Source organism: Puntigrus tetrazona, unplaced genomic scaffold (assembly GCF_018831695.1).
Source record: "Puntigrus tetrazona isolate hp1 unplaced genomic scaffold, ASM1883169v1 S000000693, whole genome shotgun sequence".
Taxonomy (NCBI): domain Eukaryota; kingdom Metazoa; phylum Chordata; class Actinopteri; order Cypriniformes; family Cyprinidae; genus Puntigrus; species Puntigrus tetrazona.
In genome coordinates this window covers 39,646-111,734 of record NW_025048307.1, presented here as the reverse complement: position 1 = coordinate 111,734, position 72,089 = coordinate 39,646, and the positions used below count along the sequence as shown (strand labels likewise).

At 41.5% G+C, this 72,089-nt stretch overlaps 1 protein-coding gene and 2 pseudogenes across 1 annotated transcript; 2 read left to right on the top strand and 1 right to left on the bottom strand.

The window, feature by feature from the left end:
• The first annotated feature begins 4,481 nt into the window (after window positions 1-4,481).
• On the top strand, window positions 4,482-4,590 carry LOC122335035 (annotated as a pseudogene).
• A 12,830-nt stretch (window positions 4,591-17,420) lies between these two features.
• LOC122335029 lies at window positions 17,421-22,300 on the top strand (annotated as a pseudogene).
• Window positions 22,301-34,804: 12,504 nt separating this feature from the next.
• LOC122335028 (protein NYNRIN-like) lies at window positions 34,805-38,400 on the bottom strand. The gene is made up of 2 exons (XM_043232810.1): window positions 36,820-38,400; window positions 34,805-36,555 (listed from the first exon to the last, which is right to left on the bottom strand). The coding sequence occupies exons 1-2, from the start codon at window positions 38,140-38,142 to the stop codon at window positions 34,813-34,815; spliced, it is 3,066 nt and encodes a 1,021-aa protein (XP_043088745.1). The 5' UTR covers window positions 38,143-38,400; the 3' UTR covers window positions 34,805-34,812.
• Window positions 38,401-72,089: the final 33,689 nt, after the last annotated feature.

The following is a 72,089-nucleotide window of genomic DNA, read 5'->3' as shown; positions in this document are numbered from 1 at the left end:
ACCGACCTTAGTTTCAGCTGTCATGTCAAAGCAGTGACTAAATCAGCGTACTATCACCTAAAAATATTGCAAGAATAAGATGCTTTGTGCCCAGGCAAGACCTGGAGAAACTAGTCCATGCCTTCATCACCAGCAGGGTGGACTATTGTAATGGTCTCCTCACTGGCCTTCCCAAAAAGACCATCAGACAGCTGCAGCTCATCCAGAACGCTGCTGCCAGGATGCTGACTCGAACCAGAAAATCAGAGCATATCACACCAGTCCTCAGGTCCTTACACTGGCTTCCAGTGACATTTAGAATTGATTTTAAAGCACTTTTACTCATTTATAAATCACTCAATGGACTAGGACCTAAATACATTGCAGATATGATCACTATTTATACACCTAACAGACCACTCAGATCACTAGGATCAAGTCAGTTAGAAATACCAAAGGTTCACACCAAACAAGGAGAATCTGCTTTTAGTTATTATGCTGCTCGCCTCTGGAACCAGCTTCCTGAAGAGATCAGATGTGCTGAAACATTAGTCACTTTTAAATCCAGACTCAAAACTCATCTGTTTAGTTGTGCATTTACAGAATGAGCACTGTGCTGCGTCCGAACTGTGCTACTTTGCTTCTTTTATTTTAAACTGTTTTAAAACAATCTCTTTTTGCTTTAAATTCAATTTATCTTAAATCAGTGTTTTTATTTTATTTTAATTTCTTTTATTGTTATTTAAATCTTGTAATTATTTTATTTCCTCTTTTGTAAAGCACTTTGAATTACCATTGTGTATGAAATGTGCTATATAAATAAACTTGCCTTGCCTTGCCTAATGTTACTTACTGTGTCCCCAGATTTAAGCTTTAATCAAAGACAGAGAGGAAGGGAAAAAGTTTCTAAAAGTGTTCAAATGAACATGTTTAGACAGAACGATAAAATGTTCACATTTCAATCAGAATAAGCAATGAAACGGAACAAACATTTGGATTTGTGTCCTCAATGGAGCATGAAACTCAAATCCAACTCAAAGTTTCTCCCCTGGGCTGAATTACAATTAAAGGAGGAGGTGAGACGGAGGAGGAACGTCAGAAGAATTGTCAAATTGAGTGTGGAGGCATTTTACATGTCCTTGTCGTGATTGGTGGAATTATATCAGCATGCTCCTCCCAAACTATCTTTTGGAACTCAATTGAAGGGTTTTTACAGATGCCTCACTTTCTCTCTCGGCTGGCTGTCTCACTCCGGGAAGGACCAATCAAGGGTGAGAGCAGCTCAACTGGGTCATTACCCTTTGGCCCACAACAGCACACAGCTGACGCAGATAAGTCTGGGCCAGCAGAAGCGTGAAATGCTGTTCAGATATCACTCACACCACAATACGATCTCGCTTTCTGTCTCAGAGCATTGGAAACAATTCGAGGAAGAAAATGAAAATTCTGTCATCATTTATTTGCCCTGATGTCATTTCACTTTTTCTTCTTTGGAACACAAAAAAATTATATTTTGCAGAATGTCCTACATTTTCCAAAAACATTTTAAGACTAAGTAGAAACCATCCATTATGATCAGCTCAGACGTATGATGCTTTGACGGTTTTAATACAATGAAAATGTCAGTTTTACTGACTAGTTCCAAGAGTACAATGATTGTCAAATCAAAATCTGTCCTAATATTTAACAATTATTTACTAATTGAAATCTTTCTGTTAGGCTAGAATTCACTTTTACGCAAAAAAGACCCTAAAATCAATGCTAAAAGTGAATTTCAGGCATCTATATTATATGAGATTTGCAATATATATATATATATATATATATATATATATATATATATATATATATATGATGTCAAAGGTTATCTAAAAGTGCAAATGATATATATATATATATGTCCTATGTCCTATGTCCTATGTCCTATAAAAGAAGTTCAAGTAATGGCACAGCCGTCTTTCCAAGCCATCATACAGAAAACCCAAATTTATCTCAATGGCTAATTTATCTAACTTATCTAACTCCAGTCCCACCTTGTTAGCCCTGTCGACTGACTGCTGCCTCTGGGATTGAACCCTCTTTACCAATGTGGACTCAGAAAAAGTCTCCTTTCTCATCACACACATTAAACAGAGAGATGGTGTCAGTGAGGTCAGCGCCAGCCACAGACCTGATGGGACAGAAAGAGCCCAGCACAAAGCTGAGCTCCATTTGCCACAATCAACCCATCTGAGGAAGTGATTCAGTAGCTCTTTTACCTGGCGCCGCTCCAGCACCCCACCCCAAAAAAAAAAACAGGCATTATATGTGGTGATGAAGGAAGTTTTTAATGAAAATGACACACAATGTTATTAGCTGACTATGTCAAATGATATATTGTTTGTAATATTGATAAGATAATGCTTGTCAAATGATTAATTACAATTAATTGAATACAAAGTGTTTGATTACATATGTTTACTTTGTATATTTATTATGTATATATTATGTGTATATATATTTATTATGTGTATATATATATAGTGCGACGTAACTAGTTATCTTGTGACAAGTTAAATTCCTGGATATGTTGCCATGTTGCCAGTTTGTGACTGCAAAATTGTATCAACATCATGGATCTGTATTCTTGTGCTGATCAGTTGGTATTTTTTTAGATTTTTATTTTCAATGGGTCTGTCACATCTCTGGACTTTTGTTGTTGTTTTTGTCTCGAGCCACGTGCTGTCTGTGCCCTGCCTTCCCTTGGTGTTTAATTAACAGGCCTGTCACGTTTTCCGTGGTTTCTCGGGAGAGAAGGAACGCTCGAGACTCGAAAATACAAATAAACTTAAATAAGGAAATTAACGAGACAAGGCTGAAGACAATTAAACAATTAAACACCAAGGGAAGGCAGGGCACAGACAGCACGTGGCTCGAGACAAAAAAACAACAACAAAAGTCCAGAGATGTGACAGGGTCGCTTTGGGCGTGATCAAGTGCGGAAGTTATCAGTCGGTTGACCTCTACCAACCTCATTTGCACTTTTGTCCCATTGGAGACTGCAGCAAGTTCTCTCAGCACATTCTGTCTTTGCTGATTTCGCTAAACATTTCAACAGACAAGACATCATTGGAATCCATCACCAAATATGAGGAAGTAGATTGTGACATCTTCATCCCGCCCACGTCCATCCTCATTTTGAGCGTGCATCATGTGTATGAGCTCAAAACACACTCAGATATCGCTGACAGGTCTACAAACATGCGCTTACTGTGCATCATTGCCAGTAAAAATCCTTGAGCAAAGGCTGAGAGTGACGGTGGTTAACAAGCAGGACCCATGTCTGTCCAGAGTGGTTTGATGAAAGCTGCTGTTTGATGGCCTGCTCATGCAAGAGGAGGATGAACCGTGGGGATGAGGATGCAGAGGGTGATGCTAACTAACGACTTAGACATTGTAGTAGAGGTTTCAGTGGCTTATCATCTCCATCCAAAATCAGCGCTCTATTTCTGCCTTCTCTTAGATTGCGCTGCCGTATAAAGTGGAGTGGCTGCCCACGGCAATATATCAGAGAAGTACGCAAGGCAGTCTGTGTGCTCACTGAACAGGGTGACTTTACAAAGACGAAAAATCTTTACAAATCTTTACTTTACAAGATGGAAAAATCAGGGCGTGGGAAGCGTTATGTGATCACGTTGAGCGTGGAGTAGTTTTTACAATTTATGAACACGTTTCAAAGATTTTATTTAATTTTGTTTGTGTCAAAGAACTTTTAGAAGTTTTAGTTCGTTTGACACGTCATCACGTGACCACGTGATTAGTCCGAACTGAGTTTCTTTATTCATGTTGTGGGATTTATGTTTTACAAGTTTTACTCAATAGAAGCACTGTGCCCAGGCCTCATAAAGGCTCTGAGTTTTTCTATTTGATATTATGTGTGTATGTGCTGTGCAAAATGTCTTATCTACAGAAACAGGACGTGGAGGCTGCTGAGCCCATCTACTGATTGAGAGGGAGAAAACAACTGCACTTGGTTCTGTGAAGGACACCCTGAGTGGGAGGAAGACCCAAGCACAAGAATATAAATATTGTGTGAAATGTAGTGTGAGCATACAGGACTGCCCTGCATGCCTTTAATGCTGTTGTTCTGTATCCTGAACTCAGTCTCAATTAATCTGACTTTATTAAACTAATTAAGATTTTTAGGTTTAAAAGTAAGTCTCATCATTGACAAACCTGAACCTGAGAGGGAAACAACAAAGATTTTCCTAACAGAAGGAAGGAACTGATGTAGGGACGAAGACATGAAAAAGAAGGCGAAATGGAAGTGTTGTTTTGGTGTGGTGAGAGACGGCGGAAATGCTGCGCTCCGACCAGGTTTGCCAGTGGGGCGCCTTTTTCTCGGGCAGACAATGTAGAAGAGTTGCAGAAGACAGGAAAAGAGTGGAGTGGAAAAGCTTGTGTGCGTCTTTGGCCTGCTGCCGGTGCCTTCTTTAAATAGCTCGCATTCGCGCGCCACTTTCGCTTACGGCCATACCACCCTGAGCACGCCTGATCTCGGAAGCTAAGCAGGGGCAGGCCTGGTTAGTACTTGGATGGGAGACCGCCTGGGAATACCAGGTGCTGTAAGCTTTTGCTTTTCCTTTACCAGTCAGCGAGCGCTCTTCTCCGGGGGCCGACTGTTTTTGCTCGCTCCTTTACCCTTTTACATTTGCTGCTGCTTTGATTTGCCCTTCTCTGTGCCGCCTTTCTGCTTCGTCGGTGTGACGGAGGACAGCTCACCGCCGTCATTCTTGCTTTCTCCTCCAGGGAGCGATAGACAGACCTTCTCTCTCTCTACAGCGACCTCTTTAGAGCTGCACGTTCCTTTGCAACTCGGGCCCTTCTCTTTGACTTGAGAGGTTGCCAGTCTTGTTTGTCAGTCCAACCGCTTGAATGCAAACTGCACAGGGGAAAAAATAAATAAATAAAATAAATAAATAAAATAAATAAATAATTTAAAAAAAAGTCAAGAATCAACCGAAGAGCTAATTATTTATTAGTTTAAAGAAATCCTAGGCAAGGCCGCTTTAAGTCCTTCGACATTAGGCCCCCATTTGTTTCCCTCTCTGGTGCCTGACTACAAAATTCGTATTTGCCTTTTCCTCGTCAGGAATCCTCAAATAAGATCCACCACATCCACTCTCCTGTAAATTTCAGCTCTGACCCTAATCAAACGACCTGAACATGCTGATCCATGTCTTCAGGATCAGTGATTCGTTGAACTCAATTGGTCTATGTTTGCATGGTTTAATATTTGATTCCGTTTTTATTTAATTCTACTTGTTGTAGTTTTTAAAAAAAACTTTTAGTTTGTTTCTTTATTCATGTCAGTGGGTGTTTTTTATCGATTTATTTAGTTTTTACGATTTCTAAACATGTGTCAATAATTTTATTTAATTTTGTTTGTGTCAAAGAACTTTTAGAAGTTTTAGTTTGTTTGCCATGTGATCGCTCCGAACGGCGTTTCTTTGTTCATGTCATTGGGTGTTTTTATCGCCTTTAGCTGGAAATGACGTGGTCGTTGTACATTACTGCCACTCTGTGTCAGACTGACAAACCTTTTCTCTCTCCATTTACAGGAGAGTGGATGTGGTGGACCACTGGGAACAGGGTATCAGTATCGCACAGCGACCACATTGAACACTCAATTTCAGCTAAAGTCGATATAAACTCCCGTTTACATGAACAAAGAGAGACAGTATGGAGTGATCACGTTGAGCGTGGAGTAGTTTTTACGATTTATGAACACGTTTCAAAGATTTCATTTAATTTTGCTCGTGTCAAAGAACTTTTAGAAGTTTTAATATATTTGACACATCATCACGTGACCACGTGATTAGTCCGAACGGAGTTTCTTTGTTCATGTCAATGGGTGTTTTCATCGCCTTTAGCTGGAAATGGACTGTTTAACGTGGTCGTTGTATATTACTGACACTCTGTGTCAGACCGACAAACCTTTTCTCTCCATTTACAGGAGTGTGGATGTGGTAGACCTTATTTGATCTCATTCGCTTAGTAGTTCGGAGACCAGGGTATCAGTATCGCACAGTGACCACGTTGAACACTCCATTTAAGCCAAAGTCGATAAAAACTCCCGTTTAAATGAACAAAGACACAGAAGACCAGTATCAGAAATACACTGATTTTGTAGTGCATTGAAATTAAATGCATTGAGACTTTGCATTGCTTTGAACAATTGGGTTATTCAACATACCTTCTTAATTTAATGTTGTCATCCACTTTTACCACGGTAAAAACTCAAACAGTGGCATGTGGATGAAACATACAAAGAGACACAGAAGACCAGTATCAGAAACACACAGTTCCCTATCAAAAGCTACTCTCGATGCTGCCCTGAATGCGCTAATGAGAACTTTTGTTCGACCGGTTGTTGAAGCATGTGTGTCAAACACGCCAAAGTTTGGCTTATATAACCTCGGTCAGGTGACGTCACCCGATCACGAACACCTGGAGGTTATAAATAGATATGACGCGGAAACATCCTCAGGTCTTTTGTCTTCAAGGACCGCATTGTGTGTGAGTGTGTGTGAGGAGGAAAAAAAAAAAAACGATAGTGAAACTAAAATGACGCATCAAGAAAGGAAATGCTTGCCTCCGTGCCAGAGGCAGCTCCCGCGACAAAAAATCGTATGAGGAGCTACTCGAGGTGGTAACTCACGCAGTCGAAAGATTAAATCTAGACTGGCCCCAGGAGCGAGAGACCCCCGAAACTAGGCGACAGATTTCTGTCGGTGGCGGGGAGGGGCCTCAGCGACGGTCTCTCCCCTTCTTTAGCGATCTCCACGAGGAGTTGGTGCGCTCGTGGAGTAAGCCTTATTCGTCCCGTGTCTTCGTGCCATCGACGTCGATTTATTCGACTATCGTGGATGTGATGATGCCCCAGGTGGAAGAGACGCTTGCGGGCTATCTCTCCCCTGGGACTTCATCGTTCCTGAAAAAGCCGACCCTCCCCACCAAGCCGTGCCGTATGACATCTTCGCTGATGGGGAAAGCTTTTCAGGCAGCGGGTCAGGCTGGTGCTTCCCTGCACACCATGGCGGTTCTGCAGGCGTATCAGGCTGACCTGCTGAAGGACTTGAGCACAGGCGGGTCCATAGACGAAGAGGCGTTTTTAGAGCTGCGCCGAGCTACAGATCTGTCTCTTCGTGCGACCAAGCAGACGGCCTGTGCCATCGGCCGTTCTATGGCTGCTATGGTGTCCACGGAGAGACATCTGTGGCTCAACCTCACGGGCATCAAGGACAAAGACCGCGCCATCCTCCTTGATGCCCCTGTCTCGCCTTCCGGCCTATTTGGCGACGCAGTTAATACCGTCGCCACTAGGTTTCGGGAGGCGAAACGCTATGAGGAAGCGTTTGTGAGGTTTCTTCCCCGCCGTGCTCAAGAGTCGGGACCGTCGGCCACCCGGCCCTGACCAGGTCCAGTTCCTTTGAGGCGTGAGGCACAGAAGGACAGTGTGGCGAGCCAAGCACCCCCTCGTAGAGACTGGGAGCATAATCTCCGCGAAAAAGAAGCCCTGATACTGGTCTCTTCCGCCACTGGTGTTTCGGGGAGCAACGGTTTCCAACGAAACGTTGGATGTTTGGTCGCCTCCTGCCACGTTTCAGGACGCCGAACATCTAACAACCCCCCAACAAAACGAAGTGTCAAAATTAGTGCCCCTTTCAGAGAAGCTGGCAGTGTGGAAGCTACTGCCAAATATCTCCCCATGGGTCCAAAAGACCATAGAAAGAGGCTACAGGATTCAGTTTGCATATTGTCCTCCGCGTTTCAACGGCGTGATTTTCACTTCCGTGAAACCGGAACGGGCGCATTTGTTGATACAGGAGTTGCAAACTCTGCTGGACAAAGGGGCCATAGAACGTGTTCCCCTACCAAACAGACAGTCAGGCTATTACAGCGGTATTTTCGCGTTCCCAAGAAAGATGGGGGGCTGCGTCCGATTTTAGATCTTCGAGGATTGAACCATCACCTCAGAACATACAAGTTGTTAACAATAAAAATGATTGTTTCTCAAATCCAACCGGGCGATTGGTTTGTGACAATCGATCTAAAGGACGCATATTGTCACATAGAAATATTGCCACAACACAGGAAGTTCCTGAGGTTCGCTTTCGGGGGCGAAGTATCGGGTTCTTCCTTTCGGCCTAGCATTGTCACCCCGCACATACACAAAATGCATGGATGCAGCTCTGGCTCCTTTATGACTCCAGGGCATTCGCATTCTAAATTACATAGACGACTCGCTGATTCTGGCTCAGTCTCAAGAGCTTGCGCCTCGACATCGGGATGTCGTCCTAGCTCATCTCGGATCGCTGGGGTTGAGACTCAACGCCAAGAAAAATGTTCTCTCCCCTGTTCAGAGGACAACATATTTGGGGGTCGTATGGGATTCGACCACGATGCAGGCACAGCTGTCTCCTGCACGCCTCGAATCCATTCTGAACACCCTAAATAGCATCAAGCTAGGCCAGAAAGTCACTCTTCATCACTTTCAGAGAGTTCTAGGTCTCATGGCAGCTGCTTCACACAGTGATACGTTTCAGTTGTGGCTCAGAGCCAGGGATTTCATCCAAGGGCCAATCCCCAGAGGCAAATAAGGGTTACGCGTCGAGGGCTTCGTACCTATCTATGTGGTTCAGACCCGGTTTCTGACTTTGGGTTCCACTCTAGGTCCGTGTTGTCGTCGCAAATTGCTAACGACAGACGCATCCCCTCACGGGTTGGGGAGCGGTCTTAGATGGCCGTCCAGCCAAAGGGATCTGCAGAGGTCATCTTCTCGAATGGCACATCAATTGCCTCGAAATGAAGGCTGTATTTCTGGCCTGAAATACTTCCTCCAGCAGTTGAGAGGCTACCATGTCCTAGTGCGGGTGGACAACACGGCAGTAGTCTCTTACATAAATCGCCAGGGCGGACTGCAGTCGCGCCGCTTGAACGAGCTAGCGCAGCAGGTTCTGCTTTGGGCACAGGACAAGTTCCTGTACCTCAGGGCGATTTATATTCCCGGGCACATGAACATGGGAGCAGACTTGCTGTCCAGACAAGCTGTGACACATGGGAATGGAAACTCCACCCCAAGTAGTCAGTCAAATCTGGGAAAGATTTTCACGAGGCGGAGGTGGACCTCTTTGCTTCACAGGAGACAGCACAATGTCCCCTCTACTTCTCTCTGACTCATCCAGCTCCCCTGGGTCTGGACGCGATGGCCCATGTGTGGCCCAGAATGCGTCTTTATGCATTTCCTCCAATTGCTCTGCTCCTAGCCAAGGTCCGTCAACAGGGGTCTCGCCTCTTACTCATAGCGCCCCGTTGGCCAACCAGAATATGGTTCTCAGATCTAATATCTCTCCTCGATGGCTCGCCGTGGGCGATTCCTGTGAGGAGGGACCTTCTCTCTCAGGCACAGGGGACAATATTTCATCCCCGTCCCAAGCTCTGGAATCTTCACGTCTGGCCCCTGAGAGGGACCAACTAAGTGATGCTGGCCTTTCAGCCAATGTAATAGAGACTATTCTTAGTGCTAGGGCTCCCTCCACTAGAAGAACATATGCCACGAAATGGCACATCTTCGAAAGTTGGTGTACAACACACCATGCAGACCTAGTTCACTGCCAGATTGTTTCAGTGCTAGAGTTTCTGCAAGAGAAAATGTCCTCAGGCACACGTCCTAATACTCTCAGAACTTACGTGGCTGCCATTTCGGCTTGCCATGCTCTGGTTGAAGGGGCTTCCGTAGGGAAACACCCTCTAGTTGTTTGCTTCATTCGAGGAGCTAAGAGGTTGAGGCCGCCCACTAGGGCGACAGTTCTCTCATGGGATCTAGCTATAGTGCTTGAGGGCTTGGTGGACACCCCTTTCGAACCACTAGAGTCAGCACCTGTCAGGTTTCTGACCCTAAAGATGGTTTTTCTAACAGCTATTACTTCTCTGAAGAGAATTGGGGATTTGCAGGCTCTGTCAGTCTCGCCATCCTGCCTAGATTTTTTTTTTACCCTGGGCTGGTAAAAGCTATTTTGCATCCTCACCCTAGTTATCTTCCGAAAGTTCCATTCTCGACTGTAAATCCGGTCGTCCTTGAAGCCTTCTGCCCTCCGCCATTCATGACACCGGAGCAGGAGAAACTTCACTTACTGTGTCCAGTACGTGCTCTCCAGATTTACGTCCACCGCACTAGCCAGTGGCATAAGTCAGAGCAGCTTTTCGTATGCTATGGTGGCACGCAACCGAGGCGGCTGCCACTAGACAGACTATGTCACACTGGGTGAGAGATGCTACTGCCCTAGCCTATGAGGTGCGTGGTCAACACATTTGTTAGATTTTATAGTTTGGATGTCCCTACTATGTACTATTACTATTTCGCATGTCCTTGAGTCTACATCCCAGAGTAATGTCTGAGACCTCTTCAGTGTTGCGTGCACACACTACACAACGCTGGGGTCCAGACACTCCTAGTCGTGTGGCTTTGGTATTCTCGTTCCCATTAGCGCATTCAGCGCAGCATGGAGAGTAGCTTTGATAGGGAACATCTCGGGTTACTTGACTGTAACCCTGTTCCCTGAAAAAGCGGGAACGAGATGCTGTGTCTCAATGCCGCACTGTGGGCGTGACTGGACATCCTTTCAGACAAAAATTTGACCTGAGGATGTTTCCGTGTCACATCTATTTATAACCTCCAGGTGTTCGTGATCGGGTGACGTCACCTGACCGAGGTTATATAAGCCAAACTTTGGCGTGTTTGACACACATGCTTCAACAACCGGTCGAACAAAAGACGTTCTCATTAGCGCATTCAGCGCAGCATCTCGTTCCGCTTTTTTTCAGGGAATAGGGTTACAGTCAAGTAACCCGAGACGATTTTGTAGTGCATTGAAATTAAATGCATTGAAACTTTGTATTGCAATGAACAATTGGGTTATTCAACATACCTTGTTAATGTAATGTTGTCATCAACATTTACCACGGTAAAGACATAAACGGTGGCATGTAGATAGAGAGATTGAAGCAGAGAAAAAAAGACCAGTATCAGAAATACACAGATTTTGTGGTGCATTGAAATTAAATGCATTGAGACTTTTGCATTGCATTGAACAACTGGGTTATTTAACATACCTTGTTAATTTAAAGTTGTCATCCACTTTTACCACGGTAAAAACTCAAATAGTGGTATGTGGATGAAACATAGAAAAAGACACAAAAGACCAGTATCAGAAATACACTGATTTTGTGGTGCATTGAAATTAAATGCATTGAGATTTTGCATTGCTTTGAACAATTGGGTTATTCAACATACCTTGTTAATTCAACGTTGTCATCCACTTTTACCATGGTAAAAACTCAAACAGTGGCATGAGGATGAAATATACAAAGAGACACAGAAGACCAGTATCAGAAATACAATGATTTTGTAGTGCATCAAAATTAAATGCATTGATACTTTGCATTGCATTGAACATTAGGGTTATTCAACATACCTTGTTAATTTAATGTTGTCATCCACTTTTACCACAGTAAAAACTCAAACAGTGGCATGTAGATGAAATGTAGAAAAAAAATACAGAATTCTTAGAAATACACAGATTTTATGCTTTTGAATGAAAAAAAATTATTTTATTTTGTAATAAACATTTGGGTTACTGAACCTGCCCTGTTAGTTGGATGTTGTTATGCAACCCACATTTACCGCGGTAAAGGCTCAAACAGTGGTATGTAGAGAAAGTATAAAGTATATAAAGAGACACAGAAGACCAGTATCAGAAATACAGTGATTTTATGGTATATAACGAAAAAAATAGCGATTTTATATCGTGATACATTTTTTGTTTACTGCACTTACCTTGTTAATGTTAATGTCCATTACCATGGCAACGTGGCTAAAACAGAGTAAAGATTACAACACAACTGTGTTCCAAAACATGATGTCATAATAACAATAATGGAATGTTCAGGTGCAACTGAACATGGTGTATACAAATTAGAAAAATGATTGGTTTATACTATAGTGAATGTTTGGGGTTTTTTTTACTGAAATTACCTTGTTCAGTTAATGTTAGTAACTTACTCACATTTACCACAGTAAAGACATAAACAGAGGCAATGTAAATGAAATATAGAAAGAGACACAGAAGGCCAGTACCAGAAATACACAGATTTTGTGGTGCATTGAAATTAAATGCATTGAGACTTTGCATTGCATTAAACATTTGTGTTATTCAACATACCTTTTTAATTTAAGGTTGTCATCCACATTTATCATGGTAAAGACGTAAACGGTGGCATGTGTATGAAATATATAAAGAGTCACAGAAGACCAGTATCAGAAAAACACAGATTTTTGGTGCATTGAAATTAAATGCATTAAGACTTTGCATTGCATTGAACAATTGGGTTATTCAACATACCTTCTTAATTCAACGTTGGCATCCACTTTTACCACGGTAAAAACTCAAACAGTGGCATGAGGATGAAATATATAAAGAGTCACAGAAGACCAGTATCAGAAATACATTGATTTTGTAGTGCATCAAAATTAAATGCATTGAGACTTTGCATTGCATTGAACATTAGGGTTATTCAACATACTGTTACGTGTTCGTTGTTAAATGGGGATGTAGTAACATTTAAGTGAGATGCAACTACTGCGAAGAACTGCAATAAAGAATGTCCGTGAGGCAAACATAGATCAATCAATCTGCTTTTATTTTAACAGTTTCTTTTTAAACAGAAGAGATAGATTCATAAACTTAAAGAGAAGAGAAAAGAATGAGTGACGCCAAAAACAAAGAAAAATAAAAAGCAAACGTTCCTAATAACTAAGGCCCAGAACCCAACTAATCTAACTAGCAAAAAGAAAATGTAGAAACAAAACCGAGGTCTTCAGCGTATCCGACGCCCAAATTAACTACACTACCTAATAAAACACAAGTACACGGGAGGCTGTCACTCCTAACCTAAGCATAACATGAAGTAAACTAAAGTTAAATTAACTTACCTACCCCTTCTCCAGCATTCACTCAAACAGGTCACGAATGGCATAGCCATGCCGAGTTTACATATGTTTACTTTGTATATTTATTATGTATATATTATGTGTATATATATTTATTATGTATATATATAGTGCGACGTAACTAGTTATCTTGTGACAAGTTAAATTCCTGGATATGTTGCCATGTTGCCTGTTTGTGACTGCAAAATTGTATCAACATCATGGATCAGTATTCTTGTGCTGATCAGTTGGTATTTTTTTTTGATTCTTTATTTTTAATGGATCAAGTGCGGAAGTTATCAGTCGGTTGACCTCTACCAACCTCATTTGCACTTTTGTCCCATTGGAGACTGCAGCAAGTTCTCTCAGCACATTCTGTCTTTGCTGATTTCGCTAAACATTTCAACAGACAAGACGTCATTGGAATCCATCTCCAAATATGAGGAAGTAGATTGTGACATCTTCATCCCGCCCACGTCCATCCTCATTTTGAGCGTGCATCATGTGTATGAGCTCAAAACACACTCAGATATCGCTGACAGGTCTACAAACATGCGCTCACTGTGCATCATTGCCAGTGAAAATCCTTGAGCAAAGGCTGAGAGTGACGGTGGTTAACAAGCAGGACCCATGTCTGTCCAGAGTGGTTTGATGGAAGCTGCTGTTTGATGGCCTGCTCATGCAAGAGGAGGATGAACCGTGGGGATGAGGATGCAGAGGGTGATGCTAACTAACGACTTAGACATTGTAGTAGAGGTTTCAGTGGCTTATCATCTCCATCCAAAATCAGAGCTCCATTTCTGCCTTCTCTTAGATTGCGCTGCCGTATAAAGTGGAGTGGCTGCCCACGTCAATATATCAGAGAAGTACGCAAGGCAGTCTGTGTGCTCACTGAACAGGGTGACTTTACAAAGACGAAAAATCTTTACAAATCTTTACTTTACAAGATGGAAAAATCAGGACGTGGGAAACGTTATGTGATCACGTTGAGCGTGGAGTAGTTTTTACGATTTATGAACACGTTTCAAAGATTTTATTTAATTTTGTTCGTGTCAAAGAACTTTTAGAAGTTTTAGTTCGTTTGACACGTCATCACGTGATCACGTGATTAGTCCGAACGGAGTTTCTTTATTCATGTCAATGGGTGTTGTGACGGCCCGAGATGTGGCCGCACAAGATCATTAAGGTAGCCAAAGCTCACTCAGTTTCTTTTATACATTTCATATAGATTTAAGGTTATCATTTCCATTCTTTGTTTGGTTTATTTTCTTAATCACGTTTATAGTAACAATACACACAATGAACATGATTGTGAATGAAAGTGATGAAAAAGGTATACAAACCAAAATAAAGTAATAATTGTTTAACAGATACGCATCTGTTAAAGAATTATTACTTTATTTTGGTTTGCATACCTTTTTCATCACTTCATTCACAATCGCGTTCATTTGGAGTGCACACAGATGGATTGCATTGTATTTTGTTATTAATATTTGTTTTCTATTCTGAGTTTAAGTTACCGGCCTGGCTAGCCGTGGGCGGGGAGTTGCGATACTTGGGGAAATTGGAGTCCTGGCAGGAACAAGGGATTTGTTTATTGGTTCCGCCTGGATGTACCATTAGCTAAGGTGGAATGGAAACAGAGAATTGAGGATTTTTAATTAATTGTTTGGGGGTTTTGGATTGTAGTTATCTATTTAGTGTTGTTTCTTTAATATTAATATTGAATTGTATTGTTTGAAGTTGTCATTTATTTTTGTGTTTAATGTAATTTAACTTTTTTGTGTCTCCCCTTTTTGTGTTGTAATGGTACAACAGGGTATCAGTATTGCACACCGACCACGTTGAATAATCCATTTCAAATAAAGTCAATTTAAAAACTCCTGTTTACATGAACAATGAAACACAGTTTGGAGTGATCACGTTGAGCTGGGAGTAGTTTTTACGATTTATGAACACGTGTCATAGATTTTATTTAATTTTGTTTGTGTCAAAGAACTTTTAGAAGTTTTAATTTGTTTGCCACGTGATCGCTCCGAACGGCGTTTCTTTGTTCATGTCAATTCATGTATTATCTACAGAAACAAGACATGGAGACTGCTGAGCCCATCTACTGGTCGAGAAGAAAGAACTGCGCCTGGTTCTGTGAAGGACACCCTGAGTGGGAGGAAGACGCAAGCACAAGAATATAAATATTCTGTGAAATGTAGTGTGAGCATACAGGACTGCCCTGCATGCCTTTAATGCTGTTGTTCTGTATCCTGAGCTCAGTCTCAATTATTAAACTAATAAATATAGTAAATTTAAAAGTAAGTCTCATCATTGACAGACCTGAACCTGGGAGGGAAACAACGAAGATTGTCCCAACAATTTGGAGGGGGCACCGGATCTGTCTGAGGCGAGGTTTCTGCTGGGAATCCTCTGCTTCAACCATCAGTACTGAACAACGAAACAGGTAAGCAGTCACCTTTTTCACAAAAGAACTGCAGGATTGATTACTCTAAATTATCTGGTTGGAGTGGTGGAGGCACCAGTGGTTTTCTGTATATTGAAATCAGAATAATTGACGAATTCAAAGGATTTAAAGAAGTAAATGCAGTCAAAAATAATAGAAAAATGGTAATGTCCTTTTAGAAATGTTGAACTGTATAAGTAATTTCCTGGCAAGGTTGAACTGCAAAAGGTAACTTTCTGGCAAGGTTGAAATTCACTAAAAGAGTGATTTCGTGAAACCCGGCGTGGTACTCTACAGTTTGTGAAACCCGGCGTGGTACTCTACAGTTTGTGAAACCCGGCGTGGTAAATTGCAGTTTGTGAAACCCGGCGTGGTACAAAAAAAAACGTATAAGAAATATTGTGAAGTGTGGTGTTATATCGATCTATGTGTGTACCTGAGTGCGTGTGTGAATGAGATAAGCTGATCTCAAGTATTTTGAGACCAAATTGTCGCGCACCTTCACTTAAGTGTGACCTGGTAGGAACGGATGCGAGGGTTTGGCCTCAAGTGCGGAGAAAGCTGAATGCATGAGCCCAAGAGATTGGGACACTAAATGAGTGAAAGAAGCAGTACACACACAGTGGTTTCTGTATTAAGGACATTGATCCTGGGAAAGTAGGTGGTGTTAGATTATATAATAAAAAGCCAATTATTACCCATAGGGAAGCATAAAAAAGTTAGACATACTCCAATACTCCAATAACCTGATGGTGCAGACTGTTTGGTCATAATCCAAATTTTGAGAAGTGTAATTGGACTAGGGTAAAATATAAACTGATAAAATGACTACCTATAAGGAAGTATGGGATAAATTGTGTAGACAAATGTTGGCACAGGCTGAAATTAAAGAAAAACCAAGGGTGACAAGAGAATTAGAAAAGGCATGGAAGCAATTAGAGTGTATTAATGGGTGGGACAATTCCACTGAGACCAAAGGGGAACTATTAAGGGCCATAATGAGAGAAAAAGAAAGAGCAGACAAAGAGCATAAAATGGCGGTACAGAACAGACAAGCTGCAACATTTTTTACTGAAGGGAAATTAGAAAAAGAGGTGAAAGAAAAGGCCTATCAGACTAGAATATGGAGCAGAATAAACAGTGTCATGATCTGCAGGGTAAAAATTGCAGCTCTTAATGAGAAACAATCAGAAGAAGAAAAACCTAAGCACACAAGAAAAGTCCCCTTCTGCTCCTTTAATGCTGAATGTGATGCATGTTGTGGCAGGGGAAGTGTCCACGACAACCAAACAGGCAAATAAAAATGGAAGGTTTGTCCTAACAGGAGGAACAGTTGAGGTAGAACCAAGTGAGGAGGCTAGGTTAGAAGAAGAAAAAAAGAGTAAGAGAGCTAATAAATGAAGAACTGACAAAACAACCCATGAGTTCAATCATTAACAGTAGTTTAGACAGAGAAATACTTCAGAGAACTCAGGAAGTAGAGGAATTAGAGCGACACGTAGGGCAGCTGACTGGAGAAAGGAAGAGACTGATGGGTGTGCATAAGGAGGAGGCAGCATGTGGAAGCAGAGAAGGTAGTCTGTATGGAGAAGAAAGTATACATGAGGAGGAAAATGTCAGAATGCTGAGGACAGAACTCGAAAGAAGGGAAAGGGAAATCAGAGAAGAATGTAGGGAAGATTCAATGAAAGGGCTAAGCCTAGCTAAAGGTCAGGGTGAAGAAAAGGATAGTGTAACAATCACTGGATATGAGCTGGACATAGACTGGGGTTCTAAACAGGCGGCACAGGCCCCACCCAGGGCTGGTACAGCTACCAGCCCCCACAAAGGAGAAGGAGGTGCCCCAGGAACCACCTTATTACAAGCCTTAAATTTAAAGAAAGACATGGGGTTAGAACAACATACCCAACCCAGTATCCACTGTACAGGATAGGAGGACACCAGAATCCAGAGTATAGACCATGGGGAAATGCAGACATGAATGCAGTACTGCAGAAATTGCCAGATCTAACTAAGGGAGGAATGAGATTGTTAAATAAACTCACCACATTAACCCATGGTAATGAACTAGCAATAGGGGACTTTAGGGCCCTAATGGGACATCTGCTTACCAGAACCCAGATGACTACTCTAGAGGATGAAGCTAGAATAGAAGACATGGCCAATGAGAAACCACTGTCCAAAGTAATTACCCAAATAAGCAGGGCTCTTACAAACCTCTATCCAACACCAAAAATGACTTATCAATCTATCAAATTTAAGATAGGAGCAGAAGAATCTGCATCAACATATCTGCATAGGACAGAAGCTGAATGGGAAGAAAGGACAGGGCAGCACCCAGATTGCAGAGACATCTGTAAAGAGTTTTACAGGCAGGCAGTAGTGAAGGGAGTTCCAGAAAAAGCAAAACAAAGCAAAACATGGGCCAGGTATTTCATTTACTATGTAGACAAAGCCATGGAAAAACAAGAAAGGGAGGATTCTGAGGTAGAAAAACTGAAAACACAACTACTAAAATTGCAAATAGAGGCAGAAAAAGAAAAGAATAAAAAGAAGCCTAGAGAGGGAGCTCTGCAAATGCCTGTAATGAATCAGGGGATGAAGGGACAGGAAGTGTCACAAGGGGCAGCAAACTATCAGCCTCAGGGCCCACGTGATTATCCATATGGACATGGGTGGCAAAACCAAAATTATAGGGGGAATTACGGGAGACCAGGGAGAGAGCAGGGGTGTTATCTGTGCGGAGCAGGTGATCACTGGAAAAGAGACTGCCCACTGAATAGAGGGGGACAACCTCCTGCACGGGGACGGGCTCCTGTCAGAGGAGGGCCTCAGGGAAGAGGAAGAGGTGTCCCCAGAAATGTCCCGTGGTATACCAACCAACAGGTGCCCAGACAAAGCCCAGTCTGGGGCCAGGCAGACCAGGCGGATTATTGACAAGACAAGAGAACCTGTAAGGGGGCTGAGGCTGAGCCCTACCTAACTATACTGGTCAACAGACAGCCAGTACAGGCCTTAGTGGACACTGGGGCCTCCTTCTCTACCATCAGGCTGGAATGGTTGAGAAAGGACGCACTCTCCTGTAAAGTACAGGAAGTCAAAGGGTTCTCTGGGGAAATTGTAGCCTGGCCAATATCCAAACCTCTGTCTGTAGAAGTAGCAGGTCAAAAGGTCATGCACCCTTTCCTATGTTCTGCCAGTGTGCCCTCTGCTCTCCTCGGACGAGACCTGTTAGTAAAATTGGGGGTGAAAATTCTGTGTAGCCCAGAGGGCATCATTTTAACTTTTCCAAATGGAAAAACACAAAACTGCTGCATTAAGGGTGGTCTAGTACCTGCAGCTGGTCAATGGGTATTAACTACAGCAGGAAGAGTGGGGTGGACATTTATTGGGTCAGAGTGCTGCATCCAGAACAAACCAACTTTAGGCAGCTGATAAACCAGAGACCAGACCTGTTGAGACACTTCCTGCCAGTTTCTGATCCATTCCACTGTACTCTATACTATGACAAAAGTAATGATGAGGTTTATGCAACAGAGTTTAGCCAATATGTAGATCAAAGACATACCAACCTGAAAGGCTCAGTCATCTACATTGGAAAGGAAGGGGTAGCTGTGGAAGTAAGGTTAAGTGAGGAACAATATGACTGGTTTGAAATGAAAACTGTCTCTGTACCACACATCTCCAGCAGATTGGGCAGATGAGAGACAGGGTTGGGAAAGATCCCACATGACAGGAGGTCACAGACTACACATAGAGGAAATATGTGAGGGCAGCTACGAGAAGTTAAGGTCAAACAGAGAAAAGACTAATGCTGTAATGGATGGGCCAGGAGCAGAAGAGATGCTAGCCAACCTACCAGAAAAGTTATGGTCAACAGGAAGTGAGCATGTGGGCTATTGTGATATTCAGCCAGTGTCTTTTGAAATAGACAAAACAACAGTGGTAAAGGAGAAACAGTATAGAAATAATTGTGAGGCCATGACTGGTATTGCCCCCACCATTCAGAGTCTATTGAACAAGGGAGTGCTGTGTGAGACCACCTCTGAGTGGAACACCCCAATACTGCCTGTCATTAAACACTCCACAGGGAAATATAGAATGGTCCATGACCTGAGAAAAATAAATGAGAGGGTTCTGACAACACCACTGCCCACTCCAAATCCTTACACCATTTTAACCAGATTGACCCCACTTCTCCTGTATAGATCTGGCATATGCATTTTTCTGTATACCTTTAGCAGAGCAGAATAGGGACGTGTTTGCCTTCACATACAACGGCCGGAAGTGCACTTACAGATTACCACAAGGCTTCATTTTGAGCCCTGGCATTTTCAACCAAGAGCTAAGAAAGCTGCTGGACAATCTGACAGTCGATACCAACACAATTGTGGTTCAATATGTGGATGATTTGCTCATTGCATCTACATCTGCTGCCACCTGTCTGACAGACACAGAGAGGGTGCTGTCACTTCTGGCTGAGGTAGGGTTGAAGGCAAGCAAACAAAAGTTGCAAGTCTGCCGGCCAGAGGTCACTTTTCTAGGATGATTAGTGGGTCGGCAGGGAACCTCTATGACAAATGACACCAAACAAGCCATAATAAACCACCCAAAACCCAAAATGTGAAAGATATGTTGTCTTTTCTGGGCCTAATAGGTTACAGCAGACAGTATATTGTGAATTACACTGAAAGAACAGCTTTTCTGAGAGCTTTAGTGAAGGAAATTGGAATGAAAAACAGTAAGGGTGAATTGAATTGGACAACAGAGGCTGAACAGGCCTTCATTACCCTAAAAGGGGACATGGCAAAGGCTGCTGCTCTACAAACCCCAGACTATGGCCAACCTTTCCATTTAGATGTGACAACCATGGGCAAAACTGTGAGTGGTGTGCTCTACCAGAAACAATTTCAACAACGACGAGTGTTGAGTTATGTGAGTGCTCCATTGGAGGTGGTTGAACAGAAACAAGCCCTTGTGCTCAATTCGCTGCTGGCGTAGCTAAAATGATCGAAAAAACCAATCATGTGAAAATGGGACACCAATTGATAATTCTATCAAACCACTCACTGGTAGCATTCATTACCTCCTTCTCGTTCACATTCTCTGCACAAAGGCAAAACAAATTGATCAAGATATTGACTGCACCAAACATTGTACATGAACACAAGGGCATAAATATGGCAGAATTAGTGGTGGATGGAGAGCCCCACATGTGTGAGGAAAGGGTAGAAAAAGACAGCAAGATCAGGGAGGGTATGAGTAGCAGGCCACTGTCATCACCAGACGTGACCTTGTTTTGTGATGGATGTTGTTTCAGAAATGATCAGGGTACTCTTTCTGCTGGGTATGCAGTGGTGTCCAGTGTAGGGAGGAGATGACCTGACAGTAACAGTCCAACAGAAGTTGTCAACTAAACCATCAGCTCAAAGAGCTGAATTATTAGCTTTAACATCAGCATTGCAAAAGGGAAGTGGTAAAAGGGTGAACATATATTCAGATTCTGCCTATGCAGTAGGGGCAGCTACAGTTGAGCTGCAAGGGTGGGCCAAAGTGGGATTTGTGACATCAACAGGGAAGCCAATCAAAGAGTTCATAATTAGAGAGCAAGCTGCATCCTCCCCGAAGAACAAACTACCTGGTTACAAAAGGGGGAACAAAAACAGCCTCGGGACTGTGGAGAGGTCAGAAGGAAGCCCTGTGTTGCCAGCTAGAGTAGCTGTCTCAGTGCTAGCAGAGGCCCACTCGCTAGCACATAGTAATTCAAAAGATATGACCAAAAGGTTAAAGGGTGGTGGCATCCATTTTTACCACACATGATCAGTAACACTATTGCTGAATGTCAGACCTGTAGTGAATATAATGTGAAGCCCACCACACATCCGTTGCCTGGCCACTTTCCCACGGATAGAGGCCCTGGGTACATGACTGTGATTGACTTCACAGACATGATAAATCCTGTCCACAAAAAGAGATACTTACTGGTCATGGTGGATAGTTTCACAGGATGGCCCGAAGCTTACTCATGTGCCAGGGAGGATGCAATGTCAGTGATAAAATGCCTCATCAATCACTACATACCTATACATGGGTTCCCCAAAGTCATAGGGTCAGACAATGGTACACACTTTAAAAATGAGCATCTGAACCAAGTAGAGTCAGCTCTAGGATTGAAGCACTCATATGGAGCAGTCTACCATCCTCAAAGCCAAGGTAAAGTTCAACGACTGAACCAGACCCTAAAAAACAAAATAGCCAATAGCTTTAATGTCTGTGAGATGTTCAATAAACAGAACCACTGGATTTACTCCTTTTGAATTAACCACTGGACGCCGGTTTCCTGGCCCCTGGGCCCCAATGCCTGGGTATGGGTGCACCGATGCACCTGGGGCCTGCCCGCGAAAGGTGGGAGCTGTTATTGACACATTTTCCCCACAGAAGTTTTGGCCTGAAATAGGGCAACAGGAATTGGACACGAAAAGAGGACAAGCAGTGGGTGAGGCTGAAACAAATGAAACGAAAATGGTCTGCCCCCAGGTGGTCAGAGCCCATGAAAATAACTGCGCGAACCTCGCACTGCGTACAGTTGGCTGGAAAAGGTAACACATGGTTTCACCTGTCTGCTTGCTGTTTCTGTTCTGCCCCTAGCAGGCCTCTGACAGCAGTTCGAGCTGACCTTCGAGAAGGTCAGAGAGAGGGAGAAGCAGTCGGTGACATGGAAGATGAGGAAGAAGTGGAGCAAAGGTTGTGATCTCTTTCAAAGAGATCAAGACAGGGAATTGTGGGATTTATGTTTTAAAGGATTTATGTTTTACAGGTTTTACTCAATAGAAGCACTGTGCACAGGCCTCATAAAGGCTCTGAGTTTTTCTACTTGATATTATGTGTATGTGCTGTGCAAAATGTCTTATCTACAGAAACAAGATATGGAGACTGCTGAGCCCATCTACTGGTCGAGAAGAAACAACTGCACCTGGTTCTGTGAAGGACACCCTGAGTGGGAGGAAAACGCAAGCACAAGAATATAAATATTGTGTGAAATGTAGTGTGAGCATACAGGACTGCCCTGCATGCCTTTAATGCTGTTGTTCTGTATCCTGAGCTCAGTCTCAATTATTCTGACTTTATTAAACTAATTAAGATAGTAAGTTTAAAAGTAAGTCTCATCATTGACAGACCTGAACCTGGGAGGGAAACAACAAAGATTTTCCCAACAGAAGGAAGGAATTGATGTAGGGACGAAGGCGTGAAAAAGAAGGCGAAATGGACGTGTTGTTTAGGTGTGGTAAGGGACGGCGGAAATGCTGTACTCCGGCCAAGTTTGCCGGTGGGGCGCCTTTTTCTCAGGCAGACAATGTAGAAGAGTTGCAGAAGACAGGAAAAGAGTGGAGTGGAAAAGCTTGTGTGCGTATATCCGGAATGCTCGGTCTCTGGCAATCTTTAAGAAACAGCTGAAAACTCACATCTTTCAGCAATACCTGACCTCATCATAAAAAAAAAAAAAAAAAAAAAAAAAAAAACTCTCACTTCTCCTCCCCCTTGTTTATTTTTTCTCTTCTGGCATGTACTAATTTGAACACTGCCTGTGACTGGGTGTTATAAGCACTTACTCTGTCTGTTTGTCTCTCAAAAAAATCAATCGCTGTTGTACTCTCAATTGTAAGTCGCTTTGGATAAAAGCGTCTGCAAAATGACTAAATGTAAATGTAAATGTGCGTCTTTGGCCTGCTGCCGGTGCCTTCTTTAAATAGCTCGCATTCGCGGGCTGCTTTCGCTTACGGCCATACCACCCTGAGCGCCCTCTTTTGGAATTCAGGAAGTGAGTGAGTCAGTGGCGAGAACAGTTGGAGATTGATTGTTTGGAAGAGCTTGGAACTCTTTATTGTTGGAAAACTACGTCAAATAAGCAGGGATTTTTCTTTGAACGGTTGTTTTAATCCCCAGGCAGCTCTTGCTGTTTGGGGATAAATATTTCTGTTTCTGAGAAGGTGGAAAATGCAAAAAAAGAACATGGAGAAGGAAAACAGAATGGACAAGAGGAATTTGAAGGAGACAGTCAGCAATGGCGAACAAAGGAAGAGAAATTATGACAAGCATCTAACTGTACACGTGGTGATAGATGGAGATGACAGAATTACTATGATGGAATTGTTGAAGAAAGTAAAGAAGAATGTGGAGTGGTTATTGGATGCAGATATAAAACGCCAGGAGAATATGAGCTGACTATGCAGGAGGAGAAAGGAAAGGAGAAATTACTGGACAGACTAAATATAAAAAAGAGCAGAATCATGGCGAGAGAAATAAGCAGCACAGAGTTGGTGGTTTCGTTCCTGGGTCTGCCCACATATATCCAGGACGATGAAATATTGAAAAAGCTGACGGAATGGGGAGTGATGGCGGTTTCAAGAATTAAAAGGAGAATGTGGCCAGGAACTGATATCGCGGATGGAACAAGATTTTTGAAAGTTAAGTTCACAGACACCGTCAAATCGTTGCCATATTCTACAAAGTTAGACACAGTGGGAGGTGCTGAGCACTTTCGAGTAATACATGACAGACATGTGAAAGTGTGTCGTTTGTGCATTCAGCCTGGGCATGTTGTGAGAGACTGTCCGAGCTTCAAGTGTTTCAGGTGTGCCAAACAAGGACATTATGCACGGGAATGTAATGAAGGGATCTGCAACGTGTGCAAGATGGGAACTGGATTTTGTGTGTGCGAAACTGTGGTGGAGATTGAAGAAGAGGGAAGTGATGGGAAGTGGACGGATCTGTATGAGGTGGAAGAGGAAGAGGAGAATGAGGAGGGTGAAGATTCTGTGGCCGTGGAGGAGGTGAGAAGGGACAACGGGAGCAGAAAAAAAGACACAGCAGAACAGAGAGGCTCTGGGGAGGAGACCTGTCCAAAGGACGTGATCTCGGGTCAGAGAGAGGAGAGAAAAGAGAAAGGACCGAGGACTGAAGAAGAGAGGGAGACAGCAAAAAGTGGTATTGCAAGCCAAGAAGGTAGTAATGCCAAAAGTCAAGGCATGGCGTTTCAGGTGAGGGAGAAGGTCAGTGGAGAAGGGGGAAAGAATGTGGTGCAAGAGACTCCAGAATCAAATGGAGGAGAGGAAATGGACACATGTGAGGAGAAGATCATGCAGAGGCAAAGAAAGAAGAAAGAGATGGAGTATAGGGGGAAAAAGTAAGACTTTTAGTAAATTTAAATGCGCTATAGAACTCTTTTAACTGCAATATTCGCTATGTGGGGCACAATGAACATTGCATGCTTAAATAGTAATGGACTAAGAGAATCAAAAAAGGTTGAGAAGGTGATTGGTATGTTGAAAGCAGATATAATCTGTTTACAAGAGACACATTGGACAGAGGATATTATGGAAAATATTAAAAAATTATGGGAAGAAGATATTTTAGTTAATCATGGGACTCAAAAAGCATGTGGTGTTGTAATTTTGATAAAAAGAGAAAAACTGAAATGTGTAAAGCAAATATATAAAGATGATAAGGGAGATTGTTAGTTATAGAATTTGTGTTTTGTAATGAATTGTTTAGATTGATAAATATATATGCACCAAATGTAGAAGCTGAAAGAAAGGAACTTTTTAAAGAAACAAAGCCATTATGTAAAGGTAAATGTATAGTGGTTGGAGATTTCAATGTGTGGTGCACAAGATTAGATGCTTCAAGCACTGCTAATTTCAAATCGGATGTGTCTAGGAAATATCTAAATGAGTGGATGCAAAGTGATAAAATGGTAGATGTTTGGAGAGAAGAAAACCCATTTGAGAGAGAGTTTTCTAGAAGGCAAATGGTAATGGGAAGCTTAAAACAAAGCAGAATAGATTTGTGTTTAGTTAAAAGAGAAATATTAAATTATGTTAAAAATGTGAAATATAGTTTTTTTAGGAATAAGTGATCATGCAGCTATAAAAGTAAAGATAGGTATAAATCTGGGAGAAAGAGGAGGGGGAATGTGGTGTTTGAATTCATCTATATTAACTGAAGAGGCTTATAAGGAAAATATCAGAAAATGTATAAGTTATGAAATGGAAAACCCTTTGTTTGATGAAAATGTGTGTGAGTGGTGGGAAGGAATGAAAGAAAAAATTAAAAGAAGAAGCATTAGGTATTCAAAGCAAAGGGACTTTATGAGGGAAAGTAGAATAGAAGCACTGAAAAAGGCGTTGGAGAAAGAAGCAAAAAAAATAGAAAGTAATCCTGAGTACGGCAAAGAATGTTATCGTCAGATAAAAACAGAAATGGATGAGTATGAAATAGAAAAAAGTGAGGGTGCAAAAGTAAGGAGTAGAGCACAGTATGCGGTTGAGGGAGAGAGGAGTACAAAGATCTTTCTGAATCTAGAAAAAAGAAAGCAGAAGAGAAATCATATAATGGAACTGGAGGATGGAAAAGGTGTAAAGGTAACTGATTATGTGGAAATAATAGGAGTGGTGGAGGCATTTTATGCGGGATTGTTTAAGAAAGAAGGTGTAAAACAAGAGTGCGTAGATGAAGTTTTAGACACGTTGAGTGCCAAGTTAAAAGAGGGCGATAAAAATATGTGTGATAGAGAAATAAGCATAGAAGAAATAAAAGAAGCAATAAAACAAACAAAACCAAATAAAAGCCCAGGATCGGATGGGTTAACACACGAGTTTTATAAGACGTTCATCGAGGTTTTAGCGCCCATTTTATGGAAGCTATATAAAACTATGGAAGAGAGAGCGGAAGTGCCAGAATCATTGACTTTAGGCGTAATCACTATCTTGTATAAAAATAAAGGTAGTCGGCTTAAGTTGGAAAATTACAGGCCTTTGAGCCTTTTAAATACAGATTATAAGATATTGACAAAAGTATTGGCAAATAGAATAAAAGAGATAGTGGGGAGTATAATATCACAAGTCAAGCATATAGTATACCAGGCAGGGATATTTCAGATACAGTGTGCACAATAAGAGATGTTGTGGACAAAATGGGAAAGGATGGGGAGGGGGGTTTGATTTTATGTATGGATTTAAATAAGGCATTTGATAGGGTAGAGCACAGTTTTATAGAGCAAGTAATGAGAAGATTCGGTTTCGGGGAGAGGATTTTAAGATGGATAAAGTTATTGTATAGTAATTCAAAAGTTGTGTAAAGATTAATGGTGTTTTAACAGACTCATTTCCTATAGAGAGGTCAGTTAGGCAGGGATGTCCGTTGTCGGCATTGCTGTATTCAATAACGGCTGATCCTTTGGCGACATTAGTTAAAAAAGATAAGGAAATAAAAGGAATCCAAATTCCATATGGGGGAATGAGCACAATTCATCAGTATGCAGATGACACAACATTTACAGTCAAAGATAGAGAGAGTATAAATAGGGTAATGAAACATATGGAAACATACGGTAAAGCATCAGGTGCTAAAATAAATGTTGATAAATCAGAAATAATGAGTGTAGGTGGAATAGATATAGAAGGACAAGATATTCCTTTTAAAGTAGCGAAAGAATATATAAAGATTCTAGGTGTGAATATAGGAGTAAATGCAAAAGAGGCGAGAGATGCTACATGGACTGGGATTTTAAATAAAATAAAACAGGTTTTACAGTTTTGGAGATTAAGAGATTTAAGATTAAGAAGAAAGGTAGTTGTAGTTAATTCACTATTGCTTGTTAAATGCAATTATGTGATGGGAGTAATTGATCTACCGGATTGGTTGTTGAATGAAATGAGGGAGGTTGTGAACACATTTTTGTGGAAGGGAAAGGAGTGAAAATATCAACAAAACATTAATAGCAGATTACAAGGAGGGTGGGTTGAGGCTGATTGATTTAGATGTAAAAGGAAAGCAGTAAGAGTGAAAACAATAGAGAAGTACTTATATGATAAAGTGGAATATGGATGGAAGGGTTTTATGAGAGATTTTCTGGACAAAAGTAGTGGTTGTGGAGAAGCCAATGATTGAAGATATGCCACTGTTTTATAAAGAAGTATTGAGTGCATGGTCTGAGTTTTTAGTGAATGTGGAGTACGAGTGTGAAAATATAAATCAAATACACAAGCAGCCAATATTTTTGAACCCAAAGATACGGATGAAAGGGAAAATGTTTTATAATAGACTGTACATGAAAGCAGGAGTAAGACAGGTAAAGGATATGGCTTATGAATATGTAAAAGGTTTTTTACCAAATAGAGCCATTTATGATTATGTGGTAGAGTGGGATGAGGAAATTGAAAAATCAAAAGTGGACTCTGTATGTGAAAACAATAAAATAAGTTTGCCCAGGAGCTGGGTAGAAGGGATTGAGAGAGAAACGGTTAAACCGGAAATTGGGGAATGCCAGAAATGTTTTATGTTGAAAATGGTAAAAAGAAACCTTTGGCTGATATAAATACTAAGCTGATATATAAAATATTCCTGAAAAGGGAAATTAAATTGCCTGCATCAGAAGCTGTTTGGCCAAAACTGTTCCCAGGATTTAACGTTAAAACAATATGCAAGAATTTAAGTGTGAAATATAATGGACTGGACTGTGAATATTTAGACTTCAAATTAAGACATAATAGAATATATACAAAGGTGGTAATTCATCAAATAAATAAAAATATTAACAGAGAATGTGATGTATGTAAGATTGACCTGGAAACTTTGATGCATATCTTTTTTGAATGCAAAGAGCTTGATGTGTTTCATGAAAAATTGAAAAATGTGGTAAAGGAGGAATGGGGAAAAGATGTAACAGGAAATGAATGGAAAAAATTGTTTTTATTTGGTGAATGTATGAATTATAAGGATAAGAAGGTTAATTTGTGTAACTTTATTTTAAGTCATGCAAGGTATGCAATATGGCGAGGAGGAATTTGGCATATTATGAAGGGAAAAAGTGGACGTAGCTGTGATGTTCAGGACTGTTGTGGAAAAAAGTATTTATCTAATGTGGAAATATCTGAGCAAAGATGTTTTTGAAAAAGCTTTTATTAATGGATGTAGACTTATATCTGTGGAAGACAAAGGAGGATTGAGTTTAAATTTCTAAAGATGGAGAATTATATTTGTAATGTTAAATAACATAGGATGATTATATGTGTGGAAATGTTTGGTGATGTGACAATTTGAATGAAGGATTTTGCGTTTATGTATTGTATGGATGGCTATGTCATACTGTGTTAATGAGTTGTAATAATTTGATACTTATGATAATAAAAAAAAAAAAGCACGCTCGATCTCGGAAGCTAAGCAGGGGCGGGCCTGGTTAGTACTTGGATGGGAGACCGCCTGGGAATACCAGGTGCTGTAAGCTTTGCTTTTCCTTCACCAGTCAGCGGCGCTCTTCTCCAGGGGCCGACTGTTTTGCTCGCTCCTTTACCCTTTTACATTTGCTGCTGCTTTGCTTTGCCCTTCTCTGTGCCGCCTTTCTGCTTCGTCGGTGTGACGGAGGACAGCTCAACATCGTCATTCTTGCTTTCTCCTCCAGGGAGCGATAGACAGACCTTCTCTCTCTCTACAGCGACCTCATTAGAGCTGCACGTTCCTTTGCAACTCGGGCCCTTCTCTTCGACTTGAGAGGTTGCCAGTCTTGTTTGTCAGTCCAACCGCTTGAATGCAAACTGCACCGGAAAAAAAATAAATAAATAAAAAAATAAAAAAATAAATAAATGATTTAAGAAATTCAAGAATCAACCGAAGAGCTAATTATTTATTCGTTTAAAGAAATCCTAGGCACGGCCGCTTTAAGTCCTTCGACATTAGGCCCCCATTTGTTTCCTCTCGGGGTGCCTGACTACAAAATCCGTATTTGCCTTTTTTCCTAAGGTCAGGAATCCTCAAATAAGATCCACCACATCCACTCTCCTGTAAATTTCAGCTCTGACCCTAATCAAAGGACCTGAACATGCTGATCCATGTCTTCAGGATCAATGATTCGTTGAACTCAATTGGTCTATGTTTGCATTGTTTAATATTTGATTCCGTTTTTATTTCATTTTACTTGTTGTAGTTTTTTTTTTTTTTTTTTTTAACTTTTAGTTTGTTTGACACGTGATCACTCCGAACGGTGTTTCTTTATTCATGTCAGTGGGTGTTTTTTATTGATTTATTTAGTTTTTACGATTTCTAAACAGGTGTCAAAGGTTTTATTTAATTTTGTTTGTGTAAAGGAACTTTTAGAAGTTTTAGTTTGTTTGCCAGGTGATCGCTTCGAACGACGTTTCTTTGTTCATGTCGATGGGTGTTTTGATCGCCTTTAGCTGGAAATGGAGTGTTCATCGTGGTCGTTGTACATTACTGACACTCTGTGCTCCGAATTGTATAGCGTTGAGTGCTTTGACAGGATATGGTTGAAATGTAAATAAAGGTGCCTGATTAATTTGATATCGTTGAGAAATAGACTTGCGTTTACTTGCACTCAGTGTGGCTCGCAGCGTCAGCGATGTTTGTCTTCTCTGTGCCGCCTTTCTGCTTCGTCGGTGTGACGGAGGACAGCTCAACGTCGTCATTCTTGCTTTCTCCTCCAGGGAGCGATAGACAGACCTTCTCTTTCTCTACAGCGACCTCTTTAGAGCTGCACGTTCCTTTGCAACTCGGGCCCTTCTCTTCGACTTGAGAGGTTGCCAGTCTTGTTTGTCAGTCCAACCGCTTGAATGCAAACTGCACCGGGGAAAAAATAAATAAATAAATAAATAAATGATTTACTTTTAGTTTGTTTGACACGTGATCGCTCTGAACGGCGTTTCTTTGTTCATGTCATTGGGTGTTTTTTATCGCCTTTAGCCGGAAATGGACTGTTTAACGTGGTCGTTGTACATTACTGACACTCTATGTCAGACCGACAAACCTTTTCACTGTCCATTTACAGGAGAGTGGATGTGGTGGACCTTATTTGATTTCATTTGCTTAGTAGTTCGGAGAACAGGGTATCAGTATCGCAAAGCGACCACGTTGATCACTCCATTTCAGCTAAAGGCGATAAAAACTCCCGTTTAAATAAACAAAGACACAGAAGACCAGTATTAGAAATACACTGATTTTGTAGTGCATTGAAATTAAATGCATTGAGACTTTGCATTGCTTTGAACAATTGGGTTATTCAACATACCTTCTTAATTTAATGTTGTCATCCACTTTTACCATGGTAAAAACTCAAACAGTGACATGTAGATGAAATATATAAAGAGTCACAGAAGACCAGTATCAGAAATACACAGATTTTGTGGTGCATTGAAATTAAATGCATTGAGACTTTATGTCTTAATGAGCGTATGGAGTCCTACCCCATTGAACATGTGTGTTATTCAACATACGTTCTTAGTTTAATGTTGTCATCCACATTTACCACGGTAAAGACATAAACGGTGGCATGTAGTTGGAGAGATTGAAGCAGAGAAAAAAAGACCAGTATCAGAAATACACAGATTTTGTGGTGCATTGAAATTAAATGCATTGAGACTTTGCATTGCATTTAACATTTGTGTTATTCAACATACCTTGTTAATTTAATGTTGTCATCAACATTTACCACGGTAAAGACATAAACGGTGGCATGTAGATGGAGAGATTCAAGCAGAGAAAAAAAAAACAGTATCAGAAATACACAGATTTTGTGGTGCATTGAAATTAAATGCATTGAGACTTTGCATTGCATTGAACAATTGGGTTATTCAACATACCTTGTTAATTCAACGTTGAGATTGTCATGGAATTTTCAACTCAAAATTATGTGAAGACTGAAAAATAAAGAGTCCAGCAAATTTGTCTTTGTCTCGCCTTTATTTCTCCGCGCAGAGGAACAAAGAGAATGATCTGGTTTACACACAGTGGAGTCTGTGAGCAAAGAGATAACAGTGAGCTCACAGGTTAGAGGTTTTATAGGCAAAAGTATACATTCCAAGGTCGCTCAAATCCACCTCGAACCAATTGAAATAGTTCAAAGTCACGTCACCCATCTCGTGCTTACTGTGTCTGGTTTTTCTCTAGTTTATCTCCCGTACCTAGCACAAATAGGGCATCCTGTACCCACATGAGGTTGTTTAACATGGGTTTAACCTCTGCCACGCACACAGTGTATGTTTTCCATACCTCTAACATTCCAGGTCACTAATTGCGCATTTGTGTTCGTGCCTAGTACCGTGATGTTACGAATATATGTATGTGTTGCTCAATCTATCTTTAAGTGAAGTTAGTTTAATAGTGAAGTTAATTTAATTCAGTGTTACAAGTAAACAATAAACATTAAATGTAATCAATTAGAATAATTTCCATTACACTCCTCCCTTTTGATCATTCTTGATCACCTGTCAAATGAGAATATAATAAAATAAAATCCCTTAACGATAACATCAAGTGTGTAAATTCACATGGATTCAGAACACACCATCACACAATAAGGGTTTGAAAACATAATAAACTCTTAACATATGATTAATTGGAGATTATATAAACTCAATCTGAGGAAATCATCTCTTGACTTTATAAAAGAAAACGTTAATTAAAATGTAGAATTTCCCTTTTAAATGGTGTTATCTTGTGAAATTATCTACTCGAGACCCCTTTAATCATTAGTTTACTCTTCATCATCACTTGAATCATCATAATCATCACAATCAACAATATTCAACACCTTTCTGGATTTATCCTCTACCTTACTCCCCCAGTGATTAAACGTTATCATTTGGTGGGTGACCGAAGCTCTCATAGTCGAATTCACTGCTCTTTTTACCATGCTCATCACACAAGGCCATATACATAGTAACAGGACAAACACAAATAGTGCTGAAATGGCAAGCAAACCAATATACTCAGCTTTTTGCCATAATCCCTTGAACCAATTCCATCCCCACACATCATCATCAGCACTAATCTCCCTAGCCTTTAGCCTGTTTACAGCATTGGTGATATTCTGAATACCCAAATCTATCATATGACCATCAGCATCATTGTCAGGAATATAGGTACAACATGCAGTTCCTACAACAGCACACACGCCTCCGGAAATGGCTGTAAGTTGATCCAACACAAGTCGATTCTGCAACGCTGTCAGTCTCAGGCCTCTCAGTTCCTCCTTGATCCCCTCCATCATTACCTTTGTGGTATTCATGAAGCTGATTAGTTCATACCGTGTCACTTCCACTTCATTTTGGAGGAAAGCTACCCCAAGAGACGGGATCAAAGCCTGGAAGAATTTCTCAGCTCCGTTCCATAGTCGATGTTCTTTCGGGACAGGGTTGTTCCGTCCAAGGCTTGATATCTTGACTCGGTCACGCAGTGAAGTCACCCTTTTTTCAATTTCTCTCTTGGCCTTAGTGAGGCGATGTCCTGGCTTCTTCGTGTGAAGTTGTTCTGGTGCTCTTACCGCGATAGCTCCTCCATATAACTGTACCATAGCACATGTGCCTGTCCACCGACGGGCAGTGAAGCATACACGACATGTCCACACAGCCAGTACCATTCCTCCACCACACTGGTACCATCGTTGTCAGGAATGTGGACTTCTGAGCAATCTTGTTTGCATCTCACCCGATCGTTGGGGTTTGCTACCGTGAGATAACGTCGGCTGATGTGACATTGTGGCAGAAGTCCTACCCCAATGATGGTATTCAACAAGCACCCCATGCATTTGTGACCGGCTTCTTGAGTGATCAGGAGTGAGTTGTACATCTCATTGCAGTGATTGATGGGTATTTCTCCCATGGAGTCTTGTCCCCCGTCATTTCGATAACAGGTCAGGTTAGATGGTATGTCTTTCACTATAGCAATGCGGCCTGCCACCCTCTTCAGGGTTCTAATCTTTGTCCACTCAGTTGAATTCTCCATGATCCAGAAGTCACTGTGTTCGGGTAGCCCTGCTGCTGCCACTGATATTGCTGTTATGTGCTTGATCAGATCCTTATCTGGGTCTTGATAGGCCCACCAATCCCCTCGGTTATGCTGTGAGGAGTTGTGCACACACGTAGCAGTCAGTCAAGTCATTCGTTTTAGCAGTGAAGTTAAGCAGCCTCCACCACATATTGTTAGCATACGGATGTGGCGGATTCGGGTGGTCTAACCAGTGCTCATCTCCTGTCTTGACCGCTCTGACTTGCCGGAGGAGAGTTTGATTGATCAGATCGTCACATTCAGTGACATGATGTTCACGTTGTTTCTCCATGTATATCATGATGAATAGTGCAAATGAGAGGACGACCAGCGTCATACTTATGATTAGGGTCAAGAGGTTTGGGTACAAGTCGTATAGTTTTTTTGAACTTGTCTATCTTCCTTCTCAATTTAGAGGATACCATCTTGTCAGATACTGCCACGTGACACCTGGTATTTTTGTAGGGAAGAAACAAATTTGCTCTGTTTGTCTATCTAATTGAGGTCTTATATTTGGTTTACTATACAGGAACGCAGCAGTCTGTCCTTCATACAAATGTGATGCTCTCCAGCCAATTGTGGTAATGACAGCTAACACTGCACTATCTTGTTCAACTATTTGTCTAACTACTTTACATACGTCGTTTCCTATTTTCCTCTTATAGCAGCGATATAGAATCGGGGTGAACGGGTATCTGGTGTGCCACCACGAAGCGTCTGATCCAGAGAGCCCTTGCTCTTCTATGGTGATGGGAAAAATCCTTTTTCTTTTCGGCATCCGTTGGCCTGTACTGACATCAGATCACTCCCACACAGTGATGTTGCTGCGTGTTCAGCTCCCATACACCACTGTGTGTTTGTTTACCTTTGTCAGTCAGACGTCCCCCTGGCACGGGGGCAGCGGGTCAATCACTGTTTATTGGGTTGGGTCTCCTCTGGTGGTGGTGGGACCTTCTTGCAGTGGCTGGCGTGTATCCACGTAGCCCTCTCAGCCACCTTAACCGCAGTGTGCGTTATCAGCAGGACCTGGAACGGGCCGTTCCACCTCCTTGATTTCCAATGTTTCCTTCTGAAATCCTTGACCACCACAAAATCACCAGGTCTGATGTCATGCAGAAATCCCTCTGCTGGTTTAGGTAGAGCGTCCTTGACCTGTTGAGAGATCTGAGAGAGAGTCGAAGACAGATTTTTACAATAGTTCAACATGTCATCTTCACACAGAGCAGTAGAGGGCAATGGTCGGGGTTCCGGTCCCACTCCAAGCGATGGAGGCCTGCCAAACAAGATTTCAAATGGGCTGAGGTTAGACTTTGCTCTTTTTCTCATTCTCATATACATCAACACAATGGGAAGTGCTTTGACCCAAGACAGACCTGTTTGCTCACAACACTTTGCCAGTTTATTTTTCAAAATTCCATTTTCTCTTTCAACACTACCCCCGGACGCTGGGTGATAGGAGGTATGTTTACGTATGTCGATTCCCAAGAATTTCCCAACCTGATCGATTGCCTCATTAGCAAAAAGGTGTGCCATTATCACTACTAATCTTTTTTGGTATTCCCCATCTTGGGACGATCTCAGACACTAGTGCCTTTGCAACAGCCCCAGCATTTTGCTTAGATGTGGGGAAGACTTCCACCCACTTTGAGAACATATCAACCAGAACAAGGCAGAATTTCTTACCTCCACATGGTGTCAGTTCAATGAAATCGAACATTATATGATCAAAAGGTTGACTTGGTGGTGGATGCGCTGCCAAAGGGACCTGTTGTCCTCTTCCTACATTATTTGTGGCACAGATCATACAAGATTGACAATATTTTTCTGCAAAGGAAGTAAATCCTTTTGTAAACCAATATTGATTGATCATGTCAAACATTCCCATTTTGCTTATGTGATCTAACCCGTGCACTAATTTGGCATAGTGTGGGAAAAAGTGTTTTGGCAAACAAGGTTTGTCTTCGGTGCTCAGCCAAACGTTGTCTTTCAGCTTGCACTCGGCCTTCACCCATTGTTTTTTCTCTTCTGGTGTTGCGAAACCCTGCATAGCTGCAAGAGAACTAGAAGGGAATGTTAGTTCGTCATTGTTAACAGTTACACATGTAAGAGAAGGTTCTGTTCCCTTTGTTGCGTTCTTCGCAGCGATATCTGCGCGTTTGTTTCCTAATGATACAAAATCGTTAAACTTGGAATGCGCGACGCACTTGCAAATAGCAATCGACCTTGGAAGCAAAATCGCTTCTAGCAAGGCTGCTATTTTATCATGATTTTGGATGGGTTTACCATCGGATTTTAGAAATTTCCTACATCGCCATAGAGCCGAAAAGTCATGACAGGTCGAAAAAGCATAACGAGAATCTGTGTAGATGGTGACTGTTTTTCCTTCTGCGATTTTACAGGCCTCTGTTAATGCTACTAATTCGGCCGCTTGCGCAGAGCAATGCGCGGGGAGCGCTCCACTTGCTAATGTCGCATGCGCGGTGGTTACTGCGTAACCTACTCTGTTTTTACCGGTTTCTGGGTCTCGAGACGCTGAACCATCAACAAATAAAACCAAATCTGCATTGTCAAGGGGGGTTTCTTTTAAATCTGGTCGCGGTGTGCACACCTGTTCCAATGCAGCGATACAATTATGTTCCTCGCCATCCTGCTCGGTTGGGAGCAGTGTGGCAGGATTCAACACTGTACACCGTTTCACTGTGATGTTTGGCATTTCCAATAGAATGGTATTATATCTGAGCCATCTGGCTGTTGACAAATGAGATGTTTTCTGTTCCAACAGGATCATAGAGACAGCGTGTGGCACTAGTAGTGTTACATCAGAATACCCCACAATTTCCCTTGAAGCTAAAATAGCTTTTTCTGCTGCTGCTACAGCTCTCAGACAATTTGGTAGACCTGCTGCCACAGGGTCGAGCTTACTTGAAAAATACGCCACCGGTCTCAGCTTTCCCCCGTGATCCTGAAACAGAACAGAAGACATGAAACCATTTTTCTCATCAACTGTTTGTACAAAATTTCTCTCAGGGTCTGGAAGTCCCAGACTTGGGGATGTTTGTAACAACATTTTCAACCTTTCAAATGCTTTCTCTGCTTCAGGAGTCCAGGTCAGCTTGTCATGTGGCTGCAACCTTTTTCCGTGAGCCAAAGCGCTCAAAGGTGACTCTTCAATGGCATAGTTGGGAATAAATGTTCTACAATACGAACACATTCCCAAAAATGACATGAGCTGTTTTTTTGTCAGAGGCTTTGGAATCTTTTGAATTGCCTCTATTCTCTTTTGTGTTAGAGATTTTCCCTGCTTGTTGATAATGTGACCTAGAAACGTCACCTCCCTTTTTGCAAACTGCAACTTTGACAAACTGACCTTGTGGCCTTCAGCAGCCAAATGTTTCAACAGCTTTACAGTGTCCTGTGTACAAGTTTCTTCATCTCTGGCTGTTATTAAGAGATCGTCGACATATTGAATTAAAGCTGACCCTGGTGTCAATTGTAATGTTTCCAAACTTCTCTTCAGTGCCTCGTCGAACAACACAGGCAAATTTTTGAATCCTTGACAAAGTCGAGTAAAGGTGTAAGGTTTGCCATTAAAATTGAAAGCAAACCAAAATTGGCTGTCTTTATGAACCGGCACAGAAAAGAAAGCATTGGAAAGATCAACAACCGAAAACCATTCAGCATCACCTGGTATTTGTGATAGGAGTGTGTACGGGTTGGGGACAATAGGAGCCTGTGTCTGAACTGCATCATTTACAGCCTGCAAGTCTTGCACAAACCTCCACTCAACTGGCTGGTCTGTGTCTCTTATCTTTTTGACAGGAAAAATGGGTGTACGCACAGGAGAGTTCTCACATTCCACAATCACTCCAGCCTTTTTCAATGCTTCAAAAACTGGTTTGATTCCCTCAATAGCTTCCTTTTTCAAAGGATATTTCTCAGCAGTCCGCAACCAATTTTCATGAAAGATACACGTCTTTACAAAGGGACCAATGTCTTCCCAGCGATTGTCGCTCCCTTTCGACAACGACACATGGGGAAAAGAATCCACAACATCAAAAAACATCTGCTGTTCATCGTTTAATGCAACAGCAGCAGCACATTTATTTTCTGTCCAAATTAACCAATTCAATTGCAATGTCTCAATACGCGGAAACCATTTCTGTTCAAACAACTCGTCTCTAGCCAGAGACACATGTGCTGAGCAATGTAAGTCCGAGAATGGTATAAAATCAGAATCAGGCGAAACTCTATCTTTAGCAGCATTGACAAGATTTTCGCATAATTTATCATCTTGCAATTTCCATTGATAAACGTATAGTGGTGTATGTTGGATTGCAGTCAGAGTTTGAATTTGGCACTGAACTGCTTTGATACCTTCTGGACCAGATATTAGAGAAATACCTAGTTTGCACAACAAATCTCTCCCCAGCAGATTTTTGGGACAGTGCTGTGAGAGGAGGAAACTGTGTTTGAAACTTGCACCATTCTCATCCTTACACCTCAGAGGGACTGTAAAATTCTCTTTAACAGTATGACCAGATGCAGAAATCGCCCATGCAAAATTTCCACTCAATTTGGGGACAGAGACAAACTCATTTATCCTTAATACTGAACTCGTGGCCCCCGAATCAGCTAAAAACACCCTTTCAACTCCGTCTATCCATAAGCTAACCTCTGGCATTTGTTGATATGCTAAGTCATTCAAATGAGTATATGTGCCTAATTCTCTTTGTCTGAATGATTTCTCATTTTCTAATCTAGCAATGCAATCGTGTATGACAGCAAGCGTTTCTTCATTGCAATTCGCAGCAAGCATTTCTTCATTGCAATTCGCAGCAAGCATTTCTTCATTGCAATTCGCAGTGTCAGATGTGGGTGTGTGTGTGTCAAACTTATCTGTTACTGAAGTGTGGTCGCCGTAGACTTTGCTCTCAACTCCCCCCTCCTTTCTCGCACTCTGCTGTCAATCTGCTTTCGGTTTAGACTTTGCCGCAGCAGCCGCCGTGTGTCTATTCAAAAGCGGGCACTCATTTTTCCAATGTCCGGGCTCTTTGCAATAAAAACAAACATCCGGATCAACTTGAGACAGTCTTTGCCCTCTTCCTCTCCCCGGCCCTCGGCCTCGATAATTCGCTCCTCTGTACATTGTCAGGTTTGCCAGCTGGAGCTCCTTTTCAGCCTTTCTCGCGCTTTTCTCCGCCAACATCTTTTCAGCATGCAACGCATGTTTTCGAATCCTCTCCAGTTTCTCGTCTTCCCAATCGATGCAGGTTTGCTTGACGATAGTCGTTATTTCGGGTTTCAGTCCATTCAGGAAGCGGCTGCGTAAATGAGCTTCCCATATCTGTGGAATTTCCCCTCTAATGTCCGGCTCTGGCATTCCACTGTAAGTGTTGAAAGTCTCATACAGTCGCACAAAATAGTCGTCAACTGACTCGTCCCTTCTTTGTGTGCAGTAGTTGATCTTGTCGGTGTTAATCCTAACAGGAAAATGGGCCTTGAATCGTTCGCCCAGAGCTTTCACTGCTGACCTGTATGGCTCGTTCTCAACGTGTCCCCACTCCGCTCGAACTCTCCGCGTGTCCACCTGGGGGAAATCTGGTCGGATCTTGTGCCAGTCCGTCGGCCCCATCTTGATCATCAGCAGACGTTTGAGTTCGAGCATCGTTGGGCTGAATTCTTGACAGAACGCATCCAGTTCCCCTGCAAACTTTTCTCCCGAGTCTCTGGGGTTTGGCAGATTTGTCATAACCTGCCTCAAGTCTGTCTCAGTCCATGGTCAAAACCATCGTGGTTCCTTGTGGGCCAGCCACTTGAATCATGGGGAAAGATGTCGCGTTTCCCTCACCGTCGTTCTCATCCACGCAGTCCGGTTCTAGTGCCAGTCTTTCAAGCGATCTGGATCTGGTTCTCGCGCCGGTCACGGAGTATCTCATCTTTCGAACTCCGTCGCTGGATGTAGAAGGCTGAGATGGTGCAGGTGCCGTTGGAGCGGTAAGAGAGGCGGGCAACTGTCCTCCTTTCCATAAGCCCACGGGTGTCGTCGCAGCAGGGTAGTAAGACGCGGTTGTGGTGGTGGCGATGCGGTGGTGGCGCCAGCCAGCGCTGGGGCATTTGCTGGTAGGGGTAAGGCCAGGAGTCAAGATCAAAGTCCACCTCGGCGCACTGCTTTTCTAGAGAGGGATAGAGAGAAGAAGATTTCTGAGCAGTATACTCTGTTCCTTTAACTTCCTTTGCTTCTGACTCTACATTTTTATGAGGCAGTTCTTTCAGGGCTTGCCGTTTTTCTCGGCGTTCTGCCTCTTCTAGCCAATAGTTCAGATATTGTCTATGTTTCTGAAACAGATCTTTTTGTTTGTTTTTCAACTTTTTCTTATCCCTAAGTTTACTTTCACGCCTTTCCAAACTTTCCTTCACCCTGTTTAGAGTCGTCACACTAAACGTGCCCCTCTTTGGAAAATCATGATCTTCGATCCAAATCGGTATCACTTCCATAATTCTCTGTCCATATTTCTTTCTCATGTCAACATAAATTGGGCTGTTCAAATCGTCTAGATCGATTTCAGGTTTGACATTACTAGACCCCATACTTGCAATCCGAGACTTTACCTGTACCTGGGACGCGTCCTCTTTCCTCACACTCAGTCGTCACTGCCGTGTGGCTCTGCTCTAAACTCGCGCAGAGTCTTTTATACTCCTGTACTTACTCGTACAGAGTCCCTTACGCCCTTCTGTCCTGCTCACTCGCAGACAATACCTTTTTCACTAACCCGTGAAACCTATAGGGCGGCTCGGCCATGCGTTCGTGAATCTAGGAATATCAAACCGCTCGTTGTTTTTGTCAGACCAAGATGAAAGAAAATTTATTTATTTATATATACCTTTTAATAATTTTTTTTTTTAAGACAAAGACAAACTTGTGTCTCAAAATCAGTCTCACCGTTTTCAGCACGCGTTTTCCTGGTTCTTTTAAGGAATCCAGCAGTGACGGTCCACTGGGCCCTCAGACGTCAGTTCCCTCTTCCCTGAAACCGTTTAGGGGTACAGGGCTAAGACCCTTTGTGGGCTTAGGGTGATCAGCCTACCAACGCCTTTCAAGTCCCGGACGATCAGCTGTCGGATCCCATCCTCGTCGCCAAGATTGTCATGGAATTTTCAACTCAAAATTATGTGAAGACTGAAAAATAAAGAGTCCAGCAAATTTGTCTTTGTCTCGCCTTTATTTCTCCGCGCAGAGGAACAAAGAGAATGATCTGGTTTACACACAGTGGAGTCTGTGAGCAAAGAGATAACAGTGAGCTCACAGGTTAGAGGTTTTATAGGCAAAAGTATACATTCCAAGGTCGCTCAAATCCACCTCGAACCAATTGAAATAGTTCAAAGTCACGTCACCCATCTCGTGCTTACTGTGTCTGGTTTTTCTCTAGTTTATCTCCCGTACCTAGCACAGATAGGGCATCCTGTACCCGCATGAGGTTGTTTAACATGGGTTTAACCTCTGTCACGCACACAGTGTATGTTTTCCATACCTCTAACATTCCAGGTCACTAATTGCGCATTTGTGTTCGTGCCTAGTACCGTGATGTTACGAATATATGTATGTGTTGCTCAATCTATCTTTAAGTGAAGTTAGTTTAATAGTGAAGTTAATTTAATTCAGTGTTACAAGTAAACAATAAACATTAAATGTAATCAATTAGAATAATTTCCATTACAGCTTCCACTTTTACCACGGTAAAAACTCAAACAGTGGCATGTGGATGAAACATACAAAGAGACACAGAAGACCAGTATCAGAAATACACAGATTTTGTGGTGCATTGAAATTAAATGCATTGAGACTTTGCATTGCATTGAACATTTGTGTTATTCAACATACCTTGTTAATTTATTGTTGTCATCCACTTTTACCACGGTAAAAACTCAAACAGTGGCATGTGGATGGAGAGATTCAAGCAGAGAGAGAAGCGATTTCAGGCTAGAAGAGACGGACACCAGCGCGTAAGTCTATTATACCTATTGCTGTGTGTTGTTCAAATTATTTCTCTCTGTTTGGAGAGAATATTTGCGTTTCCCTACTTATTTGTAGTGTGTAGTTTAGTTGTACTGTACTTTAAATGGTTGTAAATTGTTTGCCTCCGAGCTATTAAGAGCACTTAAGTGTGAAGGCGTTAGTTTCGTTTTCCTGATCGACCTCCTGATTGGCTACTGCCTGGGCAAATTAGAACTAGCTTTCCGCTGTTTCCACTGCATGCACTTTGTTCGCGCCAGCGAAGGCCCAGCGCTGCGTTCAGTCTCCTCGTGTGAAGACTACGAGAGTAAAGACATACGACTTTTCCTGCGCGACTTTAACTGAGCAACGCACTTAAGTACATTTTCCTTCATTCTCTTACACATCTTCACTTCCTCTTTTCTACCTCTATCATGTGTCTCCAACTCATTCCGGTTGTCTCTCGACCTCGCCCTAACAACACACGCAGACGACAATGCACTCCTACTAACCTACGCTCTGTCCCTACATCCTCTACTAAACCCCTATCTTTCTCTGTTGGTCTGTGGAATTGCCAGTCAGCTGTCAACAAAGCTGACTTCATTTCTGCTTTTTCTTTACATTCTTCACTCAACATTCTGGGATTGACGGAGACCTGGATTCGTCCCAGAAGACTCAGCAACCCCAGCAGCTCTAGCCTACAATCACTCTTTCTCACACACACCTCGTCAGGTTGGCAGGGGTGGGGGCACTGGTCTGCTCATTCCAAACAATTGGAAATATTCAACCCACTCACTTGTATGTCATTACATCTCTTTTGAATTTCATGCTATCACAGTCACTACTCCGACAAAATTCCACATAGTGGTAATCTACCGCCCCCCTGGACATATTCTAGACACCTTCCTAGAGGAGCTGGCTGGATTATTGTCATCTTTTACAGACGAAGGCACTCCACTCCTACTCTTCGGGGACTTCAACATTCATTTTGACAAACCTTACGCTACGCACTTCCATTCACTTCTAGCTTCATATGACCTCAAACGCCTTATCACGACAAGCACCCACAAATCAGGCAACCAGCTTGATTTAATTTACACACGCAGTTGTACTGCAGACACCATTTCAGTACAACCGCTTCACATCTCTGACCATTTCCTTCTTACATTTAAACTGCATTTTCCTATCTCTGTGCAACCAACCCCTATACCGGTTACTTTCCGACGTAACCTTTGTTCCCTTTCTCCCTCCCATCTCTCCTCTGCTGTGTCCTCCTCCCTTCCCTCACCTACCCATTTCTCTTCTTTGGATGTGAATGCAGCTACAGATACCTTGTTCAGTACTCTAACCTCCTGTCTAGATGACATCTGCCCTCTCTCCTCCAGGCCAGCACGGACTGCCTCCTCTAGCCCCTGGTTGTTTGATGTTCTCCGTGAGCATCGGGTCAAACTCAGGGCAGCGGAGAGAAAGTGGCTCTTCACGTCATTTAACTTCCTGCTCTATCCCCCTCCACCACCTCCCACCACTTCAATATCACCTGACGATTTTGCCACATTTTTTACAAACAAAACAAAAGCGATCAGTAGCCAGTTCTCAGCCCCCAACGCACAACCTTCAACCAACCACATCGACTCGACTACGATTCCTCCACTTTCTCCTTCTGCTCCTCACTGAGGCAGAAGTATCCAAACTTCTCCTCTCCAGCCATCCAACAACATATCCGCTAGACCCCATACCTCATCTTCTGCAAGCAATCTCCCCCACAGTCTTGCTGGCACTCACGCACATCATCAACACATCTCTCCTCACAGGCACCTTCCCCACAGCATTTAAGCAGGCTCGGGTAACCCCACTGCTCAAAAAACCCACTTTAAACACTTCCCTTATTGATAACTACAGGCCAGTCTCTCTTCTTCCATTCATAGCGAAAACACTTGAAAGAGTGGTTTTCAACCAGGTATCACTGTTTCTTTCGCAAAACAACAAACTGGACCATAACCAATCAGGTTTCAGGTGCGGCCATTCAACTGAGACTGCGCGGCTCTCAGTCACGGAAGCCCTGCGGACTACAAGAGCTGAATCCAAATCATCAGTTCTCATTCTGCTGGATCTATCCGCTGCTTTTGACACTGTGAATCATCAGATCCTGCTGTCTACCCTCTCATCACTGGGCATCTCTGGGATCCCACTTCGTTGGTTCGAATCCTATCTCACTGGTAGGTTTTTTAGGGTGGCCTGGGGAGGAGAAGTATCCACAGCACATCAACTGGTCACTGGGGTTCCTCAGGGATTGGTTCTTGGACCCCTCCTCTTCTCCATTTACACTACATCACTAGGCCCCATCATACAGGCTCACGGCTTCTCCTACCACTGCTACGCCGATGACACACAGCTCTACCTCTCTTTTCATCCAGACGATCCAACGGTAGCTACTCGGATCTCGGGTTGCCTGGCGGACATCTCGGCATGAATGCAAGAGTACCACCTACAGCTCAACCTGACAAAGACTGAGCTGCTTGTATTCCCTGCCACTCCAACTACACAGCATGACTTCACCACTTTTACCACGGTAAAAACTGAAACGGTGGCATGTAGGTGGAGGGATTGAAGCAGAGAAAAAAAGACCAGTATCAGAAATACACAGATTTTGTGGTGCATTGAAATTAAATGCATTGAGACTTTGCATTGCATTGAACATTTGTGTTATTCAACATACCTTCTTATTTTAATGTTGTCATCCACTTTTACCACGGGGAAAAAAAATAAACAGTGGCATGAGGATGTAATATATAAAGAGTCACAGAAGACGAGTATCAGAAATACATTGATTTTGTAGTGCATTGAAATTAAATGCATTGAGACTTTGCATTGCATTGAACATTAGGGTTATTCAACATACCTTGTTAATTTAATGTTGTCATCCACTTTTGCCACAGTAAAAACTCAAACATTGTCATGTAGATGAAATATAAAAAGAGACACAGAAGACCAGTATCAGAAATACACAGATTTTGTAGTGCATTGAAATTAAATGCATTGAAACTTTGTATTGCATTGAACAATTGGGTTATTCAACATACCTTGTTAATTCAACGTTGGCATCCACTTTTACCATGGTAAAGACATAAATGGTGGCATGTAGATGGAGAGATTCAAGCAGAGAAAAAAAAAACAGTATCAGAAATACACAGATTTTATGGTATATAACAAAAAAAATAGCGATTTTATATCGTAATACATTTTTTGTTTACTGCACTTACCTTGTTAATGTTAATGTCCATTACCATGGCAACGTGGCTAAAACAGAGTAAAGATTACAACACAACTGTGTTCCAAAACATGATGTCATAATTACAATAATAGAATGTTCAGGTGCAACTGAACATGGTGTATACAAATCAGAAAAAATATTGGTTTATACTATAGTGAATGTTTGGGGTTTTTTTCTGAAATTACCTTGTTCAGTTAATGTTAGTAACTTACTCACATTTACCACGGTAAAGACATAAACAGATGCATCTAAATGAAATACAAAAAGAGACACAGAAGGCCAGTATCAGAGGTACACTGATTTTGCGGTGTATTGAAATGAAATGCATTGAGATTTTGCATTGCATTGAACAATTGGGTTATTCAACATACCTTGTTAATTTATTGTTGTCATCCACTTTTACCACGGTAAAAACTCAAACAGTGGCATGTAGATGAAATATAGAAAGAGACACAGAAGACCACTATCAGAAATACACAGATTTTGTGGTGCATTGAAATTAAATGCATTGAGACTTTGCATTGCATTGAACAATTGGGTTATTCAACATACCTTGTTAATTCAACGTTGGCATCCACTTTTACCACGGTAAAAACTCAAACAGTGGCATGAGGAGGAAATATAAAAAGAGTCACAGAAGACGAGTATCAGAAATACATTGATTTCGTAGTGCATCAAAATTAAATGCATTGAGACTTTGCATTGCATTGAACAATTGGGTTATTCAACATACCTTGTTAATTTAATTTTGTCATCCACTTTTACCACGGTAAAAACTCAAACAGTGGCATGAAGATGGAGAGATTCAAGCAGAAAAAAAAAATCAGTATCAGAAATACACAGATTTTGTGGTGCATTGAAATTAAATGCATTGAGACTTTGCATTGCATTGAACAATTGGGTTATTCAACATACTTTCTTAATTTAATGTTGTCATCTACTTTTACCACGGGGAAAAAAAATAAACAGTGGAATGAGGATGAAATATATAAAGAGTCACAGAAGACGAGTATCAGAAATACATTGATTTTGTAGTGCATTGAAATTAAATGCATTGAGACTTTGCATTGCATTGAACATTAGGGTTAATCAACATACCTTGTTAATGTAAGGTTGTCATCCACTTTTACCACGGTAAAAACTCAAATAGTGGCATGTGGATGAAACATACAAAGAGACACAGAAGACCAGTATCAGAAATACACAGATTTTGTAGTGCATTGAAATTAAATGCATTGAAACTTTGTATTGCAATGAACAATTCGGTTATTCAACATACCTTGTTAATTTAATGTTGGCATCCACTTTTACCACGGTAAAAACTCAAACAGTGGCATGAGGATGAAATGTAGAAGAAAAAAAAAAGAAGTCTTAGAAATACACAGATTTTATGCTTCTGAATGAAAAAAAATTGATTTTATTTTGTAATAAACATTTGGGTTACTGAACCTGCCTTGTTAGTTGGATGTTGTTAAACAACCCACATTTACCGCGGTAAAGGCTCAAACAGTGGTATGTAGATAAAGTATAAAGTATAAAAAGAGACACAAGAAGACCAGTATCAGAAATGCACTGATTTTATGGTATATAACGAAAAAAATAGCGATTTTATATCGTAATACATTTTTTGTTTACTGCACTTACCTTGTTAATGTTAATGTCCATTACCATGGCAACGTGGCTAAAACAGAGTAAAGATTACAACACAACTGTGTTCCAAAACATGATGTCATAATAACAATAATAGAATGTTCAGGTGCAACTGAACATGGTGTATACAAATTAGAAAAATTATTGGTTTATACTATAGTGAATGTTTGGGGTTTTTTTTACTGAAATTACCTTGTTCAGTTAATGTTAGTAACTTACTCACATTTACCACGGTAAAGACATAAACAGAGGCATTTAAATGAAATATAGAAATAGACACAGAAGGCCAGTATCAGAAATACACAGATTTTGTGGTGCATTGAAATTAAATGCATTGAGATTTTGCATTGCATTGAACATTTGTGTTATTCAACATACCTTCTTAATTTAAGGTTGTCATCCATATTTACCACGGTAAAGGCATAAACGGAGGCATGTAGATGGAGAGATTCAAGCAGACAAAAAAAGACCAGTATCAGAAATACATTGATTTTGTAGTGCATTGAACATTAGGGTAATTCAACATACCCTGTTAATTTAATGTTGTCATCCACTTTTACCACGGTAAAGACATAAACGGTGGCATGTCAATGGAAAGATTGAAGCAGAGAAAAAAAGACCAGTATCAGAAATACACAGACTTTGTGGTGCATTGAACATTTGGGTTATTCAACATACCTTGTTAATTTACTGTTGTCATCCACTTTTACCACGGTAAAAACTCAAACAGTGGCATGTAGATGAAATGTAGAAAAAAATACAGAAGTCTCAGAAATACACAGATTTTATGCTTTTGAATGAAAAAATGTGATTTTATTTTGTAATAAACATTTGGGTTACTGAACCTGCCTTGTTAATTGGATGTTGTTATACAACCCACATTTACCGCGGTAAAGGCTCAAACAGTGGTATGTAGATAAAGTATAACGTATAAAAAGAGACACAGAAGACCAGTATCAGAAATGCACTGATTTTATGGTATATAACGAAAAAAATAGCGATTTTATATCGTAATACATTTTTTGTTTACTGCACTTACCTTGTTAATGTTAATGTCCATTACCATGGCAACGTGGCTAAAACAGAGTAAAGATTACAACACAACTGTTTTTCAAAACATGATGTCATAATAATAATAATAATAATAATAATAACAGAACGTTCAGGTGCAACTGAACATGGCTGCTGTTCGGTGTGTTCATTTTACATCATAGTATGTTACACACAGTCCGCTGTTAATCCTACCAAACAGCTTTAAGGTAGTAGGCTTCAAAGCATGTGACTGTAAATGAGTTTGGAAACATGGCAAGTCAGCATTGATAGTCAGTAAATAATGATATCACGAAATAATCGTGAGAAAACGCGTCCGGCCCTAAACGAACAGCGACTTCAAATCACAAAAAATAAGCAGATCTTGAAATGTATTATTCAAAAGATTTAAGTCAACTATAGTTACATAGCGTCACCGTGTCATCGATGAAAACAACTCAGAGTAAACTTACAGAAACCGCCAAATTTCCAAACAGCCTGAATCGAATCTTAGAGCGGAGTGAATGATTCAATGATTCACTCATGTCCGTCCGTTCATTCTACCATTTTATTGATCTGTCGTTCTAAGAGATATTAAAGCCTAAATAGCAAATAAATATCATGCCTAAAATATTTTATAGCCTAATTTTTTTTTTTAAGCTTTAGTGTCCTTGTAAATGTAAAATAGTTACATATCACATTCCATTGCATTATGAAATAATGCATACAGGTTTATAATGACATAAGTGTGTCAATGTTCATTTTTGGTGAACGACTATTCATTTAATGTTACTTACTGTGTCCCCAGATTTAAGCTTTAATCAAAGACAGAGAGGAAGGGAAAAAGTTTCTAAAAGTGTTCAAATGAACATGTTTAGACAGAACGATAAAATGTTCACATTTCAATCAGAATAAGCAATGAAACGGAACAAACATTTGGATTTGTGTCCTCAATGGAGCATGAAACTCAAATCCAACTCAAAAGTTTCTTCCTGGGCTGAATTACAATTAAAGGAGGAGGTGAGACGGAGGAGGAACGTCAGAAGAATTGTCAAATTGAGTGTGGAGGCATTTTACATGTCCTTGTCGTGATTGGTGGAATTATATCAGCATGCTCCTCCCAAACTATCTTTTGGAACTCAATTGAAGGGTTTTTACAGATGCCTCACTTTCTCTCTCGGCTGGCTGTCTCACTCCGGGAAGGACCAATCAAGGGTGAGAGCAGCTCAACTGGGTCATTACCCTTTGTCCCACAAACAGCACACAGCTGACGCAGATAAGTCTGGGCCAGCAGAAGGGTGAAATGCTGTTCAGATATCACTCACACCACAATACAATCTCGCTTTCTGTCTCAGAGCATTGGAAACAATTCGAGGAAGAAAATTAAAATTCTGTCATCATTTATTTGCCCTGATGTCATTTCTCTTTTTCTTCTTTGGAACACAAAAAAATTATATTTTGCAGAATGTCCTACATTTTCCAAAAACATTTTAAGACTAAGTAGAAACCATCCGTTATGATCAGCTCAGACGTATGATGCTTTGACGGTTTTAATACAATGAAAATGTCAGTTTTACTGACTAGTTCCAAGAGTACAATGATTGTCAAATCAAAATCTGTCCTAATATTTAACAATTATTTACTAATTGAAATCTTTCTGTTAGGCTAGAATTCACTTTTACGCAAAAGACCCTAAAATCAATGCTAAAAGTGAATTTCAGGCATCTATATTATATGAGATTTGCAATATATATATATATATATATATATATATATATATATATATATATATATATGATGTCAAAGGTTATCTAAAAGTGCAAATGAGAATGACATTGCATAATTGTCAGTTTATATGCTTAAATAAAACAATATGTAATATTTTCCTGTATCCAGTGCTGACACATTGCGCAACCTAGTTTATAAACAGTACATATATATATATATATATATATATATATATATATATATATATATATATATATATATATATATATATATATATATATATGTCCTATGTCCTATGTCCTATAAAAGAAGTTCAAGTAATGGCACAGCCGTCTTTCCAAGCCATCATACAGAAAACCCAAATTTATCTCAATGGCTAATTTATCTAACTTATCTAACTCCAGTCCCACCTTGTTAGCCCTGTCGACTGACTGCTGCCTCTGGGATTGAACCCTCTTTACCAATGTGGACTCAGAAAAAGTCTCCTTTCTCATCACACACATTAAACAGAGAGATGGTGTCAGTGAGGTCAGCGCCAGCCACAGACCTGATGGGACAGAAAGAGCCCAACACAAAGCTGAGCTCCATTTGCCACAATCAACCCATCTGAGGAAGTGATTCAGTAGCTCTTTTACCTGGCGCCGCTCCAGTTCTAATTAGCAGCAGTAAATCTTTGTAGCGTTATATGCGGTGATGAAGGAAGTTTTTAGTAGTCAGGGTGTTAAGGGCGGTTGCCAGGTGGTTACAAAAGAGCCCACCTTAAAGTCTCTATCTGGCTTCTATATAGTTTGGGCAATAGGTAAATTATAGGCTTATGTATTATATTATGAATTTCATGTTGAAAATGATGGTGGTGGAATTTTTGACTAATACAATCTGACTAAAAAAATGACACACAATGTTATTATCTGACTATGTCAAATGATGTATTGTTTGTAATATTGATAAGATAATGATTGTCAAATGATTAATTACAATTAATTGAATACAAAGTCAAAGTGTTTGATTACATATGTTTACTTTGTATATTTATTATGTTTATATTATGTATATATATATATATATATATATATATATATATATATATATAATGCGACGTAACTAGTTATCTTGTGACAAGTTAAATTCCTGGATATGTTGCCATGTTGCCAGTTTGTGACTGCAAAATTGTATCAACATCATGGATCAGTATTCTTGTGCTGATCAGTTGGTATTTTTTTTAGATTCTTTATTTTCAATGGGTCGCTTTGGGCCTGATCAAGTGCGGAAGTTATCAGTCAGTTGACCTCTACCAACCTCATTTGCACTTTTGTCCAATTGGAGACTGCAGCAAGTTCTCTCAGCACATTCTGTCTTTGCTGATTTCGCTAAACATTTCAACATACAAGACGTCATTGGAATCCATCACCAAATATGAGGAAGTAGATTGTGACATCTTCATCCTGCCCACGTCCATCCTCATTTTGAGCGTGCATCATGTGTATGAGCTCAAAACACACTCAGATATCGCTGACAGGTCTACAAACATGTGCTCACTGTGCATCATTGCCAGTGAAAATCCTTGAGCAAAGGCTGAGAGTGACGGTGGTTAACAAGCAGGACCCATGTCTGTCCAGAGTGGTTTGATGGAAGCTGCTGTTTGATGGCCTGCTCATGCAAGAGGAGGATGAACCGTGGGGATGAGGATGCAGAGGGTGATGCTAACTAACGACTTAGACATTGTAGTAGAGGTTTCAGTGGCTTATCATCTCCATCCAAAATCAGCGCTCTATTTCTGCCTTCTCTTAGATTGCGCTGCCGTATAAAGTGGAGTGGCTGCCCACGTCAATATATCAGAGAAGTACGCAAGGCAGTCTGTGTGCTCACTGAACAGGGTGACTTTACAAAGACAAAATCTTTACAAATCTTTACTTTACAAGATGGAAAAATCAAGACGTGGGAAACGTTATGTGATCACGTTGAGCGTGGAGTAGTTTTTACGATTTATGAACACGTTTCAAAGATTTTATTTAATTTTGTTCGTGTCAAAAGAACTTTTAAAAGTTTTAGTTCGTTTGACACGCCATCACGTGACCACGTGATTAGTCCGAACGGAGTTTCTGTATTCATGTTGTGGTATTTATGTTTTAAAGGATTTATGTTTTACAAGTTTTACTCAATAGAAGCACTGTGCCCAGGCCTCATAAAGGCTCTGAGTTTTTCTATTTGATATTATGTGTGTATGTGCAGTGCAAAATGTCTTATCTACAGAAACAGGACGTGGAGGCTGCTGAGCCCATCTACTGATTGAGAGGGAGAAAACAACTGCACCTGGTTCTGTGAAGGACACCCTGAGTGGGAGGAAGACCCAAGCACAAGAATATAACTATTGTGTGAAATGTAGTGTGAGCATACAGGACTGCCCTGCATGCCTTGATGCTGTTGTTCTGTATCCTGAGCTCAGTCTCAATTATTCTGACTTTATTAAACTAATTAAAATAGTAAATTTAAGAGTAAGTCTCATCATTGACAGACCTGAACCTGGGAGGGAAACAAGGAAGATTTTTCCAACAATGTCAATGGGTGTTTTTATCGCCTTTAGCTGGAAATGGACTGTTTGACGTGGTCGTTGTACATTACTGACACTCTGTGTCGGACCGACAAACCTTTTCTCTCTCCATTTACAGGAGTGTGGATGTGGTGGAACTTATTTGATCTCATTCGCTTAGTAGTTCGGAAAACAGGGTATCAGTATCGCACAGCGACCACGTTGAACACTCCATTTCTGCTAAAGTCGATATAAACTCCCGTTTACATGAACAAAGAGACACAGTTTGGAGTGATCACGTTGAGCGGGGAGTAGTTTTTACAATTTATGAACACGTTTCAAAGATTTTATTTAATTTTGTTCGTGTCAAACAACTTTTAGAAGTCTTAGTTTGTTTGACACGTCATCACGTGACCACGTGATTAGTCCGAACGGAGTTTCTTTATTCATGTCAATGGGTGTTGTGACGGCCCGAGATGTGGCCGCACAAGATCATTAAGGTAGCCAAAGCTCACTCAGTTTCTTTTATACATTTCATATAGATTTAATGTTATCATTTCCATTCTTTGTTTGGTTTATTTTTTTAATCACGTTTATAGTAACAATACACAACACGCATCTGTTAAACAATTATTACTTTATTTTGGTTTGCATACCTTTAATTGTTTGGGGGTTTTGGATTCCGCCTGGATGTACCATTGGCTAAGGTGGAATGGGGGAAACAGAGAATTGAGGATTTTTTTAATTAATTGTTTGGGGGTTTTGGATTGTAGTTATGATACCCTGTTCTCCGAACTACTAAGCAAATAAGATCAAATAATGTCCACCACAGGGTATCTATTTAATGTTTCTTTTAATATTAATTTTGAATTGTATTGTTTGATGTTGTCATTTATTTTTGTGTTAAATGTTTAATGTAATGTAACTTTTTGTGTCTCCTTTTTGTGTTGTAATGGGCCCATCTTTTCCTTTATAAGCTCTGCGTTTTGTTTATTTGGGGAGTTGTAATTGGCCAGCTTACCCTGTGTGAGTTCTTGTTTGGTTGTTTTCGTTTTGTTTTTGTTGTTTTCACTTGTTTTGGTTGCGACAAGTTTGATTTATTTGATTTAGGTAAATAAAGACCCATTTTTTTTGTGTAAACCTGGGTGTTCCTTTTCTTGACCTCTGGAACTAGGGATTTGTTTATTGGTTCCGCCTGGATGTACCGATGGCTAAGGTGAAATGGGGGAAACAGAGATTTGAGGATTTTTTTAAATTAATTGTTTGGGGGTTTTGGATTGTAGTTATCTATTTAATGTTTCTTTTAATATTAATTTTGAATTGTATTGTTTGATGTTGTCATTTATTTTTGTGTTGAATGTTTAATGTAATGTAACTTTTTTGTGTCTCCCCTTTTTGTGTTGTAATGGGCCCATCTTTTCCTTTATAAGCTGTGCGTTTTGTTTATTTGGGGAGTTGTAACTGGCCAGCTTACCCCTGTGTGAGTTCTTGTTTGGTTGTTTTCGTTTTGTTTTTGTTGTTTTCACTTGTTTTTTTTGTTGCGACAAGTTTGATTTATTTGATTTAGGTAAATAAAGACCCATTTTTTTTGTGTAAACCTGGGTCTTCCTTTTCTTGACCTCTCGTTCCCTCACATATGGTCTCAGAAGTGGGATCTCCGGTTGCCTAAGGACATCAGGTTTTTTTTGTTGTTTTGCCCCATGTGGCTGTTTTTCCCTTGCAACAGGAGGAAGAAAAGGATGAGGATATTGATGAAGGGGCTGTAGAAGGCGAGGCAGTGGAAACGAAGGAAGTTTCAGTGGCAGAGTTGGCAGGTCTGCTTCGAGCCCATATGGCCAGGACTGAAGGCAGAGAAACTATGAGGCAGCAGGAGCACGCAGATCAGGAACGACGCTTTAAGGCTCTTCAGCATCAGTTCAGCTTATTACAAATGGAGGTCCAGGCACGCACTTCTTCTACTCTTCACGTTTCTGAGGCGGACCAGGAAGCTACTGAAAGGTCAGACCATAACCCTCTTGTTGAGACTATTTCACTCAAACGGCTCTTTACCAGGAAGGATCAACTCAAAGCGAAATAAAACACAAGACAAGTTTTTATGGATTTTAAGGCTTGCAAAGATTGTGCTGTCGGTTGCAAGCGGGAGAGAAGCAGGTTTCTCCTTAACCTCCCTTTTGCCTCCAGACGGATCACAGTCCGCCTGAGGCCGGGGGCCGGGCAGGCCCCTGCCTTCTGCCTCCTTCCCTGCTTTGCCTCCTCCCGCTTTGCCTCCTCCCGCTTTGCCTCCTCCGAAGCTCAGTTTGCAAGTCACTTTATTTATAGAGGAAAAGACAAGATACAATAAATGAAAACAATTGGCCACATTTCTTGTGCGTCAGAATCTTCACTCCTTCAGATTCTTCCGGTGGCCCTATCAGTATTCTACGGAGGCCATGTTATGACCAAGAATCAAACTGAAACTAAAAGGCCACAGGTGCATAACTGTCAACATTTAACTCCAACATTCCGTTCTCATCAGGCTGACAAAGCCTGACACCCGATGGATACATACATCACTCCAACACCTCTAGATTCTGATAGACATTCTCTAGCTTCGGCTCAAAGGAGTTTGGCATCTTATTCCCTTATTGACGGGTAAAGCAAGAGCAGCATATGTCAATATGGATCTGAGTGAGTCTACTGAATATGATAAAGTGAAGTCTGCTATTTTGAAGAAATATGATGTTAATTCTGAAACTTATCGTCAAAGGTTCCGTTCCTTATCAGTAGATTCATCTGAGAGCCCAAAAGAGCTTTACAATTGACTTAAGGAATTTTTCAATAAATGGATCCAGCCTAAAGGGAAAACTGTGGAGGAGGTGAGTGAGATTATTATCTTGGAACAATACCTTAGATTGTTATCTCCTGAACTTCAGGTGTGGATTCGAGAGAGGGACCCAAGTACGGCAGGAGAAGCGGCATCCTTGGCAGATGTATTTGTTGCTGCCAGGGGGAAGAGTAAGCCCTGGGCCTGGAGATTTGGTAATGACCGTCGATCCATGGATGTTCCACAGACTCAACCAAGGAAAGCTGAGGGGTTTGGTAAGCCTCCCACAGGGAAACCTGCTCTAGCCAAATTCCATCTTCCTCCGAAACAAATTGTATGCCATCTGTGTGGTCAAGGAGGGCATATCAAGCCAAACTGTCCAAAGAATTCTGTTCAACTTACACAGCTATGTTTTGTCCCCAGGCACAAAATACTTGAGAATTCAAGTTTCTCCAGAACGGCAAGTGTGGAAGTTAATGGTGAAAAGTTGACTGCTTTAATCGATACTGGCAGTGATCAGACTCTTGTGAATAGGAAGTTTTTATCACCGTCATTGATTAACTTCGCTAAAAAACTGCCTATATGTTGTGTGCATGGGGATGAGAGATTATTGCCCACAGCCAATGTCTATGTTAAGGTGAAGGGTCAGACTTACCTGTTGGAAGTAGGAGTGGCTGATAACCTGTCCTTTCCTGTGATCCTGGGTCGAGACATGCCAGCGCTGATGGAGTTATTAAACTTAGGCCATGAGTGTCACATGGTGGTAACCAGAGCAAAATCGAAACAGTCAGAAGAGTTGGGGCTGAGCGTGTTACCTTTCTTTAATGCTGACATTGAGGTTGGTGTGTCGAAGTGGAGGAAGACTCAAGGAAAAGAGACAAGAGAAGGTAAAATATGTTGCCTCTAGAATGTCTGAAGATAATCCTTGTAATTTGCCCTGAACTTACAGTTACCTACTGATATCATCAGGCTACAGCAAGAAGATACCAGCCTCAAAGAGTGCTTTTCCAGGGCTGCGGAGGAGAGAGGAGAGGTTTCTGATGGAAAAACCGGGACTTATGTGTTGACAGAGGGAATACTCTACCACCAGATTGGGTCACAAAAACAGCTTGTGGTTCCACAGAATGTTCGAGAGGTGGTGTTACATCTTAGCCACTCAATTCCTTGGGCTGGCCACCTGGGGAAAAATAAAACTGCTGCGAGAATCAAGAAATATTTTTACTGGCCCGGTTTGAAAGCGGATGTAACTCAATTTTATAAGAGCTATCTTGTTTGTCAAAAGGTTTCTCTCCAGCGCCCACTTAAGCCCCATTACAACCACTTCCAATCATCGGCACTCCATTTGAGAGGCTTGGGATGGATGTTGTCGGTCCGGTCGAGAGAGAGTCGAACGGGAATAGATGTTGGTGATAACAGATTATGCTACAAGATATCCTGAGGTATTTCCTTTATGGTCTGTGAAAGCTAAACCTATAGCTACTGCTTTGGTCCAGTTGTTCTCTAGAGTCGGGTTTCCAGCAGAGATTTTAACCGACCAGGGTACTAATTTTATGTTCACCTTGTTGAAGCAGGTTTACCAGCTCTTGGGAATTAAAAAAGTCTGCGCACCACGCCCCTACCATCCACAAATGGATGGACTAACTGAACGCTTTAATCAGACATTAAAGCAGATGCTCCGGAAGTTTGTCAGCGAGACTGGCCGAGATTGGGACCAATGGCTGCCATATCTCCTCTTTGCTTATGGAGAGGTCCCTCAAGCTTCTACAGGGTTTTCTCTCTTTGAGCTATTATATGGGCATGAGGTCAATGGGCCATTGGCTTTGCTTCAAGAAATGTGGACAGGAAGTAGGGGAAAGGAAGAACCCACCAATGTTGTGTCTTATGTGATACAAATGAGGGAACGTCTACAGAAAATGACTGCGTTGGCCCAGAATCACTTGACAGAATCCAGAAAACAGCAGAAGACTTGGTATGATCCACTAGCTCGGGAAAGGAGTCTGGAGGTTGGCCAAAAGGTCCTTGTCATGTTGCGTAGTCGAGAAAGTAAGCTCCTAGCAAAATGGCAGGGCCCTTATGAAGTTAAGAAACGCCTTGGATCTACAACTTATGAAATCAGTATGTCTGGTGAAGAGCGCTCCAGTCGGGTTTTGCATATCAATCTGTTGAAGGAATGGGTTCCTCGATCTGAGGAGTCGCTGTCCTCTTTGGTGATTTGTTGTGTTGAAGGGGAAGAGTCAGATGATCAGTACCTGCCAAAGCCAGTTCCTGGGGACATCAGTCTAGAACACCTGACATGGTCCCAACGTCAGAGCTATAGGATACCAGAGCGTCTTCAGGAGACATTAAAGGAGGAAGTGGAATTGATGCTCCGCTTGGGAATCATTGAGCCCTCAAACAATGAATGGTTCCATCCAATAGTCCTTGTGCCAAAGAAGGATGGGAGTATGCGATTTTGTATAGACTTCCGTTATTTGAATTCAGTATCAAAGTTTGATTCTTACCCTACTCCCTGTATCAGTGATTTGATCGATCGCTTGGGCCAATCCAAATACTTGACGACAATGGACCTTTCTAAGGGATATTGGCAGATTCCACTGACCCTATCCTCTCGGCCACTGACTGCCTTCAGAACACCTCGAGGCCTCATCCATTTTAAGGTGCTTCCATTTGGCCTTCATGGGGCGGTGGCAACCTTTCAGAGATTGATGGATCAGGTATTGTGTGATCTAACATTTGCATCTGCATACCTTGATGATATCGTTGTTTATAGCAATACCTGGGAGGAGCATGTGCAGTAAGTGTGCGGTGGCTAAGCAGGAAACGGCCTACCTAGGATATGTTATTGGCCAGGGAGTTGTCCGACCACAAGTGGAAAAAATTCAAGCCTTGGAGAAGTGTCCTTTGCCCTGTGACGGGGTGAAGAAACACACGGCAAGAGAGTTCCAAACACAGGCCCCGGAGGGTGGATTTATTGTGCAAACCACGGGTGAAATACAGGTGCAAGTGAGGCTAGCGGGGTGGGTTGGTGCTGAGGTGCTCTCTTTCTTTCGTTTATCCCTCCTGGTGCAGTGGATCTGTGCTGTGCTTGTGCAGGCTGACTGGTCATATGCTGCTCTCTGCGGGGAACAAGAGAAGAGGAGTTAAGCTCAGCATTCATGGAGACAATCTTCCTCCATGTGGCATGTTGCGTGGTCTTCTTATGCTGCGCAGGTAATGGGGAGCAGCTGGGTCTGATCAGCCTGTGACGAGTGTGGCCAGGTGCTCCTCGTTGGTTTCCAGGGCGATGCTGATGGCGGTTCGGGATGCTCGTTACACTCCACCCCAAAGTGGAAGTCCTGGAGCACCAGAAACCACCGGGTCACCCTTGCGTTGGTCTCTTTGGCCCGGGCCATCCAGTGTAAGGGAGCATGGTCAGTGAGGAGGGTAAACTTTCGACCGAGAAGGTAATACTTTAGCTCCAGGACTGCCCACTTGACGGCCAGGGCTTCCTTCTCTACTGCAGCATAGTTTCTCTCGGCCGGGTCAGCTTTCGGCTGATGTATAAGATGGGATGCTCCTCTCCCTCCTGGATCTGGGATAGGACTGCTCCCAGTCCCGTGTCGGAGGCATCCGTCTGTAACAGGAAGGGGCAGCTGAAGTCTGGGGCTCGGAGCACTGGTTCCGACGTCAGTGCAGTCTTGAAGGCCTTCTCTGTGATGGGTGTCCAGTTCACCTTCTCTGGCTGCCCCTTCCTGGTCAGGTCTGAAAGGGAGGCAGCTAAAGAGGAGAAGTTGGGGATAAAACATCTATAGTAGCCCGCCAACCCCAGGAAGGCACGTACCTGGGTCTTGGTGAGGGGCCGAGGTGCATTCTGTACTGCTTCCACCTTTTTCTCTTGGGGACGAATGAGACCCCTCCCGACCTGAAAACCCAGGTACCTTGCTTTGAAGAGTGCCAGATGACATTTCTTGGGGTTGGCTGTGAGCCCAGCCCGCCGGAGTTCAGACAGCACCCTCCGCAAACGCTCCAGGTGATCCTCCCAGGTCTCTGAGTGGATCACAATGTCGTCAAGGTAGGCCGCGGCGTAATTCTGGTGCGGCCGTAAGATGACGTCCATCATGCGCTGGAAGGTTGCTGGGGCCCCGTGAAGACCGAAGGGAAGGGTCCGGTACTGCCAGTGGCCACTGGGGGTAGAATAAGCAGTTTTGGCTTTAGAATGTTTAGAGAGAGGTACCTGCCAGTAACCCTTCGTCAGGTCCAGGGTGGAGATATACCGGGCCCTTCCCAGTCGGTCCAGCAGCTCATCTACCCGCGGCATGGGGTGACCGTCGAACTCTGAGACCTCGTTTAGGCGGCGGAAATCATTACAGAAGCGGAGGGTGCCGTCAGGCTTCGGGACCATCACGATGGGGCTGGACCAGGGGCTACGCGACGGTTCGATTACCCCCATCTTGAGCATCTGTTGGATTTCCTCCTCAATAGCCTGCCGACGAGCCTCAGGGACCCGGTAGGGCCACTGCCGGACGATAACTCCAGGTGGCGTTCGGATCTCGTGTACGATGACATGAGTCCGCCCGGGCCGAGGGGAGAACACGTCAGGGTACTGACCGACCAGGTGCTGGAGTTCCCCCTTCTGGGCAGCCGAGAGGTGGGGGTTGACATCAACAACCACGGGATCGGTGGATGTGAGGCCGGAGAGTTGGCCCTCGTTCCCTTTCCACTTTTTAAGCAGGTTGACATGGTAGAGTTGGTCTGGTCGTCGTCGGCCTGGCTGATGTAGCCGGTACGTGACTGGGCCAATTCTCTCTACTACCGTGTGGGGCCCTTGCCAGGTGGCCAGGAACTTGCATGCTGCTGTGGGAACGTTGTCACCGGGTTGGAATTCCCGTGGTTGGGCTGCCCTGTTGTAGTGTCGCTGTTGTGCTTGTTGGGCTTTGCATAGGTGGTCCCGGACTAACGGCATGACGCGGTCTATCCTCTCCCTCATTTCTTTTACGTGCTCCACGACAGTGCGATGGGCTGCTGGCTGCTGCTCCCAGGCCTCCTTGGCGACATCCAAAAGGCCCCGTGGCTGCCGTCCAGAGAGGAGCTCAAAGGGAGTGAACCCGGTTGAGGCTTGGGGGACTTTCCGGATGCCAAAAAGTATGTATGGCAACATTAGGTCCCAGTCCCACCGGTCTTCCGCCACCACGCGCCGAAGCATTTGTTTGAGGGTCTGTTTGAACCGTTCGACCAAGCCATCCGTCTGGGGGTGATAGACGGTAGTCTTGAGTTGTTTCACTCGCAGCAGCCTGTGTTATGGAAAGTTATTGTTGATTTGGAGCCGAATTCACTTCTCGAGCAAAGAGACACGTACAGCAGGATTTTAGGTGTCAGGAAAAAACTTTATTCAAGTCTGAGATAGCAGCAGTCCGCCTCTCCCCTCTTGGTCTCTGTCTCCTCTTTTTAAACCCCTGCTAGCGTCCCACCCCACATACCATCAGTTTTAGGTAAGGACATCTGTATACAATCTTAGGGTTTTCGTTTTAGTCCCTTGTCAATTCTATAGGGTCTGTGTGCGTGTGTTTGACATGAGGCCCCCTTATTTATGCTGTGTTTGACATGAGGCCCCCTTACTTATGGGTTCTTTCTATGGGAACCTGGTGGCTTATAACCTTATTGCATTTACCAGTTGATGTATGTTTTGCAGACCCCACTACCTTCGCACGCAACCTAGCCCCCACTGCCTTCACATGCAATCTTCCAACAGCAGACACCATTATGTTTAAGAAGGGCACAAAAGTAACATGTAGTTAACTCATAAATGTATAGAAATTATAAAAGAACACTGAAGGAAAACTCCGTCAAATCCCCTCTCTGAGACTTTATTAAGTCTCATGCCTTACTTGCTCAAGAGTATTATCACATAAAAGAGTCATCATATGGGCTAGTGCCTAAATAGGCAGAAGTTTTATAAAGGACCACCTTATGAAAGAATACTCTTGTAGAGAGTGCAGCCAAAAAACTCCCTCTTTTTTCTTTGAGTAGAGTCAAAAAAGACTACACCTCTATTCTTCTTTTTCTCGTTGGGGACTGTACACATTCAATTATATATAAACATGCATATATATTCCTTCAAAGGATATTCAAGCATTAACACACAGGTTACATATTCAATAAGTCATTCAACAGTCAGCTTAATGTGGCAATACTGAGTGGAAGAAAAGGTGTTATATTTAAAGGAACCGACTACGCCACCCCGTAAAAGAAACCGGGGAAATAAAAATTAGGAAGCACAGATTCGTAGGCCAGAATAACTCTAAGAGAGACGTGGGAACAATGTACAAAACTTTATTTTAGATATCCACAATAAATAGTTAAAAGCCTTAAGATCAATCAGTATCAATTCAAGGTCACATGGTCACAAAAAGGGAGCTCTGTTTCCTACAAATAAAGACATTTAGAACACTCAAAGAAACAAAAAAAAAAAAAAGATACAGCACAGGCTTTCCAACGGCAAGGGCAGGCTAGGTGAAGTGAGGATCCTAATGGCGCACTCGTGCATCCCACACACACGCAGACACACACACTCTGTGAAAGGTGAATCCAAGCAGCACTGCACTCCACGCGATTATACCACCACCAATACTCAGAGCTAACTAGCCTCCCAGCCTCAGGGACCGACAGTGCCTAGAGCAAGCCAAAACAAGAGAAAAGTAATATTACATTCGGTAATACAGTAAAGACATTTCCATCAAATTAAACCTACAAAAATATTCAAAGCAAAGAAAAAGGACCCAAATACTGGATGGAACAGTTCAAATGCTCACTGGAGCGATAGGGTCAGCAATCAGGTTATCGAAAGTCAAAGTTGCATCAGGACACTTTTCACAGCACCGGTAAAAGTCACCGGTGCAACCAACCCCGTCTTGATCAGTTTTTAAATGATGACGATAAACAGATGCAAACAAAATTAATAACAACAGTGGGCATACCACAAAAGGAAAATAAAAGAAAACGAAAAGAAAGTCCCAAAGAAAAGGAGAAAACAGGAGAAAAACACAGGAGAAAAACAGCAGCGCCGTCCTTTTAAACGCCGTGTAAACACTTCCGCATTCTCGTAACTAGACGCGCGGCATCGGAAAGACGTCAACGCACTGAAAATAAAGAAAGTGATATTTAAAATATAAATTTCCCATATAAAAGTATGATGGGGCGATTAAATGTGTTTATCTTTGTTGAGACTATCTTTGACTACGCCACTCCAATTTTCTCTGGGTAGGAGATCCCAAGGTCACAAATAAGGGGGTCCCGCACGGCTATCCAATTAAATGAATGTACTCCAGGCCATATTACTATAAAAATCTCAAATCACTTTATTAAATACAATAAATTATTCGCATCTGAGTTTACTCACAAGCTGACAAGCGATGCTCATATGGGCTGGAAATACAAGAGTTTAAAGGGTAACACTTCCAAAACCATACCAAACACTACAATAACAAAGAGAAAACAAACCCAAAAGAAATTACAATTGACTTACACAGCACACTGACTCTTGACACCCCACACTTGTGCATATGGAAGTGAATATAATCTTCTGTAATCACACTGGGCAAGACTATGTCAAGGCTTCACGGGAGCGCAACAGATGTATCAAATAAGAATACAAGAAAACATGGGCCACACTCAAAATACAAAAAATAAATGAATGAAGGTGGAGGAACAGTGATCAATTGAGCTGGACTGAGAAACTCTACAAAGAGAAAACAGCATTAACCACCCAGACACAATTCATCACCTTTTCTTAAAACAATTAAACAATAACTTTATTAAAGTCAGTATTAAAATGCTAGCTCTCCTAGCCACACAATAAAAGTTAAAAATAGATACCTTTTCAACGTTTATCTGATTACCCACATAGGCCGTTAAAGGGCTAGAAATCACCACATGCTTCCTAAAAGGAAAAGCTTTTAACATTTATATAGAAGGGTTGCAAATTAGTGCGTCCAACGATACTGTTAATTTTACACGATAAAATGACCTACCATAGATAGTCAATCCTCACGTGCAATATACTATGCTGCTCGTTCAGCAATTACCACTTGTCCAGCCCAAAATAACGAACATGAGAAACTTAAGGCATCTCCTATTAATATAAAAACAACATATTAAAAAAATATATATTTCCACGAGAGAAAATATATTACAATTCATCTCACCATAAAATCAATGTTTAACACTCACGTGCACTATGTAGTGGTGTTCATTCAATATCCACCAGTGATTCCGTTTAGAATTACCGATAAAGGAAACGTCTAAAGCACACATCAGAGATTATTCTTCCAGCGACGAACAACCACCTGCACGCCAAACAATTGAAACGCCGCTCCTCTACTAAACGGAAGTGCGCACTTTAAAGGGGATCCTACCTATCACCGCCGGTACCACATCGCCTCCTAGTGGCTTGGCTACAAAAGGATAAGAACAAAAATCACACTTACCAAAAAGCGGATTATTATAAGCACAAGTTTTACCGCTGCCCACAACTCACAAAAGATTATGCAGGAAAGAGACACGAAAGGATCCACAACTAAATAAAATAGACACCAGTTAACGTCACGCTCCATGAACTACGCACAAAAAGAACACGCACATACCTGACATATGGTGGACAGCCTGTAACCAGAACAAAGTATCAACCAGCCACTTTGCGCACTAGGGGAAGAAAAGATCTACTTTTAATCCTCATACCCACTCCTCCATTAACTGCTACATACCACAGAGACCACGCACCCTCTGCACATGCGCACTCCATCAACAACAGTCCCAGCGGTGACGCACACCAGGTGACATGACTCCAGCCTTAAATACTATAAGGGCACAATCTCATTGGCTATTGTGGGTGACAATCACACGCCAATTAACAAAAAAGGTTAGATTGTCACCCACCTTGCCACATTAAGATTTTCTTTTGTGAGGTCGTGAATAGAGTTCAAGTAGCTTGGTCTGTGGTTGCCAATGTTCGTTGATTGTCAGCTTGTCCACCGAGGTCCAACCGTTCCAGGTGTTCAAGGGTACCAGGGGTTTTGGGTTGTATGGAGAAGATGTGTGGTTCTATAGTTACTCTTATACTTGGTTCATAGGTTTTATTGATACAACAATATAGGGGTATTTGCCAAATCATAAACATAACAAACAAAACACCCTCTAACTACCTGCCTACACTACCCAATTCCTTGTTAATTCTTTATATACCAGTGTGAATTCTTCTTTCTCAGTTACAATGTATACACTCTCTCCCTCTCTCTCAAATGACAAAAACATCAAAATAATTCCCAAATCAAAAGGCAACCCCATTTACCATATTCCATCTACTTCTTCTAATTCTACATCAGGGTAACGCTGTTTAGTGACATGAGGCTTTGGTGCTGTTTCTCCCACAGTTATGTTGATCATCTGTCTGGCAGCTGCATGCGCAATCATAGACCTGAGAATAGGAAAGACACAGCATAATAATAGAGAGAACCCAACTAGTATAATAGCCGCTATTATTCCCAATTTTGTTATCCAACTTTTCCAGTTATAAAGAAGATTATCAAACCAGTTTCCAAAAGCTAGATCTCTTCCCGCGTTTGCTTTAAGTTCAAGTCTAAGTTCCCTCAGTCTCTCCATTGCCTGGGTGAAGGATCCATTTGGTGCTGTGTTATTAGGAATAAAAGTACATCACTCATCTCCAAACATCACACATACTCCTCCTTTGTTTGCCAATAGCCAATTTAATGCCAATCTATTTTGATAAGCCATTTTACTTGTGGGGTCAAGTTGTTCTCCTAGAGCTCTTAGAGCATCATCGTTATGATTGATGAATCGCTGCTGATTATAGTAAACGTAATTAATCCATTCAACATTTGTTTACTGTTATGTGTAAAATCAATGACTCAAATCCAGCTTTTGTTACTTTATATGGTCCTTCTCGTCGTGGTTCGTGCCACCTCCGTCGGAACACTCTGAGGTACACGTGGTCACCTGGTATTCCTGGAAGGGGTGTCTCCTCTTCCAGTCTGGGTACTTTGCTCTGCTCCTGTAAGTAGATGGCTTTATGTATCGCAGTTAATTGTCTCATATATGACCGTAATTCCAATTGCAGCTGTTCTAATGACGGGCCTTCATATGGGCCTCTTAGAAAGGGTATAGGCATTGGTCTGCCAGTCAACATTTCATAAGGAGTCAAATTGGTGATCCTGTTTGTTTGCATTCTATAACTCATTAGTGCAAGTGGCAATGCATCTACCCAATTGAGCTTTGTGTCTGCACATATTTTGTTGACTTTTGCTTTGATGGTTCCATTAACCCTTTCTACCATTCCTTGTGATTGAGGATGATAAACACATCCTAACGTCTGTTTTATTCTAAGTCTTGTAACACCATTTTGACAGTTCGTTGCACAAACGCCGAACCATTGTCTGAACTGATTTGTGACGGAATTCCAAACTTTGGAATCACTTCTCTGGTCAAGAATTTAATCACTGTCTGAGCGCTTTGATCTGGAGATGGCACTGCTTCTACCCAACGGCTAAACCGATCAATTATTACTAACATGTACCTTTTCCCTCTGACTGACTTAATCATGTCCACATAATCCAGTACTAGATGTTTAAATGGACCTTCAGGTGTTGGTATGTAAGACAAAGGTGTTGTAGTTCCTTTTCTTACATTGTTTTGTGCACAGATCTCACATTCAGCTAAGAACTGTGAACCAAGAACCATGGCTTGTAAATACGGCGACCAGTACCCTTGCCTTTTGATTACTCTTATAACTTCTCCTCGTGCACAATGATCAAATCCATGTGCATCAGGAATCATTATAGTAAGTAAAGCAGTTGGAGCAACTATGTACCCCTCATGGGATCTCCAAACTCCATTTGTATCTCTTGTTGCCCCTCTCTGTTGCCATATTGTCTGTTCAGCTTGTGTGGCCTGCTCTTGAATACGAACCAGGTCTGCCAATTGAGGGTCTGGCTGTATTAGTACTGTAGGGGCCATCACTGTAACTTGACAACCTGACGCTTGCTTAGCGTACAAGTCAGCTGCATTATTACCTTGTACTACAAAGTCATTGCCTTTTTTGTGTGCTTGACATTTTACAATAGACAGTTTCTTTGGATGCATCATGGCTGAGATTAGTTCAACAATCTGTTCTCCATGCTGTATTGGTGTTCCGTCACTCTTCTTAAACCCTCTTTGCTTCCACACTGCTCCAAATAAATGACATACTCCATGTGCATAAGCCGAATCAGTGAAGATATTGGCCACCTTATTTTTTGCCAATAAACACGCTGCTGTTAGGGCTTTAAGTTCAGCGAGCTGTGCTGAGCATGGTTGGTCACAATGTTGCAGGTCAGTGAGCACAAAATTTTTCCCTTCTCTTCTGACTATGGCATAACCTGCATGATTACCTAGATGGTCCCTGTAACATGATCCATCAACAAAGTAATCCACATCGGCGTTCCAGATAGGATTAGATTCTAAATCTGGTCTCAAGCGTGTGAATGCTATTGATTCAGCTACACATTCATGTGGTTCTCCCTCATCATCTAAGGGAATGTAATCAGCCGGATTGTTTGTCAAGCAGCGCTTAAGAGTTATGTCCGGGTATGTTAGCAATACAGAATACTGCAAGCATCGTGCTTGGGTCAGAACAAATTTTCCTCTTTCCAACAGTTCCACTATTTTATGATGTGTGTAAATAATGATTGGATATCCCATTGTTATTGTTGATGCTTTTTCATACATTGCATATACTGCAGCTTACCCTTGCTGATAGCATGGTGGGTAGCCCTGTGCTACATTGTCTAATTTTGTACTATAATATGCTATTGGTTGTTTTTTCCGACCACTACAGGTGTCTTGCATTAACACTGCTGATGCATATCCATCTTTTCGGTTGGCTACATTAAGATGAAACACATTGTCATAATTAGGATGAGTAAATACTGGTGCTGTTTGTAATTCTCTTTTGATGGATTCAAAGGCTATTGATGCATCCGTGTTCCATATCAGATGCTCTCTTAAGTTCTGTTGTCCTATTTCTTTAGTTAATGTTCTTAACGGGCAGTTTTGATAGCATAATCTTCTATCCATTCTGCACTGAATCCAGTCATTCCTAAAAAGGTCAGCATTTGGCCTACTGTTTGAGGTTTTGGAGCTTTACTTATTCCTTCTAACTGACTTGGCGAGATTGCTTTAGTCCCATATGCAATAATGCGACCCAAGTATTCAACTTGTGATTGACAATATTGCATCTTTTCCTTGGAGGCTTTATGGCCTCCTTTTGCCAAAGTTTTGAGCACCTTAATAGAATCTTGATGACATTGTTCCACACTATTATAACAGATCAACAAGTCATCAACATACTGAATCAATGTACTCTCTAACTGTACGTCTTCTAGATCTCTTCTCAATACTTGATTGAATACATGTGGTGAATGTTTGTACCCTTGTGGTAGTCGAGTGTATGTATATTGTCTCCCTTCATACGTGAAACTAAATAAGTGCTGACTTTCAGGTGCTATTGGGACACTGAAATAAGCAGAACACAAATCAATCACTGTAAAATACTTAGCAGGAGGAACATTTGTCAGCAAGGTGTGTGGATTTGGAACTTCCGCTGGCCAATCCTCAACTACCTCATTTACTGCTCTCAAATCATGTACCAACCTCCACTTGGTTTTATTTGCTTTAGGGATAGGTATAATCGGTGTTTTGCATTAGGTTGATGTCTGAATCAAGACTCCTGCCTTCACTAATCCCTCAATCGTTGGTCTTATTCCATCTACTGCCTCTTTTTTCAAAAGATATTGCATCCACCTGGGCAGTGTGACATTTGGCTTTACTGTTACTTTTATAGGATTTGCTGATTTAACTAACTCTACATCAGTTTCATGTTTAGCCCATAACTCATTTGGCACTTTCTCTTCCATTTCTCTCACTATTTCATTCATCTTGGGAACTATTTCAGTGTATTCTTTTTTTTGTCACTACTATCAGCTTGGGAACTGCAGTCAAAGGTATGTCACACATGATTTTTAAGTATGTCTTGTCTGAAGATTCAAAAATGAATGGATTTTCAGTGCTTTTCCATTCACATTTTTCAGCTTCTTTCATCATGTTTTCTACATCTTGAGAACACTTTCCCTTACTGTAGTATAGGGCTATGTGAGTACCTTTTCTGGCATTTGAAACAACTTTCCTATGAACTAATTTTTCTCTACTTTTAGAGCTGCTCCATCTGGTCCTACTACAATGCTTGTTGACTGTAGCGCTACTTTCTTATTTTGTGTTTCTTTTAACCATAGCTCTTCGAAGCTTGCATCCTGAGTGGGATCATAAGCCATTGTACAATGGAATTCGGTGTTTGGATGTCTTGGTTCTTGTAACTGGACTGTTACATATTTTCCCCACTTGTCAGTGACTTTCCTTACTTCCTCTTTTATGTCTCCTAGCCAGTAGACATTTACTTCTTGTCCATGATTGCGTGGAAGTTGTCTCACTGTTAGTTGTTTGGTTCCTTCACTCTCAATGTAGATTCCATCTGGAGAACACCAAATTTTCAAGTTCATTTTACAGATGGCATCGCGTCCAAGAAGATTCACTGGTGTTCTGATATCAGAAGAGGAATTTTGATTTCCTTGTTCTTTACTGTTCTTTACCATACTGTCAATGGTATTAGCTGTGATATTCCCGAAAATCCTACTGTCTTAGCATATTGTCCAGACTTGGGGAGGTGAGCTGCATACTCTGTTCTTAGACAGGAGAAGGCTGCGCCGGTGTCAAGAAGGACAGGAGTGGTCTTTCTTTCAATTTGGACTTGCAGCATTGGTTCTTGATCAGCATCACATGATATTGTTGGAAGCTGATACCTCCCCGTAGGATCCTCTGGGCATCCCTAATATCCTTGTGCAGGGCCTCGCCATGGGTTGACAGGTCCTTGTCCTTAGGCTTTTTGTACTTGTCTTGGAATGGCTGGACATTCTCTTCTCAAATGTCCTGGTTGTCCACACCCCCAACACACTCCAGGTGGTCCATTCATACTGCGTTGATTATACACTTGCTGTCCTCTTCCCCTTCCCAAGGATCTTGTCCATCCTCTTTTGTTTTGTTGGTCTGGTTTTAAATATATTACAGTAAGAGCAGCTGCTGTGCTGGGTGTCGTTCCATCATGTCCATTACTTGCTTGTCTTGTTGTTGGTTGCCCTGATGGTGTTATCATAGCTTGTTGAATAGCTGGAGCTGCCACCGTCACCGGTGCCATCGTATTAGCTTGGGTTTGTTCTCTAACAGGAGCTTGAATTTTTTTCTTCTTGCTCGTTAACTCCTCTAGTTGAAGGTGGTTCAGGTTTCTTAGGAGCTCTCGTTCTTGGTTCTTCTGCTTCATTTCATCTTTCCTGTATTGGTCCGTTTCATGTGTCACATAATCACAGAACTCTTTCTGTGGTTTGGAGTTGAGTCCCACTACGTCTTCCAGCTTTTCTTTAACCACTGTAGGCATGTCTTCTACTATGGCATTTCTGAAGAGGGTCATCAAGCTTGGATCTCCTTCTGGATTTTTCTCTAGTTCCTCACCTGCTGTCTTTCTTTCCCTGTACGAACATGTTGGAGTTTCCTCTCGATTCTCTTTCCATTCAGGTTGTTTCCAGTCTTGTGCATGTTTGTCTGTGCTTCCCTCCTTCTCTATCTTGTCGTTGATTTCTATCTTGCCTTTAAACTGGACTTTTCTGAGAGCCATTTGTTTTTGGTTACTCCACAATGGGTCATAAGGTGGAGGGTTTTCTTCATCTCTTTCGTGTTTTTCCTGTCTTTCCTGTTTAATTAACTTTATTCCATAATCTTTGAACAAATTCAAAATTCCCAATTCTCTTTCTGTAACGAACCAGAGGCGGAAGCCGGAGTAGATTCCATATGCGGAGTTTTTAATGGAGACAGCAAACAAATCCAAACGTAATCCAAACTCAGCGTCAGATAATCAGGAAAAGGTTCAAACACAATAATCAGTCCAATTCGAGTCACGTCAAGGCAAGGGGTAATCCAAAAAACAATAGTCAAGAAAAACAGGCAATAGGTCAAAACACGATAGAAACAGACAGATAAAGAAACGCTTGGTATGCAGTGATGAGCTGGCAATACTTCGCACCAGGCTGTTGTTTGGGCCTGGTTAAAATGGCCGCCAAAAGGGAAGTGGGCGTGGAGAAAGCAGAGGAAGAGCTGACAGTCAGAACTCTGGGGAAGGCTCCCTCTGCTGGTGTGGCGTTACACTTTCTTTCTTTTCTTCTCTTTTCTTTGATTTGTCATTGGATTTGTGATTTTTAATCAATCCTTCCATCTCCCTACACACCATCACATTAAATGTTCCTTCTGCAGGCCACTTTGTGTTTAGATATTTTTTTCGCTTCTCCCATTTTTTTGATATGCGACGTATTATATCTTTGCATACAGGTTGCTGAAGACCAATCACTTCTACAGGGGTTCCTTTCTCATAGGATGCCATTTTTTTTTTTAGATGTCAAAACTTCAACCCAGAATTCAAATAAAAATTCAAATAAAAAATAAAGCTTAACAATTAATCACCAATTAAAATCAAGTACTATGTCATATACTTAAATCTCAAATTTGTGATCAACTATCTATTATTATCCATTCAATTCTATTCAATAGATATTATCTATTCTATTATCTATTCTATTCAATTATCAGTTAAATTGATAACTCTTCAATCACCACTCTATTTCAATACTATTCAAATAATAACTTCTTCACTGTCCTTTTTATTTATCTATTATTCAATTTATTTTACTCCGGCTTTCTAATCTTAATTATTTCCTCAGTCAAAATGAAAAGTCACCACCAAGTAAGTTATAACTCCCCCGTTTCTCTATTTCCCTCCTTCTGCAAACGCTCCGTCACAAGAGCCTGCTCCAATGTCACAGGTCAACCCCCCTTACTTTGCCTAACTTCCTTCTCACTCTCCCCTCCTTTATTCCTTTCCTTTGCTCTTGACTTTCTATACCTTTGCACTCTGCATTTCTTTATCACTCTGCACCTATTATGTTCTTATTTTAAATTAATTTCTTGATTTACTCATATTAAATCTAATTCATTACTATTTCTTCTTAATTTTTTTCCTATAAAATACAATTTTTCCAAAATAACAAGTATCAAATTTTCACTTGCCCCCTTGTGTTCAGCTCTTCAATGGCTTTTGCACCACATAGGAAGTCCTGCCAACAGTTAGATAGTTTTTACTGTATCAGCTCCTCTTATTCGGTGCAGCCACCTGATTTCAAATAAGGAACATACAGAATCAAGCAAAATAATAATACATATTAAACTTCCAGCGTATGTTTCAAATTTCCAATTAATCCAAATACCGTTTGACTCCACTACTATCTATCTCTCTCTCTCTCTCTCTCTCTCTCTATCTCTCTCTCTCTCTCTCTCTCTCTCTCTCTCTCTCTCTCTCTCTCTCTCTCTCTCTCTCTCTCTCTCTCTCTCTCTCTCTCTCTCTCTCTCTCTCTCTCTCTCTCTCTCTCTCTCTCTCTCTATATATATATATATATACACATACATACATACATACACATATACACATATATACACATATACATATACACATACACACATATATACATATACATATACACATAGGTCAACAATCATTTCATTCCCTCCTCATCCATTACAGCACTCTACTCTTTCCTTCTTTCTCTACCTTCTTTTTCTTTTCTAGTCTCTCTCAACACCCTGTGACACCCTTCACTCCTTCTTCTTTTTCCTTCCACACCACACCCTTATATTATAATATTCCCTTTTATTTTATTATTTCTCTGTTTTGTTTTTTTTTTTTTATTTATCAATTTGCATTTTGTAATTTGCTTGCACCAAGAGCTCTTTTGGTGAAACAAGTACAAAATTTTATTTTATTTCATCACATAATATAAAACTTCACACACACTTTAAATTCATTCACATATTATCCCACAGCACATCATATAACTTCTCTCAAGTGATCCAACCACTCAATTTCCCTTTAATCAAATCTTGTTCTTATTTCTCTTTGTTTTTCTTTACTTCTTCTTTATTTCTATTGTTTTATTTTATTATTACATTATTATTATTTTTCCTTTTTTTTTTTTTTTTTATTTAAATTGGTCTCACTGACAGAAGTTATACCCACTCTCATTTACACACCATCCGCCAGTTCCATAACCAGCTCTCACTCGCACACACACAACTTCAATCTCTCCCTGACCCTTCCTGGAGAAATTTCCACAACATACTTTCAACAGTTCTCACTCAACTTTTAGCAAACGCATAACATACAACATATAAGACAAGGCCAGCCAAAAATAAAGACAGACGCTGCAGGATTTTTACCTATTGTTAATCTTCAGCATCGATATATCCGGCACTAAAACTGCCCTATACACTACTTTTCAAATATTGTCATGGTCACTTTATTATCAGTTTTGTTTTCTTCTTTCGTTACCTTTCTGAGGGTCAGCTATTTCCTGTTATGTTGAATTGCTGCATTTCTACTGTTTTGTGTTTCTCTATCTCTCATTATGAGTTCTAGAATTATCTGACCAACACCTCCCTTTAACATAGGACTTTTTCTGCCCAACAAGAAGACTTTAACCTAATTAGGACCTTTTTCCACACCCCTTTCAGGTCTTGATACCTGCAGGCGCGCAAACTAAAAACAACATAAACACTCCTTACGAGTGACCTGTCAGTTCTGCTCGCTCTTCCACTACCCTCATAGTAAAAACAGCACG

What these genes read in the sequence shown, in the direction of transcription:
- LOC122335028 (XM_043232810.1), bottom strand. Translation starts at nt 38,142, where the DNA reads ATGCTTGCTGCGAATTGCAATGAAGAAATGCTTGCTGCGAATTGCAAT. An exon ending in TGCCTGTGTTGTTCGACGAG is followed by an intron (nt 36,556 to 36,819) that starts GCACTGAAGAGA and finishes GCAATTCAAAAG; the next exon opens with ATTCCAAAGCCTCTGACAAA.